The sequence below is a fragment of the Zalophus californianus genome, chromosome 8 (genome assembly GCF_009762305.2).
Source record: "Zalophus californianus isolate mZalCal1 chromosome 8, mZalCal1.pri.v2, whole genome shotgun sequence".
Taxonomy (NCBI): domain Eukaryota; kingdom Metazoa; phylum Chordata; class Mammalia; order Carnivora; family Otariidae; genus Zalophus; species Zalophus californianus.
Window position 1 is genome coordinate 40,320,319 of NC_045602.1, and position 70,994 is coordinate 40,391,312.

The window sequence follows — 70,994 nt, forward strand, 5'->3', positions numbered from 1 at the left end:
GCTTCATAGCGAGACTGGTCTGGCGGCTGAAAACAAGCTCGTCTGGAGGTGTCCTCGCTCCTCCTCCGTCACCGGGTAAGGTGGGACCAACCCGAGCTCCCGCTCCCCCCAACTCCAAAGCTCCTAGTTCCGCCCTTTGCCGCTAAGCACGGAGCAGGCGCCGCCGGCGAGAGCCCTTCACGACAGTCCTAGCGCTTTCCGGCCGGCCGCGCGCGTGCTGATGTGTCGGGGAGGCGGGGCTTAGGGAAGTGATTCCTCCCGACGCTCCGTACTTGGGCGCCGCTACTTGGGCGCCACTGCTTTGGCCGTCTTACCTCCGCGCTGCCATGGCGGTGTCTGCCCGGTCCGCGCGGGTCCCGCCGGACTCACGTAGGCACAGAGTCCTCCCATGCGGCGGAGAGAGAGGGACTCTGTCTCAAAGGGGCGGGGGCGGTAGGACTGTCCTGTGGGACCCCGGGAAAGGGATCTCTGGAAGGGGCTTGTCGAGAGAGATTGCAGTCCGCGGCTTTGGGGGTGATGATGACCTTCGGGGAGCTTTGCGGTTGGGGGCTGCAGTCTGAGAGAGGTTCTGGGACATTGGGAGATCCAGAAGGATCTGGTACTGCGAGGGTGTTTCTAGTAGTCAGAAATCAGGGGGAGAACCCTGGTAGGAAGAAACCCTGGGGCTGTAGGGACTGTGATTTCTGTGGTTTGGGAAGGAGCCGATTTTAAAGCATTTCCGTCCCCACACCTGCGCATACACTTTCTGTTGTTTGCAGATAAAGTACAGAAAGACAAGGCTGGACAGTCTTCAGGGCCCAGGCAGGGCAGCGGAATGGGGACACTCTTGGGGTTTGAGTGGACAGATGTTTCCAGCTGGGGAAGGCTGGTGACCCTGCTGAATCGACCAACGGATCCTGCCAGCCTGGCTGTCTTCCGTTTTCTTTTTGGTAAATCGGGTTTCTGGAGGGGCCAGTGTGGTGGTGGGTGGGAGAATAACCATCGTCCCTTGTGCATTTCTTGGTTACTTACTTCGTGACTTGCCTCCCTTCCTTCAGAGCTGAAGATAGATATTGATTTCCTGGAAGAGAGATTTGTGGCGTTTAGGATCAAATCCACCTTTGTCTCCTCTGATTAGGGTTTGGAGGCCAGAAATGCTTTGATCTGAGGCCATAGGAAATACAGAGGCAGATGACCAGAGACCCATCTTGCTTGTGGCATGAAGCTGCCCAGTAACTATACTCAGGACCAGACCTCAGAGAAATAGCAGGCGTGACAGGGCAGACATTTTGGCTGTGGCTCCCTAATCCAGAGTTTCCTAACACATAGGCCACAGCATGTATGCTTGGAATGGGTTACAGATGTGCTAAGGTATTAATTCCCTTAACCCAGTCTCAAGGGTGACAGTTTTGCTCTCCAGGGGATATTTGGCAATGTCCGTAGACATTTTTGTCACAACTTGAGGGAAGGGAAATAGGTGGCTACTGGTATCTACTTAGGAGCCAGGGATACTGCTAAGTGACCTATGATGCACAGGATAGCCCCTCCCAGCAAATAATTAACCAGCCCAAAATGTGAGTAGTCCTGAGGTTGAGAAACCCTGCCTTAACTGGAACTGGCTTCCTGACCTGAGTAGCCCCTTCTGTTTGCTCTACTGTGGTAAGCCAAATACTATTTTCTGGGTGTGCTAAGAAGTAAAAAAAGTTGAGATGCACCACCCTAGAACACTTTTTATGGCTTCATAGGACAGACCTTAAATTATCAAAACCCGGACAGCTTTTATAGCATTTTGTACACTTCTCTCATTTAATCCTCTTTGTAACCCTATACAGTTTCTTTTTAAAGATTTTATTTATTTATTTGAGAGAGAGAGTGCGCGCGCGCACAAGCAGAGGGAGGGGCTGAGGGAGAGGAAGAAGCAGGTTCCCTGCTGAGCGGAGAGAGTGATGTGGGGCTCCATCCCAGGATCCTGGGATCATGACCTGAGCCAAAGGCAGATGCTTAACCGCCTAAGCCACCCAGGCGCCCCCTGTAACCCTGTAAATTATATATTATGAGTCCCTTTCTCAAACAGGGAATGAGGAATTGGCTCCGGGAGGTGCAGTGGTTTTCTGAGATCACACAGCTGGCATAATGCCTAGCACAGAGCAGGTCCTCAGTAATTAGAGTTGAATGAACGAATAAATGGCAGAACCAGGGTTAGGTAAGAAGTCTGACCCTGGAGCTGGGTGCATCCAACTGTATTCCAGTGTATTTCACTGCTTCCTTTGCTGAGGCCTAACAGCCCCTCCTCGACTGCCTTCCCAGGGCTGATGATGGTGTTGGACATTCCCCAAGAACGGGGGCTCAGCTCCCTGGACCGACGATACCTGGATGGGCTAGATGTGTGCCGCTTCCCTTTGCTGGATGCCCTGCAGCCGCTACCACTTGACTGGATGTATCTTGTCTATACCGTCATGTTTCTGGGTGAGGGAAAGTATGGGAGAGATGGGAATATTGACTGGCCTACCTAAACCAAGCATGCTGGTGAATGACCAAAGTCTTGGGTTCATTATTTCACTTCTGCTGTGATTCCTCATTTCATCCCGCAGACCTGTGTGTCATCTGAGCTGTGACCCCCATAAGTCTTTTTAAAATACTAAAATAACATTTGATTTTCATTTGGTTTTATGATTATAAAATGTCCGATGACTTTTCTTAATCCCACCCACAGCCTGTCCTGGGGGAGCTGGGCCTGTGGTGACCCTTTGACCTCTTAATCCTCTCCCCCACAAATCCCAGGGGCCCTGGGCATGATGCTGGGCCTGTGCTACCGGATGAGCTGTGTTTTATTCCTGCTGCCGTACTGGTATGTGTTTCTCCTGGACAAGACGTCATGGAACAACCACTCCTATCTGTATGGTTTATTGGCCTTTCAGCTAACATTCATGGATGCAAACCACTACTGGTATGATTCTAGGGGAAAGGGGAAGGGGTTGGCTGGGTCAGGATGGTTACCAGTGGTAGGGGCCCAGTGAGGTTCTAGAATTTGCCCCAGCAAGCATATTTACTTTTTTTTTTAAGATTTTTTTTTTTTAAGATTTTATTTATTTATTTGACAGAGACAGAGACAGCGAGAGCAGGAACACAAGCAGGGGGAGTGGGAGAGGGAGAAGCAGGCTTCCCACGGAGCAGGGAACCTGATGCGGGGCTCGATCCCAGGACCCTGGGATCATGACCTGAGCCAAAGGCAGCCGCTTAACGACTGAGCCACCCAGGCGCCCCCCAGCAAGCATATTTCCAACTGCACTTTGCAAAGTGTGGTTACAGGGTCACACTTTGGTCTGGATGAATTTGGGAGGGGGAAGGGTCAGTGAGGTTGGGGCACTTGGGATGACAAAAAGCAGAATGGCTCCATCCCCACTCCTTCACTCTTTCCATATCTTCCCAGGTGCCTTGATCTATCCACTTCCTGTAATCCACTTAGAAGAAGAGAAGACTAAAGCCAGACATAGATGTTTTCAGATACTTCAAGGGTGGTCATGTGGAAGAGGGAGCAGACTTTCTCTGTGTGAGCCCAGAGGGGCAGAGTTAGAGCCAAGAGTAGAAGTTGCTGTGAGGCAGAGTCATGTCAGAAGGAGAGGGCCCACCAGGGCTGCTCAGCAGTGCTGTCCTGGGAGGAAGTAACCCTCCCCCACCTCTGGCTTAGGTGACCATCTCTCAGGGGAGGTGGTGAAGGGATTTGGAGACAGGGTGGCAGGGCAGATAAACTCTAGGGATTCTTCCCATTAAGTGAAAAGGAAATAGGAGATGTCAGTAAGATGGGTATAGGGGAAAAAAATCTCAAACATTGAATTTGTTAGTGATTTATCAGTCATTAAATATACCTACAGATACCCTTTGTAAACCTTTAAACTCATTCAGATGCCCAGCTCTGATCATACAAAATCAAGAGACAGTTTTGATAGAATACTCCTGAAAAGTTTCATTTTTATAATTTTTACACAGTTTGAAAAAATACTTAGCCCTCAGGATTTTCCACATGGCCAGGCACTAAACACTTAAAATTTTTCCTCATTACAATGCCATGAGGCTCTTAACCACAAGGGTAAGCTGCCCCCTTCCCAACCTCTCAGCTCATTCATTGTCTTTTTGAAACCTGCTTTGCTTCCACCTCCCCAGAATATATTTAGTCTTAGTATCTTGGGTTTATAGGTTCTCTCCCAAGGTAAGCTCCAGCACTAGGTCCTGGCATCTAGGTCTCTGCGATGTCAGTTTGTTTTGGATATTGAATTTTTTTTTTTCTTAAAAGTACTATATAGTTACATACACCTACACCTTGAGCTTTTCAAACATTCCCTCAAATGCATTCTTTTTTCAAATTCAGTCATATTCTGAAGCATTGTAATCCTTTTCCTGATTTGTTCCATTAAGACCGACTAATTTACTAACTAATGGTAAACACTGAACTGTGTGTTGTTCTAACCCACTAGTAACATTTCTGTTATGACTGAAAATAAGCACTGTTAAATTTGCTCATATAATTCTGAAGAGCCTCAGAAGATCCCAGAGGACCAGAGAGCATATGGGGATGTCCTGGGATAGATAGATTATTACACTGAGAAAGGTGGAAATGTGCTGGACTGAGCAGCTCCCCTTAATCCTCATTTCCTCGGTGTAGGTCTGCTGACGGCCTGCTCAATGCCTGTAAGCGGAATGCCCACGTGCCCCTCTGGAACTATGCTGTGCTGCGTGGCCAGGTACAGGATTTTTGGAAAGAGGAGGGTGTTCTTCTACAGCCATTGTCAGCACGACCATCCTGCTGCCAGGTGGCTCTGTACTCTGCCTCCCTGGATCTTCCCTTTCTTCCCTTTTGCTGGAAAGCGAGGCTGATTCCTTCGTTGCCAATCCCCTAGTCTCTGGGTTCTCTCACCTCGTCATGGAAAGGATAGAGCTTTGGCCCTGCTAGATGAGCATCCTTTTTTTTTTTTTTAAAGATTTTATTTATTGGGCACCTGGGTGGCTCAGTCGTTAAGCGTCTGCCTTCAGCTCAGGTCATGATCCCAGGGTCCTGGGATCGAGTCCCACATCGGGCTCCCTGCTCCGCGGGAAGCCTGCTTCTCCCTCTCCCACTCCCCCTGCTTGTGTTCGTGCTCTCGCTGTGTCTCTCTGTCAAATAAATAAAAATCTTTAAAAAAAATAAATAAATAAAGATTTTATTTATTTACTTGACAGAGAGATAGCAAGAGCAGGAGCACAAGCAGGGGGAGTGGGAGAGGGAGAAGCAGGCTCTCCGCTGAGCAGGGAGCCTGATGCGGGGCTGGATCCCAGGACCCTGGGACCATGAACTGAGCGGAAGGTAGACGCTTAACGACCAAGCCACCCAGGCGCCCCTAGAAGAGCATCCTTACAAGAGAGCTGTGCTTCATGACTTCCCTTGGGACCGAATACTATGCCTGGCATCGTATTGGCAGGCCATTGTATGGCCATTGGCAGAATGGCCATAAATACTTGTTGGACGAGTGGAGATCTCAGATGAGTGAATTGAATGTATCAAAATCTTTAGGCCCTGAACTCAGGTCAGGACTTAGGTCATTTGTGACAGTCCGTAGCAAACCAGGTTCTTTCGTGTTTGAACACTGCGTTCTGCGCTTGCAGATCTTCATCGTGTACTTCATTGCGGGCGTGAAGAAGCTGGACGCGGACTGGGTTGAGGGCTATTCCATGGAATATCTGTCCCGGCACTGGCTCTTCGCTCCCTTCAAGTGAGTGGCAGGCAGGGCAGAGTTCTCTTGCCACGGCACCGGTACACAGTGGGGAACTCGCCTCCCTCAGGTCTGCGGGGACGGCTGCCGGTCCTGCTTTGCCTCAGTTTGCCACATGCTTTCCTCTGTCCGCTCATCTTTCTCTTTAGCCGACGGCGGAGTCAGTCTTACCAGAATATCTAGGAGACGTATGGTAGGGGCAAGAATGAAGGGAAAAAACTAAAGAACAAAGGGGAAGAATCAGAATAAGGTGACTTGGTGAATGAGTCTGAGCTCCCAGCCACCGCTGTGGGTGGGCCCTGTGTCATTGGGTGGCCACCCCAGCCTCTCGCCAGGACTTCTGGGCCAGCAGACTTAGAAGATGGACAGTTGGCGTCCCTGCCCTGCCAAAGCTTTGTTGCCACCTCTTTAGAAAATCTTGATTTCTCCCTTCCTCCCGTGTGTTTTTTCCTCGCGTTTTACTTTGTTCTTTATTTCCCAGTTCCAAACGTTTGATTTTATTATGTTAGGCATTCACCTTTTAAAGTTTCTTATTTATAATCTCTGTGAAGAATCTACCACTCCCGCCCCTCCCCACCACCACCAAGTACACTCACTTCTCCATCAGATTTGCCCTGGGAAATCTGCCCTTGGTTAGCACATAGGATATATTGAAAAGAAATTGAACACCTGAATTGTGTGGAAAGGAAGGTGGGTTGGAAACTCTACCATAGGGTGTCTTCATGTAGAGTTCTATGCACCCGCTAGGGTACTTCCTTTGGCAAGGATAGGGTGAGCAGCGGCAGGTTGGCCGCGGAAGTGCTGTAAATGCTGGGCTCTGCAGTGGGCCGCTGCCTGACCTTTGTCTCTGGTGTCTGCAGACTGGTACTGTCTGAGGAGATGACCAGTCTGCTGGTGGTGCACTGGTGCGGACTGCTGCTCGACCTCTCAGCGGGTTTCCTGCTCTTTTTTGATGCCTCGAGGTCCATCGGCCTCCTCTTCGTGTCCTACTTCCACTGCATGAATTCCCAGCTCTTCAGCATTGGTCAGTACCCGTGGTTTGGTAGGAGGTGGGAAGCCGCAGGGGTGCGGGGAGTGGGAGATGGCGATGGCACCTGGAGCTGCATTGAGCCAGGTGCAGTCACTGAAATGGCAGTAAACGGGAGGAGAGGGCCGGGGCGTCTGGGCTCAGCTAGTGTGTTGCGGAGTAAGGAGTGTTGGGGAAGTAAGACACCTCTAGTTACGAGCTGCTTTCGTCACAAGTGGAGTACCTGGGAGAGGTTCCGAAAGGAGAGGGCTTGAGGGATTACCCAGGTGCCCCCCCAACCAAACTCCTGAAATGCTTATTTCCTCCCTCCTTTTCTAGGAATGTTCCCCTACGTCATGCTGGCCAGCAGCCCTCTCTTCTGCTCCCCTGAGTGGCCCCGGAAGCTAATATCTCGCTTCCCCGAAAAGCTGCAGGAACTACTGCCCCTCAAGGCTGCCCCTCAACCCAGTGAGTCCTGCATGTACAAGAGGAGCCGGGCCAAAGGTGGCCAAAAGCCAGGGCTGCGCCATCAGCTGGGTGCTGCCTTCACCCTGCTCTACCTCCTGGAGCAGCTGTTCCTGCCCTATTCCCATTTCCTCACCCAGGTATGTGTGGCCTGGGGGTTAGCTTGGGAGGTGGCAGAGGGCACAGCATTAGGGAAAGTGTGGGGCTGGTTTTGCAGCCCTGTGTTGGTGGGGCATGGGGATAATATGAGAACAGTTGGGCTGATTGCCTCTGCCCTGCCTTCTCAGGGCTATAACAACTGGACAAATGGGCTGTATGGCTATTCCTGGGACATGATGGTGCACTCACGCTCCCACCAGCACGTGAAGATCACCTACCGGGACGGCCGCACTGGCGAGCTGGGCTACCTTAACCCTGGGGTGAGATACCTGATGTTGATAACTTACACTTCTTCAGAGCTTCCTGGAGTATTGGGGTCTGGTTTGATCTTAAACATAGTTATAAAACACATTTGGGTCCACTCTGCCCTTTCTCAGGAGCCAGGTTGACCCTTCTTGTGTTGAAGTTGAAATAGGACAGTGCCATTCACTTCCTTTGAATTGAAATTAGGTTTAGGAAATAAGTATTAAAAAGCCCAGCAATGAAATATTCTTCCCCAAAGACAAGTTCAGGTTTTTTCTTTTCCTGGTCAAAACAGGCACCAGGCAGGGATCTCGTAGTGCCATTGGCGGTGCATGATCTTTCTGGGAGGTTGATAACGATGAGGTGGGACTAACATGGGGGGGTTTGGGGCAGGTATTCACACAGAGCCGGCGATGGAAGGATCACGCAGACATGCTGAAGCAATATGCCACTTGCCTGAGCCACCTGCTTCCCAAGTACAATGTCACTGAGCCCCAGATCTACTTTGATATTTGGGTCTCCATCAATGACCGCTTCCAGCAGAGGTGGGCAAGGGGAACAGAGAAGGGGAAAAATGAAGTCCCACTCCTTTTGCCAAGATGAGTAGCCCATGCTCCCCAGTGTTGTCTTGCTTGAAAGGCTGTCCTCTGGTGCATGTCCCTGTTCACCTGGTTGTGGGCATAGCTGATTGCTTCCAGCAGGGGGCACCATCAACTAGAAGAAAAGGTAACTTTTTTTCCTTTAAGAAGCTGTTAACGCAATTCTCAGGTGGCCGCTAACCCCCATTCTTCCCCTGTGCTCCAGAATCTCTTTCCTCTTCTCTCTCTGCCCTAGAATGGCAATAACATGCTGACATAAGCCTTTTCTTCTATCTGGAAACCCTGTTCCCTCTATCTAGGAACAGTGATGAAAGAAACAGAACCAGAAATTCCAATGGGTAGGTGGCTGTGGTCTCCTTAGAACATGGTTTTCTTTCCTAAGGATTTTTGACCCTCGTGTGGACATCGTGCAAGCCACCTGGTCCCCCTTCCAGCGTACACCTTGGCTGCAGCCACTGTTGATGGACCTGTCTCCCTGGAGGACCAAGTTACAGGAAATCAAGAGCAGCCTGGACAACCACACTGAGGTGGTCTTCATTGCAGATTTCCCTGGTATGGAGGAAAGCAAAGAAAGCTTTGCTGTCTTTCCTTGTGGCTTCCTTGGCCAGGGACACTGCATGTGATAGAGGGGGGAGGGGCATTCCTGGTGGGAGGAATGTTCTTGAAACCTGAGGGGTGGTAGTGGTAAAGGTGTGATGTCTCTGTTCTGGCTGGGAGTGATTTCATCTTCCATAGGATGGGATGGGGAACTCTGTTGCCCCTGGCAGGGCTGCACCTGGAGAATTTTGTGAGTGAAGACCTGGGCAATACTAGCATTCAGCTGCTACAGGGGGAGGTGATTGTCGAGCTGATGGCAGAACAGAAGAATCAGACTCTTCAGGAAGGAGAAAAAATGCAGGTATTTTGCTGGAATTAACAATGGCAGAGAAGTTTAGATGAGTGGAGTTAAGTTATTACAGACTTAAAAAGTGGCAGCTCAAAAAGCAAGCCCGCCCCGCCCCCCCGGGGCTGTGAATAGCCTCATCCAGGATTCTAGAAGTCAGTTCCTTTGGACTCCAAAACACAATGAGAAGAAAGTGCCTCGGGGAGGTGGGGGAGGGTGGATTGGGGTACAGTAGGTAGTGTAGGAGGCGCACAGGCTGCCTAGGGAAAGGTTAGGGAGTGAAATACATCCATTTCCTCCCCCTTGTCAGTTGCCTGCTGGTGAGTACCATAAGGTGTATACGATATCATCCAGTCCTTCCTGCTACATGTACATCTACGTCAATACTACAGAGCTTGCATTGGAGCAAGACCTGGCATATCTACAAGAATTAAAGGAGAAGGTCGAGAATGGAACTGGTGAGTATATGAAGAGTTGGGCTGAGAAGGCACCTGGTTATGAGAAATCAGGGCTGTGAATGAGGATCTAGCCATTAAAAGAATGAACTGGAAGGTTCTGGCTGGTGAGAGTTCTAAAAGAATAATCTCAGTGATTCCTCTTTTTGCCATCTTCTGGGCAGAAACGGGGCCTCTACCTCCAGAGCTGCAACCTCTGCTGGAAGGAGAAGTACAAGGGGGCCCTGAGCCAACACCGCTGGTTCAGACCTTTCTTAGACGCCAGCGAAGGCTCCAAGAGCTTGAACGCCGGAGAAATACCCCTTTCCACGAGCGGCTCTTCCGCTTCTTGCTGCGGAAGCTCTATATTTTTCGCCGCAGGTAAGTTTTCCACAACAGTACTAGTCATTTGCCATCAGATGCTTGTGAGTTGGGTAACTTTTCTCTGGTGAAGTAATGATGGGGGGGGGGGGGATGGTATTCTCCCAGGAAAGGACAGTCTAGTGCTACGTATCTTTTTCCCTCTCCATTCTCCTTTCCCTGACTTAATGGAAGAGTAAATGACCTGTGTCTGATGGCCTGCTGTCTTATTCCACCTCAGCTTATCACCAGCCTCTTGTGGGTTATTCCTACCCCACTCTGGAATCCTCTACCGGACCATATAAAGAGTGGGGTGCCCTTCCAGCTGGGATGGGTGGGTCACTAGGGGGATATTTTCACTTAGGCCTGAATGAGAGAAGGTAGGACCAGGTAGCCCTTAGGGCTTTGGCAGGAATTCCTATGTAGAAACAGGAGTTTAGACTGGGTGACCTTTTCCCTCTTTTTCAGTTTCCTGATGACTTGTATCTCACTTCGAAATCTGGTATTAGGCCGCCCTTCCCTGGAGCAGCTGGCCCAAGAGGTGACTTACGCAAACTTGCGACCCTTTGAGCCAGCTGGAGAGTCGAGTCATTCAAACACAGATTCTTCAAATTCTAATACTCCTGAACCAAATTCTGACCCTGTCCACTCAGAGTTCTGATGGGGGCAGATGTTGGGTATAGATGTGGGAGCAACCAGTCATAGGACCATTAACCTATGCAGTGGAGATGTGAAGAAATTGATATTTTATACATTTTTTTTCTGTGTCTATAGTTCTTTTAAGTTCAGAGAGGATACTTTAGAGAAGCCAAGCAAGGATAAGCTTTATCAAATCAAGGTTGAGGAGCTAGGAGGGGTTTAAAAGCAATATGAAAATGCCCTTCTAGGATAAAGGCGTAAGAGGTTTACAGTGACTGGCTCCTTGGGGAAAGAGGTTTAATGTACCATGATGACAGTAACACCTCACTGTTCTCGAGTACTTGCCATATGCTAGGTACTGTGAGAACCATTGTGCCCGTGTTACTGCATTTAGTCCTTACTGACCATCAGCCCAATCTTACAGTTGGAGACAGTGAGGCTGAGACAACATAATTTGCTCAAAGGCAATACCTAGTAAGAGATGTATTGATGGTTTGAATCTCGTCTGTTTGACTTAAGGTCCCGTACCCTGCCTTTTGTCATTTGCAGAATCACTGACATTAATTATGAAATAATGTAGCTTCAAATTTTTCTTCTTAGTTAAGGTAAGATTGGGATGGTGATCAAGTTCTAAATTCGCAGAGTAATTTTCTCTTCCCTACAGTTGTAGTTTCTTCATGGTTCCTATTATGTATACAGCCAGTAAGGTTTTCACTAGCAGCTCTTGAGAATAGTTACAATAGGACAAGGTTAAACTAATAAGGAGATTTAGATGATTGGTAGTAGTTCTCTCAAGTGCAGTGTATTTAGCATTACTCTAGCCTTTGATGAGCAGAAAGTGATGTAAAGTAGGGATTAACCAAACTTCGTGATGGATTAGGGTATGTTTGCAGTTATTTTGTAGGTTTGGATATACAGGGTGATTGAGGAAGCACCTCAATTCCTTGAAAACTCAAAAGCCTAGCATTGGGCTAGGAAGTAAGAATGCATAGAGAAAAAAGAAAAAAAAAAGGCTCCTGCTCTGGGTGCTTGTTCATCGTCTCACAGCAAAGACTAGCAGTAAATTGGCAGTCCCAGTAACTTTTGATGAAGGATGGCATCTCTGTTTTCAGGCTTCGCTTCCCATGCCCCCCCCACCCCCAGTCAATGGTTCTTTCCTAGGCAGCTGCCTTTTCACTGTACACACTTGGTATGATTATGTCCACCTCGTGGTTTCCAGTGTCGCTGCTGCTTAGCTTTCTTTCCTGTGCCCTGGACCTATAGATCTAACTAGCTCCACCTGGACATCCCGCAAAGCTTTCAAACTCTGTCCTAAGCAGAACTTAATTCATCCCCAACTCAGACCTGCTTCTCTATTAGTGAGTGGCAACTGCATTTTTTCTGGCCAAGCCATTAAGAGCATCTTGAGTCTTCCTTTTTTTCCCTCACATTTCCCGAATTCCAAGTTGTATCAATTCTACCTCTTCAATTTATTCATCTCTACTACCTCTGTTCTTTCACCCTTTATCTTGGAATCTAGGCATAGACAGACCAGAGCAGGTGCAGTTGGGCCTGAATCAGGGCATCCCCCTGAAGCCTGATTCCTGTAAGGCATTGTGTGAGCTAGCTGTAGGTGCCCCGGGGTATCTTGATCACTTGTCAAGACCAGTGTGGGGAAACATGGTTCTCAATAGTTTTGCACATCTCAATGACACAATATACCTTGGCACAATGTCCTTTGCTAGGAAGTTCAGCTATCTTCTGCTCCCCTGCACTACCCCTGCACCCCCCGACCCAGCTCATTACTTGACTGGTAAGAAAACTAGTTCTTCATTTGGGGAAGGGACTCTTACAATAGTTTTAACATAGGCAAGGATGTGGGACGCCTGGGTGGCTCAGTCGTTAAGCATCTGCCTTCGGCTCAGGTCATGGTCCCAGGGTCCTGGGATCGAGCCCCACATCAGGCTCACTGCTCAGTGGGAGGCCTGCTGCTTCTCCCACTCCCCCTGCTTGTGTTCCCTCTTTTGCTGTGTCTCTGTCAAATAAATCTTTAAAGTATATATATATAGGCAAGGATGCTATCCCAAAACTGTTAGCATACCACCTCTTTTTCCCAGTGAAAATGTTGGGGTGTGATGGAGTGGAAAGGTGGTTGTCTTAATACTGTTTATGAAGAATGCTGTTCAGTGGAATAAATGAGTTCAGATTTCAGGAGGAATCAGGCCCTGCGTAGCTGTTAGAGGAATGGGCTATCAACATCCTTTTAGCCAGGCTTTAGTATTCCAATTCATTCTACTCCCAGCATTTGGATCTTTAGTCGCTGGCCAGGTCATCCCTTCAAAACTTTTCTGTAACATGGCATGCTTTGATATTCAACCATTTGCAGTCACCATCACCCCATTTGACACCTTTGCTTCTCTTCTCGCTGGGCTGGTTACGATTTCTTCACCTTATTTTTAGAATCTTTTCTCCCCCATGTTAGGCAGAAGACAGGGCCTTTTTACAAAAGATCCTTCTCCAAGCTCCTTGAGGTCCAGTTATCTTCCTAGTAAATACTGAAACCCAACAATTTCTCTGGTGCTGTCCCACCAGCCTACAGGCACCCAACTCTTCCCCATTCCCCTTATTTGACCAGCATGGTGGTTTTTACAGCAATGCACTATTCTCTAGATAATGTTTTGAAACTTTTAAAGACCTTCAGATTTAACTTTGCCTCCCCTCCCAAGTTACAAATTTTTAAGCCTCCAAATAGGTGTAATTAAGCATTCCTTGGGTCTCACACCACTTGATTTTCATACATGCTTGTGTAAACATGTGCCAAATGGCTATCTGTACTTTAGCTCCTAGGCTTTAAAAAGGGATGGTTCTTGAGTTCTTGTCTAGACCTCTACAAACTCAAAGGTTTTAGAAAGTTACAGCATCTTCACTGTAATTTTGTGAGCTATCTTATAAAATGGATTAGAACCTGGCCCCCTCACCCCTGTTGAAAAATTTTGCCAATTCTATCATGTACTGAACATGTATGTAATTTGCAGCCTTAACACCTGTTTATAATAAAGGTATTAATACTTAAGACATATCTAAGTAAAAACTTTTTCACACTGGAAAGCTAGATAATGGGTTTACGTTTCAAGACTGAACATTACCATTCCATGTTTTGTTCTTAATCTTGGACAATTCTGTAAAACATTCACTGGGGGCACCTGCGTGGCTCAGTAGTTAAGCGTCTGCCTTCGGCTCAGGTCATGGTCCCAGGGTCCTGGGGTCGAGTCCCCCATCAGGCTCCCTGCTCCGCAGAGAGCCTGCTTCTCCCTCTCCTGCTCCCCCTGCTTGTGTTCCCTCTCTCACCGTATCTGTCAAAATCTTAAAAAAATTAAAAATAAAACATTAACTGGCAGTTGAGTGGCTGCTGCAGTAAGGACACATGGATCTTGGCCATTGCATCAGCCAAAAAGGCAGTGCTGGACAAACGTCAAATCTTGGGATATTTTTCTTAGTGCTAGGGATAGGATTTACAAACCTATTAAAATGCTTGCAGGGCGCCTGGGTGGCTCAGATGGTTTAAGCGTCTGCCTTCAGCTCAGGTCATGATCCCAGGGTCCTGGGATGGAGTCCCCCGTATCGGGCTCCCTGCTCCTGGGGAGTCTGCTTCTCTCTCTCTCTCCCTCTCTCTCCCTCCTCCTCTGCCTCTCATGAAGAAATAAAATAGTTTAAAAAAATAAATGTTTGCAGTCATGGTTTGAAGGGGTTTGAGGTGATTCCCCTGAACCATGGGAAGGATTACCTCAAATTATTAAGGGATAAAGAGTATGTTCTCAGATCATATTCATACCAAAACACTTTTAAAGAATAATGGAGACAGTTAAGGTAGAACCTAGCATTTTATTTAGATCTTCATTAAACTGTTGGAATTGAGAACCAGACATACGTAATAAACCTCCAAAAATAGATCCTGAAAGGCACTTTCTGCTTAGGGCAAGCAGTCATGGAATAAGCATGTAAACAAGCTGGCTTCTCTGTACCACACCAGCCAAGTCAGCTTTCTCCATGGCCAGCCGCACCAGCTCTGCCCTCCCTTCTGTTAACACCAGCCAGACCCCCTGTAGGTCTAACCCAAGGTTTTTCTGTAGGACACCTTGGCCTACCTGGGAATGCTGGAAACATGTTGTTAAAGGAATCATGGTGTTGAGGAAAAAAAAAAAAAAAAAAAAAAAAAACTTTTAAAAGCTGCCATCTGAGGTGATGGCTTCTCTGTACTTACGCCATACCCCAGAATACAATAAATAAGCAATTAGAAAATGTTCAAGTATGAAGGGATTTCCTCCTCCCCGCCAAAAGCACTGCTCTCTGAAGGAAGCTGGTTTCTCTGTAGCTACACCAGCTGTTCAGAAAGCTCATTGGACCTGGTTTTGAAAATAAAACAAAGTTAAAACCCTGGGAGGAATTATTGTGCAGTGTGGAGTACTCAGTCTTTCTTATAAAGAAAAAAAAAGTTATCTGGTACCAAAGTGTGCAACCTACAGACCCTCAGGTACTGCCCTGTGACTTCTCTGTATGACATCACAAGGGTGCCAAGTGCCTGTTTTTCTAGAGCTAGGAGTTGGTGGTTTGGCTAGTGCTGAAACCATGCATAGGATTGGTTTACTAAATAAAAACCTTATTACGTACGTCCTCCAAAAGACAGCTGAAAAGTGGAGAGATTTTGATTGGTGCTATTTAAGAGATGGCAATTAAGAGCATAAGCACCAGGGAGATGGTTTAATGGTAACTGCCTTTTTTTTTTTTTTTTTTTGTCAGGCTAGAGCTCCAACTGGAACTTGCGTTACATGCAAGAATGATTGGATAGGGAACACTCCCTGACAAAGAGCTACATAATTAGAAATGGATTAAGTTATAGGGAAGATAAGGGGAGGCTTCACATTCATAATAGAGCTCAAGACATTACAAATTCATGCTGACAGGGCTATGGCATTGCCAGACAGAGGCTATAATGGAACTACAAGTACTTTACGTGCACATTACAGGACATTTTCAGCATTTGGTGGGAAAGTCAATGCAATTAGGATTTTAGAAGGTTGGGTGATAGGGCACAAAGGTTCAATTTCAAAAAGCATTATTTACTACAGTGTTGTTGGTTTGTTTCTAGGCAGTTACATGGATCACCTATGCTCACTAAATTCATTATAATGGTGAACAAAACACCTAGGGACAGAATAGCAAGCCCAACTTACAGTCCCCCACACAAGCTAAAATTCATGTCATTGAACTAGGAGTGACTGCAACTGATCAGGAGCTGAAAGAGGACAGGAAAATTTAGGAAGAAGGGCCCTTTCCCTCAGAGCTTGAAGGCTTCTCTGTAGCCTACGCCAACAAGTCTGGGGAAAAAAGGCTAACACTTTCAATATTTAAGCTTTTTGGGCACTTCCCATGGGAAGCTGTCCCTACCAAAGTGGCCATAGGCTGCAGTCCTCTGATAAATTGGCTTCTTCAGATCCAGATCCCTGGAATATACAAGTCCGTAACTTAATATGTAGCATTCAATTAAAATAAAGCAAAACAATCAGCAAGACTCATTTTCAAGAGTTCTGGCAAATGAGTTCAGTTCTCTGGGGTTTGCTAGGAAAAAAGTTTGTGGCAGAAGTGTTTGTTACTTCCCTGGTGTCCAAACTCCTCGCACAGTCCTTATTAGTAACTACAGTTCTTGTTTTTCCATCCTTGGCTCAACAAATATGAAAACTTGTCATTATTCTGAGAAATTCCAAGTGTCAAAAGCTCATCTGAGATCATGGCATACTTACCAAGGTCCCATGCCCACACCCTGTTTATTTTCTTTATAGCAGCCTTGAATATCCCACTTATCTGTACTAATTTCTTTTAAGTAAAATAAACATCCTTAGGTAACATGAGCACAAATCCCCGTATCAAATGTGGAAGACTTTCTAGGGTGGTTAGTCTAAGCCATGGAGCACTGTAATTTTAGATTGTTCTTAACATAAGCCTTTACTAAAGGCAATTTAAAGATAACATCAACAGTTATAGGAACTAAAACATTTCCCCACTTAAGGAGTCTTCAAGACCTTCATGTTCTCGGATTTGAATATATCTCAAATATATGTATATACACGCAACACCCACACCCTCATTTTTGACTAGCAATAGGCTTTACCATCTTTACCTGACAATGACCCCAGGGCGGAGGTCAAAATTCTTCTTCACAATCTCTAATAGCTCTCTCTCACTCTTCTGAGAGGTGCCATAATGGAAAATGGAGATAGACAATGGATGAGAAACTCCAATAGCATAAGAGACCTAAAAGGATTCAAATGTCACATAAGAGTCAGTGACTAGAAGACCCACACACTTATGTAACACACCGGTATTTAAAAAAGACAAATACTACGCTAAATGCCCTCCCACTTGCATGCCTTCTAATCACTCCAGTTACACAAAAGAGTATATACCTGAACAAGAACCCTTCTGCACAGACCTCCTTTAACAAGGGATTTTGCCACCCAACGAGCAGCATAAGCAGCTGAACGGTCCACCTTGGTATAATCTTTTCCTGAAAAGGCACCTCCTCCATGAGCTCCCCAACCGCCATAGGTGTCCACAATGATTTTCCGGCCAGTCAAACCAGCATCACCCTGAAATTACAGGATTTTAGTCACTTTATGCCTAGTGCTTTCCAATAAATGGTTCTAGGTCAGGTTTGTTAAAATGCCTATTCTGCACCACTCAGCAGATATCCGCAGAAGATTCACATGCAGACTTACAAAAGTGGGGCGGGGGGAGTTATAGTAGCCAAATTTGCAAGTAACCATTACAGAAAATTAAAAAAAGTCAAATTGTATCATAAGGCCTTACCTGAGGCCCACCAATAACAAATCTGCCACTTGGCTGTAGATGATAGATTGTATCCTCATCAAGATATTTTGCAGGTACAACTGCTTTGATGACTTTCTCCTTTAAGGCATCCCTCATCTCATCAAGACAAACCTCTTCATCATGCTGAACAGATATAACAATTGTGTGGACTCTGATGGGAAGCACAGCACCTCGATCCTGCATGTACTGCACAGTCACCTTGAAGGCAAAGCAGATGATCAGAACATCAGTTTACTAGACGGATTAGAGCCAAGACAAAACTAAATTACCATACGGAAGGATAGTCTTTTTTTCAGTTGGCTTTAAACAACTTTACTGATGTTCTGTGCAGTATGTGTGATCTAGCTTTATAATCACTTACTTGAGTTTTAGAATCTGGGCGTAACCAAGGCAAAGTGCCATTGCGGCGTAGTTCAGCCAGTTTTGCATTGAGCTTGTGTGCTAAGACAATAGTTAAAGGCATACATTCCTCAGTTTCATCAGTGGCATAACCAAACATCAAACCCTAAGAAAGGAAAAAGTCAATGCGATCAATCCAAGCTTTGGAATTTAATGTTAGAAGAGATGCAGGTAAGAGTCTACACCAAGGTACCTGGTCCCCTGCACCAATGTCTTCCTCGTTCCGGTCAAGATGAACACCTTGAGCAATATCTGGTGACTGTTGCTCCAAGGCTACCAGCACATTACAAGTCTTGTAGTCAAACCCTACAAACGAAACAATGCCTTAAGAAAAAAAAGGGCCAAAGCAATACCAGTGCCTTCTATTTACAGTAAGTACCTGGGATTTTAAATACTGCTAAAGAAACCAAATACAGGTATCCCCGCCACCCCCCTTTTCAAAAGTTAGTGTTTCACCACTTCACTTTTAGGAAAGACCTATACCAGTACTTTTCACTAACTGAAAAAAATCTGCAGAGGACTTATGCTTTTACAAAAAAAGCCGTGTACTAATGTAGGTCTGCTGTAAAAATGAAGCCATGCTTTGCGTCATTTTGGCTTACAAGTTTCATGGGAACGTCCCATTTTTGGATAGCGGGGGAAACTTGTACACCTAAAACCTAGAACTTTTAGAGAATTAAATAGGGCTAGAACAAAACAGATAGTAAATGTACAACTGGAATTAATGGTTTAAGTAAGAACACTCTGAAGACAGAGCTAGAGAGAGTTGAAAATGTGGAAAAATGAGCTTAGAAAAGCCAACTCATTAAAACACACCTTTGGAAGAATCATCATATCCAATGTGTTTAATGGTTTCACGAACCACTTTCTGGTAGTCAACAGCAGCTCTGGACGTAATTTCCCCAGCAAGAAGGATCATTCCAGTTTTAGCAACAGTTTCTAATAAAAGATAAATTCACACTCAAATGTCACTCTTTTACAAAGTAATTTTTGCGATGTTAGCTTTTCTTCAGTTGATAAGCAAGCAGGGTTTAGAACCTACCACAAGCCACTTTGGCATCAGGGTCCTGCTGAAGGTGGGCATCAAGCACAGCATCGCTGATCTGGTCACAAATCTTATCTGTAGAAAAAAAGATTCCCGGCTCAATCTCTTTATCTTACTGTCAATGGATGTATGTCATTCCTCCTTGTAAGTACTGCTGTACAGATCTTTGGGAGAGCTTTCTTTTAAAAACTGTGGTAAAACCTACAGAACATAAAATTTACCAATTTAACCACTTTCAAGCATAGAATTCAGTGGCATTTCAACTATGGAGACCTTAACTACTGTCTAATTAAAGTACTGCTTTACCAGAAACCATTTGCCTGAAAAATAAATGCTGGATATAATGCTGCATATTACTTGAAAACTTGACACCAGTCTTAATATAGCTGCACCACAAGCTCACCAATTCAGATTAGCCAGCAGAACACCCAGCACTTTTAATACATTTAAATTCATTGTGATTCATGCAAGTTACACCTTAGAAGGATTTCATCCCATCTCTAAAGTATTTCAGACATTTTGAAAAATTAAGTTCCCAGGCAATACAATTTCCACTGTTAAACAACAGCCACATAATTGGAATTAAGTTAAAGCAGAAAGTTTATCTTCAAACCCAAAAGCAAAGCTGGGAAACATTTTGCTATACAATACTATTTTTCAAGGACAATTATACTTACGTTTTATCCCCCAAATTTAAAATCTTCATTATAAATCTAACCAACCCCCAGAAAGGTGAACTGTCCCCCCGCCATCAATTTCTCCCTGATCCTAAGGAACACTAATCAGAGCAACAAAAAATGTCACAGTTAAACAATAAAAGGACACTTTACGAACAGAAGGAATAAAGTATTTGATTTTGTCAGGTGTATTCCAGGAACATGAGCTGAACAGACTGGAAAATGTCCAAATGAATTCTGAATCCTTGTTACTTCCCCACTGTCTTGCGATCTGTTAAAGAGTGGGAGAACAGGAATACCACTTTCCTGAATTTTCTACAATCATCCGGAACAATTAAAGCAAGACGTCTATAGCAATCAAGTCAGAGGCTCAAGATTTAATTTACAAACTGCTATAAGCGCCTGTGACTTACGTGATTAAATAAATAAAACGTGGATCAAATACATGTTAAGTTCTCAACACTTGAGGGAAGGTGGGTAACCCCCACCACAACACATGACCTTCCCTCATCAGGATCTTGGCGTCTGTCCTCTCCTACACCACTAGGTTGCTTGTGGGATTTCAGAGGCACAGTAGACTAGAGAGAAACGGATCCTTAAAACCATTAGACTAGATAACTATGTCACCGTGGTCATCCCAAGAAAAGGCAGAATCCGTACAGCAAAACAGTGATCTCCACTAGGCGAGGTTTTCTGGCTGAGATTGAAAAGTTCCTTGAAACAGCTTCACTCGTTCACGTGTAAATTGATCTCCATAATGGCGGACTAGTGGACAAAGCCCAGAGAAGGAAATGTTCGGTAAAACCTTTCCTAACGGCAAAGCACCAAAGACTTAAAGGGAAATCCAACGCAACAGCAGCTTACACTTAATTCATGTTTCCTATCCTTTTCAAACGTGGTCCAAATAAGGAAGGCCTCCCACAACCTGCGCTATATTTAGTTGGAGGCTGTCACCTTGACGGCAAGGCCATATATTGCCGAAAGACACGTCCGTCTTCTTCTGGGGGCCGTAATGGCCCAAGGCAAGGAATTAACGGAAACGGCAGACGTCCCGAGGCCCGGGCCCCCGACTCCGCACACCCGAGCGCGCCGGGAGCCCGACGGCTCCCCCTCGCCCAGATGCCACATGCGGCAAACACGTGGTTGCGGCTGCAATGCGGGGCGCGCGCTCCCGAGGACCGGCCGCGAGCACTGAGGGCCGGTCGCCCACTCGAGGGCTTTCAGACGGCGGGGCGGAGATGAGGAAATACTGCCCTCCCCGAGTGGAGCACAGCTGCCCCGGCCCCCGCCCTTCTCGTTTTCTGGAATCTTCCGCATGCCGAGGCGCGCGGCCGGATGGGAGTAGAGGAGAGGAAGGGGGAGGGGAACGGCGGCCACGCGCTCGGGACCGGCGGCGCCACGAGGAAGGCGCGCGGCCGCCGCTCTTCCCACCGCCCGCCGGGCGAGGGCAACCAGCGTGGGCACCGCGGCCGGCGACTCGCGGCCGGCGACTCCCGGCCGGCCCTGCCCATGCCCCGCCCCTCACTTCGCTCCAGGGCCCGTCACCTCACCTGGGTGGCCTTCCCCCACAGACTCTGAGGTGAAGAGGAACGTGCCCTCCTCGATGAACGCCTCGTGAAAGCCGTTGAGTTGCCCGTTCATGTTGGTGTTCGTAGCGGTGAGTGTAAGTGGCGTTGAAGAAAAAGGGAGCGGCGAGGCGACAACTGCGAAATGCACAGGCAGAAGACGGCGTCCTACTCAGCTCGGGCGGGCGGCGCAGAGCGAACGAGGCGGCGGGCGATGCGGCCCAGTATTTATACACAGCGCCAGCGCGCGCCCGGCCCAGGCCCCGCCCCTCAGCGCCGCGCGCCAATGCGCCACTAGCGCGGGGGTAGGCCGAAGGGGCGGTGCGCGGAAGGGGAGCCCGGGCTGAACCACTCCGCGGGGCAGGGGGAGCGAGCGGAGGTAACGCGCCCCTCCTGCGAATATTTAGTTATCTTAAGCACTTCTAACAAGGGCTAAGTGGAAATGCGAGTGCTTGGGGCCCGTGTACCCTTCCGTATTCGAAGTGGATGGAAAAGCGACGAGGACTTCGTGGGCCTGTTCCCCTTGCTGTGACATGGCACTTCCCTCCCGACCGTTGACCGAGCTGTCTGTGCGCGAGGTCGCGTCCCCCAGCGGCGACGGCGAGAATAGGCAGAGGTTTTGTCCTCAGGCTCTGCCCGAGGGTCTTTCCGGCCGGCCCCGCCTTTAGATGCCCTGGGGACAGGGAGCCAGTGGCCCTCAGCCATGTGAAAGTGGCCATCTTGGCTGGTCAGCGAACGATTCTTTGCACGGCCTATTCATCCCCACCCCGCGCGGTGCTAGCGGCTGGAAATCCTGAGGGTTGCTAATAATTTCTTGGTTGATGCCTCGGTGGTGAAAATGGCCAAAAAGCAGAATAACGAGAGTTCTGTCATCGATTGCTGTCTTACTTCCACCCCAGCGCTAAAGTTTCTGAGAGAGGCCCTTTCCCTTTGTTGCTCCTGCAGTGAGGGCCGCACTCCAGCCCCTTCGGCTCCGGCCTTTTCTCCGTCCAAGAAAGGAGGCTCCTCACAAGGCTGACCTGGCACTTGCTGACTTTCAAATGTCTTGGAGGGGAAAATAATCACAGTCTAGAGTATCCTTTCAATCCTCTGTTCAGGAGACTGTTGAATATTTTTTTGGGGGGGAAAGGCCTATTTTAGCCTTTGTATGTGATTAAGCAGATCTCTTGGTAAGATGAAATGGTCCATTTCATGAAGCTTTCACTTTAAAGATCCACCTGCGTTTGTCCCAGTTTTGCCCATGAAGGGAGAGAAGGAAAAAGAACAAAACAAAACGAGCCAACAAGGAGTAGGGAGACGGGAACGGATTTCATGGAGTCCGCGTTTGGAAGGAGCCCACAAGTGGGAAGGAGGGCAGGTGTCACTTACTCTTCTCCGGGGGCTGAGGGGGCTGACTCGGTGCAGGTCCGACAGGGGCTGCGGTCCTGGTGGTCCCGAGTGCATTAACATAGGGTTTAACGATGTTATTAGAGAATGGCCTGCTCCTAGGATAGGATGCATGTTACCCTGGGGAGATGAATGAGACCCCTTGGAGCAGCCTCCAGCTGCTTTAACGCTCAGAGAATTAGCTAAATTCTGAAGAACAAGCCTGTCAGCGCGGGAGGAAAGGTGGGAGTTTGCCATTGGCAAACAATGGAAGCCCTTGGGCTGTGCTAGGGGCTTTGACAAAGACGGTTAAGAAAGGGCTCATGATCTCTTAGACTTTCTGACCACATCCATGGTGGCTCAAAGTAGGCAGCAAAGTTAAATCACAGAAGAGACAATATGTATGTTTTTATTTTTAAAACTAACCACAGAAAAACAACTGTATAAGACTATTCCATAATTTTTCTTGTTTTAGTGTATTTCATCTTTTTTTTTTAAAGCACAATGCCAATTTATTAACTCACAATGAGTAATAAAATTGCCAACTGGAACAAATTGCATGTGTAGGCTGGTCAGTGCATTATCTCCCAGCAGAAAAATCTATATGGGGAGCCAGAATATAATTAGAAGGTTATTTGGTTAATATGGAGTCAGAACAAGGGGATTAGTTAAATTTAATGATTAGCTCATTAAACCCTGATACCCTTATGCTACCAGCTCCACAGTAGGGCTGTTCCTGCCAAGGAGATTAGAATCAGCTGTTCATACTTGCTTACCTACTTCTCTTTCCTGCTCATAGCATGTGTAATATAGTGGTTAAGAATAAGGGGTTTTGGAGCCAAGCCTCTGCCACTTATTAACAGTGTTGAGCAAACAACCTCTACATTTCAGTGTCCTCAGTCTGTAAAACTGGCATACTAATAGTACTATCATAAGATTGCTTCAAGGATTAAATGAAATCATGCAAGTAGTTTTTAGCTTTAGAACATAATAGGTATTTTTTTAAAACATTAGCTGTAAAAAATAACCCTTCCATGGCTTCTAATGGCTGTGAGGATAGAGACTAAAATCCCTCCATATCCTGAGTATGATTTGGCTGCTCATCTTGTGCCACTTTCTCCTTCTGTTTTTTACTTTTATCTTTTAATTAGTAACAGTTACATTATTAATTGGTTAGTTTCAAAACAACGCAGACACATTTTCATTGATTTTATATTTTTCCCATTGTTCCTTACTCCCACAAATATTTATGAGCACTTCTGGCACGCAGCCCCGGGGACTGGTGCTATGACAGTCCTGGTCTCTGCCCACCCCCTCTCCCCGCCAGCTCTAAATGGGAGGAGATGCCTAGCTAAGTCCTCCTCATGCTTCCACCCCAGCTCAGCTGCCACTTCCTGGATGAAGCCTTCATCTACACTGATTTCTCACAGGGTCCTGTGTTTCCTACTAGGTGCTATTTGAAATTATAGCACTTATCGCTGTAATCTGTAAGTTCCATGACAATGAGAAGGTGGTCTGTTTTGCTCAAGCTTTGTTACTGAGTGTCTGACACACAGAAGCTGATTAGGAATATTTGAGGAGAGAGAGAAGAGCGGGAGAAAAGGAAGGAAACAAAGAAGGAATAAATATAAGGATGGCAGAAGGAAATAGGGAAATGAGAAATCCTGGGATCAATGGAAAAGAGCTACAGTTTGGTTTTAGTTGCAAGCATCATAATAAAATTGAAGGCCCTTTACTATCAGGGAACTTCATTGCCATCCTGGTCTGAGAAGAGATTTTTGAATCCATACATTAGTGCCTTTAAGGGTAAAATAAACCTGGAGAAGTTATTGATATACTTCACATATAATATTAATGAGATTTATGGAATGTGAAATGTTGTAAAGCACAAGAAAAAAATCTAATCACTGCCTAAAGGCTCCAGATTTCTCAACACAAAGAATATTAATGTGTTAGTAGTCTATGAAAGTGGCAAGGTTGGGACTGGATAAACTAGTGTTTGTGACTCACATAGCAAATATAACAACTCCAGGTCTTATCAGTTTGCCAGTGAAGAAGAGAGTTCCAGTAACTAAGAGAAAACATTTACCATGCAAGAAGTTGTTGATTGGGCAGGAGAAAAGAGGAAGATGACAGTAGGTATATCAAAGAGCAACAGAGAAGGTGTGGAGATGTTGAGAAGAAAGCTGCTAGGCTGTGAATCTTAAGAGTACCTTAAATGTGATGTGATGTGATAACAGGCCAAAAAGAAAGAAATCTAGACCAGATGTCTCCAAAATTGTTCCAGTCCTTTAGGGCCAAAGTTCAGACATCTCAGATGGCCTCAGACACAAGCTAGCTCTAGTGGGATCTGAAACTAATACGATGTGAATCCCCTCATTTTTAGGCTTCTTGAAATTTGCTTTTGTTTCTCTTTTTCTCTCCTGATTCTTATTCAAATCTTTTGACAATTCCAGTAAAAGTCGTGATGGATGGAAGAATGGATAGGGTATCATGAAGACACTAAAAGAGACAATAATGATGGCAATATCATTTATTGTGGCAATCACTGTTCTCATATCTAGGCCTCCCAACAGTTCTAACAGGGCAGTTACTAGCTCTCTCCCTGTTTTACAAATGAAGACGCTATCACGTAAGTCATCCAGCTCATACATCAATTTAGTAGTGGAGCTGGGACTTGAGCCTAGGTCTGAGCTCTAAATTCATGCTCCTTGTTACAAGTCAAGTAATAAATCCTTCATACTCCCTGAGATCACTGATATTTAGTTTGTATCCAGGGCACTTGGCTGCCTCTCTCGGTGGAGAATATGACTCTTGATCTCAGGGTTGTGAATTTGAGCCCCATGTTGGGTATAGAGATTACTTTAAACTAATAAAATTTTTTACCAAAAAAATTTAGTTTATATCCTTTCATACCTTTTCCTATTAACATGCAAACACATACACACACTTTACATGAAACATGGATTTTTTTCTTAAAAATTTTCATGGCCATTTCTCCAGGACACTGGGGGTAAATCATTCTATTTTTTTCTTTTTCTTAGTGTAGTAAAATAAACATAATATTTATAATTTTAACCATTTTTAAATGTACAGTCTGTGACATTAAGTTCTGCAAAATCATTCTCTTAATAGTAAAATATACTATAGTTTGACTCTGCCATCCAATTCATTCAGCTGTTGCCTTACTGGTTGACATTCAAGTTGTTTCTCATTTTTGCCCCATACACAATGCTGATGAACCGAACATATTTGTACATACACTTTTGTGAACCAATGTTTTTATTTTTGTGGAAAAGATGTCCCAAAATGGGGTTGCTGAAACAAAGGAAATGTACACTTTTACACGTTACTAGTTACAGCCAATTACTTTCCAAATGGCTGTCAAAACTCACATTTCTACCAGTAGGGTATGACAAGATCATTTCCCAGCTCTCCCGCCAATGCTGCGTGTTATCACTCTTTTTAATTTTTGTCAGTATGACAAATGAAAAATGTGGAGAATATTTTTATACCCTTGGGAGACTTTTTTTTTCAAAGATTTATTTATTTATTTGAGAGAGAGAATGAAAAATAGAGAGCACGAGAGGGAAGAGGGTCAGAGGGAGAAGCAGACTCCCCGCTGAGCAGGGAGCCCGATGCGGGACACGGGACTCGATCCCGGGACTCCAGGATCATGACCTGAGCCAAAGGCAGTCGCTCAACCAACTGAGCCACCCAGGCGCCCCTACCCTTGGGAGACTTCTGCAAGAAAGTTAGACTATCCAAAAGCCACAAAGGAAAAGGTTGAAAGACTTAACTACATTAAAAATGAAAAATTACTGTATCAGTAAAATCAAAGACAATAGGAGAAAACATTTGCAATACATGTGACAAAGGGTTAGTACCAATTGATAAGAAAATGACAACAGCCCAGTGAAACCTAGGAAAAAGAATGTAATTCATCAAGGAGGAAATGCAAATTGTCAATAAATGTGAAAAGATGCTCAACCTCACTGATAGGTAAATGAATTAATTGATTTGTATGGTGAGTTTGGGAAAAACAAGGCACATGGAGGAGGGAAGGGCAGAAGGAGGAATCTAAATAATAGGATGCTCAGTCTTCAGCTGCCCTATTAGTTTGGCCTCTGGTGAAGATTTCATGATTCTGATGATGCTTTACAGAATTTCTAATGGTGCCATTCATGGGAGTGTATAGGGTCCAAGCACTAGGATTCAAATCTCTCTCCCACCCAAATATGGATGGGGTTCTCAGGATTGAGCCAAGTCTACCTGCCACCAAAGGCTACAGCTCATCAATCAGGGACTCCTGTAAGGATCTAGTCTCACCATTTCTGTTGCTGTTTAGCCCAGCCACTTGGCTATTGTCTACAGTGATGTCCACTTGACTCATCAGTATCTTTATTTGGTCAGATTGAGATTGTTTTCACTATTGTGTAGATGTACCTCTGGCCATCCTCAGCTTTTCTCTGAAAGCCAGTGTCATTTCCCACAGACAAAGTATCACTTGGGGACTTACCTCTTTAGACCCTACCCCAACACTTCAGGAAAGCGCATACCCATCTGTTGAGACTGGTTCTAGTTTAGACTTGCCCTGAATTCAGGGCCAGATCTGACCCTTGGATGAATGCCAGCTTTGTCCTATTTGTAACCTACTTGCTTTTGCTTCCAGCTTTGTTTGCTTGGTGCCTGGGCATCCTTGACCTGCCTTTTCATCTCTTTTTCCCCCACTTTTTTTTTTTTTTTGGCATAGTATTTTTGGTTTGATCTCCCACTAACTGATGGCCTCAGGGTCCTTCCATTGTAAACTGCCTCCACAGACAGCCAAAGGAAGAACCTGCCCCATACCCCTGGATAACTAAGAATGTTGGGGTAGAAGTAGGAAGGAACTTCTGTATCCTTTGTCACCCACCTCTGCTCTGTAGGAGGACACAGCTGCCCCCAGGACAGAGAATGCTGGTGTGGTGGGTAACTGGGAGCACTTGGCCCTGTCCTCAGTGGTGTTGCCTTCACAATTTACAGAGACCTTACACACTTGCTGAGGTTTTTGCCATACTTTGATAACTTTTCAGTCCTCTAGGCTACCCAGTTCTCTAGGAAGCCTGAATAGTTGATGTTTCTTACAATCCCATTTAACTGAAAAAGGCAATCCACAAAGAAGAAATGTAAAGAGACTTGAGTTAAACTGTATTCTGTGATGAAAGACCTGGCAGAGGAAGAGAGTGCAAACCAGGCCATGGTCGGGATCTACAAGGTTGAGATCTTCTCAGATGCTGGGGAACAGAGTTCTGGTCTTGGCCCCCAAATGTGGTCTGGAGTGATGTTACCTTTACCTACACTCTCAGAGGGTTTGTGGCACCGATCACAAGGAAGAGGGTCCGGCAGAGTGATCATCCAGTGTGTTCTTCTGGAATGATGCTTTCCTCTGTAAAGGTTCTCAGTACCTTCCTTCCAGGGTTCCATCTGGAAGACATCAACCCAACTGTCATGGATTAGGTTATATGCAGATTAGAACTAGCAGAATCTGTTTCTGGAGTCCTTCGGCAACTGCAACAGCTGGGATTCAGTCTTGGGCAACCTTTCTCAAATAGATAATTCAAAGGAACAGCATTATGGTTTCAGCCCCGGCTATACATTAGGATCAACTGGAGCACTTTAAATCAAGGGATGACTAGACTTGTAGATTACTAAATCAGAATCTCTGGGCTTGGGACAGGGCACAGGTAGGTTTTTAAAGCAAAAGGTGATTCTAATGAATAACCAGGGTTGAAAATTATTGGGCTAGCCAATTGTTGGTTGAATCAATGGTAATAACCTTACATCTTCCAGAGGCCTGCAAGATCCATATTATATATACGATGAAAGTGTTATTCTTCAGGACCACGGACACCTTTGTGGGAAGCAGTGCGTTCTCAAACTTTAATGTGCATACATATCACCTGTTAAAATACACATTTTAGCAAGATTCTGCATTTCTAACAGGCTCCCAGGTGGTGCTGATCCTGCTGGACTATGAAGCTCAATGAGTAGCAAGAATCTAGACTGGCAATCTGCAAACTGGGATAGGGTACCCCTGGGATTACATGAAACTTTCCAAGGTCTATCTAGACACTGATAGTTTTAATTGATCAATTTCCAGATCCCCAACTTCCATATCAACTATTTTCTAAAACTGATCTGCCAGAGAATAAAGGTTTTTATTTTTTATTTTTTTTATTCTAGAGAGAGAGTGAGCAGGGAGTGGTAGAGGGGAAGAAAGAGAGAGAAAGAATCTGAGGCAGACTCTGAGCTGAGCTCGGAACCCAAACTCACGACTGAGAGGTCATGACTAAGAGATCATGACTGGAGTGGAAACCAAGAGTCTGATGTTTAACCAATTGAGCCACCCAGGCACCCCGATCTGCCAGAGAATAGGCCCGAAATGAAAGATTGGGTTCCCATCTCCCATGTCCCCTTTCACAATGGCCCTTCTCTGAAGTGCATTAAGGAAAGGAAGACCTCTCCCAGCCAAGTCCCACGCTGGGGTACTAAACAAGGAAACGCACTGAAATATTGGTGGAGGTATTGAGAAAATTAATGATTCTGATAACTAACATATCTTTTTGCAAATTAAATCTTATTTAACCTTTTGTTTTCTACACAACTGGATGACTTAATGACATTGTTAGCTAATAGGACATTATGCATAATTTTGGATGATAGACCATTATATGGTTTTGTTTGGGGTTTTTTTGGCATTTAGAAGAATTAAAAACATTTAGTAAAATTGCTCTAACAAAACTATTTATATGAACAAGTTTCCTTAGTGTTTATATCTGTAAAAATGAAAAATAGGATTAAAATCAATAATGAACCCTCTCTCTCTCTTTCTAGCAATATGTAATATTCTCCCATGGACTTTAAACTAATTGAGGGAGAAAAAACCCATCCACTTCATCACACACACACACCCCCACACACACACGCACACACACACATGCATACGCACATGCTTCCATATTTTTCCTTTTTTGATTGATAATTATAAAAGATTATAATACATGTATGATTTTGATAAATTGTATACTTATTATTATATTGATAAGTCAAGCCACAGGAAATTTGGCTAATTCTCAGAGACTTATAATAAACATTTTCTAATATATTTCAATTTACATGTGTATTTTGGAACAGAATAGGTGATAGGATGATCAATAAAAGACTTTCAAGATAAAATATAAAATATATTACATAGGTAAAAAATTCTGTTGGGGAAATAGATTGGAGTTCACAGAGAAAAAGAAACAATACAAATTTTTCCCCTATTAAAGAGGAATTTGTTCATGTATTTTAATTTTTTTTTACGATTACCTTTTCTTCATGTATTTTTTTAAATGAATGTTGGTGGGTATTAACTCTATGGTATTTAGATTCCATTGGACATATTTAAGAGTAATGGTTTATTATGTTTTAAATGCCAATATTTACAATGTGCTGAAAGTTACAACTCTTCAAATGTACTTATGATGAAAAACTTTAGATATCTACTTAAAAATATGCTGGTAGTAGGGACGCCTGGGCGGCTCAGTCAATTGAGCATCTGACTCTTGGTTTTGGCTTAGGTCATGATCTCAGGCTCCTGGGATCAAGCCAAGCCCAGCATTGGGCTCCACACTCAGCAGAGTCTGTTTGTCCTCTCTCCCCCTCACCCCCTCGCCCCCTTAAATGAACAAACAAACAAACAAATAAATAAGTCTTGTAAAAAATACGCTGGTAGCATATACTTTTAAAATATTATTTTGGAGTTAAAAAGCCACAAAAATTGGAAGAATATCTACCCAGACCCATTTGAGAGAATACTCCAAGAATTGAACCTCGAATTGTTTAGAGCTTATGTAGAAGAGATTATAAAAGAAACAACTCAGGATGGTCCAGGCAGAAACTTTTTGTGAGCCAGATCCCAGTAGCATGCAGAAATATTAGTAAAAGTGTGGTCAGTTTCTGGTCGAAAATAGTACACAGATGCTATTAATCAGATATTTTACAGGTTTTCTCCAACCTTTGCAGTATTGACATTTTGTGCTGGATAAATCTTTGCTATGGAGAGCTATTCCGTGCATTATAGGATATGTAGCAGTATCCCTGGCCTCTACCCATTAGATGCCAATAGCACCTACGCCCCCCCAAGTTGTGACAACTGAAAATGTGCCCCCCAGTTAAGAACCACTGAGCTATTGGAAACATTAAAGGATTATTGTTAATGCTGGAGTTCATAAATCAGGGTCCAACTTATTTGTACCCTATCTGGAAGTCTGCCTTGCCTTCTTTCCCTTTGGGGATTGGAATGAAACTGTAAGTCCCTAAAAGTCATACTTGATGAAGCCCATAGCCCCACTGATGATAAAGCCCTGTCTGTGGACTACTGCAGAGTTGAGTCTCTGGCTCTGACAGGGAATAGTCTCATTTGGCAGGGCTTCTGGACACTGGATATGGGAGCGACGTGGGCAAAGAGGGGTGGTGAAGCAGATTGAGGCTGGTCACTGCCCTCACTGCCCAGAGGCAAACTATAGGCAGTTGGAGATGGACTCCCAACCTGGGAACAAAGAACACCAACACCACATACTGAGACCTGGAGTAGAAGTGAGGCACCACAGAGACACACACATGGTGCCTCCCTTTTACTCCTCTCAGGGCAAAACATACTAGTGAATGCCACTATCTGCTCTCCTTGCAGGTGGTCTTAGACTTGAACAATAAGTGACCTGGCCCTTGCTGGATAAGTACCTATTTGAGAAAATTGCTCAAGACCTAAAAATTCACTACTCGTGGTCCTGAGTCACAGGGAAATGCCAGCTCCCTGTGGCTCAGTGGTATCTATCTATTCCAGTGATACTGCCCTAGTCATTCCTTTGGATTGAGAATCTTGCTTGGAGATTGCACTACATTCATGAACTCTGGCTGGGCCCTGAGAACCATCTTTCACAAACTACCCTATGGATAGCCCTTAGAGGTGTGGCCTGATATATACAGAATCTGCCCTCTCCTTGGACTCTTGCCCATGCCCAGGCCCACAGCTGCCACCAGTGACACAGCCAGACTCTGACCTTCTCCCCTTGGCCTCCTGCCATGCTTCCATCCTGAAGTTCCCTCATTAAAGAAAGTTTGGAGGAATTGGATTGAGAGTCCAGAAATACACCCAAGGTGTCAAGACCATTCAATGGGGGAAAGAATAGTCTTTTCCACAAATGGTGCTGGAACAACTGGATGGCCACATGCAAAAGAATGAAACTAGGTCCTTATCTCACACCATATACAAAAATTAAAATAGATCAAAGATCTAAATGTAAGAGCTAAAACTACACAACTCCTAGAAGAAAATGTAGGAGTATCTCTTTGTGATCTTGGACCAGAAAATGGATATGACACCAAAAGTATAAGCAACCAAGGTAAAAATAAATATATTGGACTTCCTCAAAATTAAAGACTATTCTGTATTAAAGGAAACTATCAACAAAATGAAAGACGACCCACAGAATGGAGAAAATATTTACAAATCATATATCCGGTAAGGGTCTACTATCTAGAATATATAAAAAACTCATACAACTCAACAATAAGAAGACAAGAAATATAACTTTAAAATGGGCAAAGGATTTGAATAGACATTTCTCCAAAGAAGATATACAAATGTCCAATAAGCACATGAAAAGATTCTCATACCTTTAGTCATTAGAGAAATGCAAATCAAACCCACAGTGAGATACCACTTCACATCCACTAGCATGCCTATAATAAAAAAGATAAGAACAAATGTTGGCAAGGATGTGGGGAAATTAGAGCACTGATACACCGCTGGCGGAAATGGAAAATGGAAAACAGTTTAGTAGTTTCTCACAAAGTTAAACAGTTACCATATGACCCACAATTCCACTTCTAGGCATATGTCCAAGAGAGTTGAAACATATTCACACAAAAGCTTGTACACAAATTTTCATAGCAATTTTTTCATGATAGTCAAAAGGTGGAAACAAACTGAACATTCATCAACAGATGAATAGATAAACAATATGTGGCATGACCGTACGATGGAATATTATTTGGCCATTAAAAGGAATGAAGTACGGGGCACCTGAGTGGCTCAGTCATTAACCGTCTGCCCTGGGCTCAGGTCATGATCCCAGGGTCCTGGGATTGAGCCCCGCATGGGGCTCCCTGCTCAGCAGGAAGCCTGCTTCTCCCTCTCCCGCTCCCCCTGCTTGTGTTCCCTCTCTCACTGTGTTTCTCTCTGTCAAAGAAATAAATAAAAAAATCTTTAAAAAATAAAAAAAATTTTAAAAGTAGAAAAAAAAAAGGAATGAAGTGCTGATACATACTACAACATGGACGAACATTGAAAGCATTATGCTAAGTGAAAGAACCCCGTCACAAAGGGTTGTGATATCCATTTATACGTGATGTCCGGAGGAGACAAATCTACAGACAGAAATTAGATTTGTGGTGGCCAGGGACTGAGAGGAAAAGGGAATGGAGGGGGATTGCTAATGAGTATGGGGTTTCTTTTGGGGGCAATGGTTGCACAAAAAGTAGGGAGTGTTCAGCTGGTTGAGTCGAGCATCAGTGGACAGAAAGCTCCAGGAAAAGCCCTTATATGAACTTTCAGAGGCCACTCAATCCTCTCATTGCTTGAGGCTCATACAAACGTAAAATTCATGGAATTCTATCAATCTATTAACTTCCCTTGGAGACTAGACGATGGTTCATATACCCAGACTAATAAACAGGCAAAGGATATGAACAGTCTACAAGAAACACAAATAGCTAGTAGATACGTGAAAACTATTCGACCTCTCTCATAGCTTAAAAAAAAAATGCATCACAAAACAATGAAATTCCATTTGTCATCGATCAACTCAGCAAATGAATAAAAGTTTGGTAAGATCCAGTGTTCACAAGATTATGGGGCAATAGGCACCCTCATATACCATTCTTGGGAGTGTAAACAGATTCAACTCTTCTGGAGGGCAATTTAGCAATGTCTGTCAACATTTTGAATGCTCGTTCTCATTGACTCAGCAATTCTACCCCTAGGAATTTGCCCCAGGGATAGACTGGCAAAATTATGCCAAAATCATGTTCACTGCATCATTGTTTATAATAACAAAAAACTGCAGAGCACTTAGACATCCGTCAACAGGGGACCAGTTAAATACAGACATGTAATAGAAAAGTATGTAATCATTAAAACATGAGGTAGAACACGGAAAGATCTTCTAAAGGTGTTCTGTTTTTTTTTTAAACAAAACAATGTACACAGCAATATGATCTCATTTGTGTTAAGTTGTAAAATATATACAGGTAGCTGCAGACTTTTTTTCAGGAAGGATACATAAGAAGCATTGGTAACTTTTGGAGAGTGGTGCTGGGGGGTTGGAGGGAGGAAAAAATAACTTTGGCTTTTTATTTGATGCATTTCTATAATATGTGACTTGTTTATACCATGTGAATGTAAGACTTTTCTCAAAATAAGTATTTTAAAAGCAGACAAGGAAGAACATGGAGGGAAAAGGAAGAGTTAAAAAGAGGGATCTCTTAGGTGGGAGACTATGGTTTGTCCTGACACAGGACCAGCTTGTTTGAGCTGCATTAATAAAAGCATTGTGGCCAGATCACTGGGGTTTTGGGAAGACCACCAGGGCAGCAGCCTGGAGGACGGAGGACATATGTGAGACTAGTCAGGGCGACTGGTCAGAGAGCTTTGCAACAGGGCAGGGCTCAATTTAGGAGGTGATGGTGGGGGTGGAGAATGCCTCAGCTGGGAGAGTCATTAAAAAGGACAACTGACAGCCATGGCGCCTGACTGGGGGAGGGGGCCCAGCCATCTGCCTCGGGCAGCTGATTGGGGGGCGAAGGGAGGAAGGAGAGGGTTAGAGACCAGAAGACGGTGGGGAAGAAAATAATGAGCTCAATTCTGAACTCATTGAGTGGAGGAACACATTGAATCTGATTATGTTGAGTAGACATAGAAGTATGGAGCTCAGCAAATTCTGAGTTGGAGATAGAACACACCAGATCAGGTGGGAATGGAAAAGGAGTATAAGGAAGTTGTGTGACCAAAAAAAAAAAAAAAAAAAGAGGCCCGGTTCAAGGTGGTGCTCTACAGATACCCATTTTTGAGTGTTGAGTAAAGGAAGAGGACCCCCCCCCCCCACCAGGGTGAGGCTGAGGAGTGAGCGATCAGGGCTGTGAGAGGAACAGGAGGGACTGGGGTCGCAGACGACTGTTCCCTGCTCCTGGCTGGATACTGGCTGATTTTTTTTTTAAAGATTTTTTATTTATTTATTTGAGAGAGAGAATGAGAGAGAGAGAGCATGAGAGGGGAGAGGGTCAGAGGGAGAAGCAGACTCCCTGCCGAGCAGGGAGCCCGATGTGGGACTCAATCCAGGGACTCCAGGATCATGACCTAAGCCGAAGGCAGTCGCTTAACCAACTGAGCCACCCAGGCGCCTGGCTGATTTTTTTTTTAAGCTACTCCCTCACAATTGAAAATTGCCCTTCTTTTGCCACATCTACCCAGTAAAATCCCAACCCTGGATTTTCTGGCTTTGCTCCTGAAAAGGGCCACCTACCCAGTGAGAATGGCCCCACCCCAGGTTCATAGTTTATACCTCTGCTGGGCTCTCTCTTTGCCACCCATCAATTTATTTTTACTTACCCTTGGTTGGCTCTGGCCCTCATTCCCGTTATTCTAAATCAGCATCATGTTCACTTCTCACTTCTTACTTCCACTCTCATCCTTGTGAACTCTCTTGCCTTCTTACTTCAAGGACCAAGCAAGACCCTCAGGACGAGGGCCTTGAACATCTCCGCCTTCTCTGGGTAAATATATCTAAAACAACATTTACCTTCTCTCCCAAGTGTTCAGCCTCCACGGATAAGGTTCAGTTCCTGTTTAGTGCTAGGGTCCCCCTCAAGGAAGCCTCACTGACCCTCTCCCACCCCTGAGCCTTAGCTATTGCTCCGTCTTCTGTCTGCATCACCATATCACACATTATATCTTCCTCTTCAGGGCATCTCCCCCTGCTGCACTGAAGTTATCTCGCTGTCTCCTCCAATTACCTTGATCCTATGCATATTTCCCCCCTTAACTTCTTTTTTTTAAGATTTTATTTATTTATTTGAGAGAGAGAGAATGAGAGATAGAGAGCACGAGAGGGGAGAGGGTCAGAGGGAGAAGCAGACTCCCCGCTGAGCAGGGAGCCCGATGTGGGACTCGATCCCGGGACTCCAGGATCATGACCTGAGCCGACGGCAGTCGCTTAACCAACTGAGCCACCCAGGCGCCCCTCCCCGCTTAACTTCTTATTGATGATACAACATCCAAGCAGGAAAAGGTACCTGTTGTAAATGTGCTGCTCACAGAATTTTCACCAACTAAACAAAGTCATACAGTCAGCACCCAGATGAAGAAACTAAGCATTACAGCCCCCCTCCCACCCCGGCGCCCTCCTCGGGCTCCCTTATCCTATTTCCCTCCCCAAGGCAACCACTATCCAGTCTTTCAAAAGCATAGATTAGTTTTGGCTGTTTTTGTAAATTAAAAAAAATAAGGCCCCAAATAATGGGTACTCTTGTGTGTCTGGCTTTTAATCAACATCATGTTTGTGAGTCACCCACATTGTTGTGTGCAGTCGTAGTTCATTTCCATTGCCCTATAATAGTCCATGGTGTGAACGGACCACGATTCACTGGTCCATCCAGGTATGATGGATTGTAAGTAGCAGGCATTATGTTGTATTCATCTTCATATCTCCAGCCTTCCCCACCTGCCTGCATAATGGTTTGTGCATCAACAGGTGAGAGAATTCAAGGAGTACTTTCCCACTGTATTCTTGGATGATCAGATGATACCTGGAATTTTAGAGTCAATCTTGGGTACCGTGATTAAAATGTTTCGAAAGGGCCATTGATAACTTGAATTGTCTATAGAGGCAACGATGGTGCCATGTCTGGAAGCTGTACAGTACTGGAAAACACTAAAGATGTTTTTTATAGAGATGAAAACAGAGGGCCTAGAACAGATCGGCCACGTTGCTTTAGAAGAGAGCACTGGACCAATGGCTAACTATTTGGGGGAGGCAGCTTTCTGCTCGAAGATACTCATGATACTGGCTCATATTTAGAAGCACTTAACCATACACCAGACTCTGACGTGTGCTTAGGGCTTGGTGTCCATTAATTCAATACAAGAATGACTTTTTAATGATTGAGATTTGAACATGAGCTGCCTGATGAAACTGTGATCAGTCACTTCCCGGCTGCAGACACTGGTGACTACGAGCACCGGGAAGTGACATTTATAGGCTCATGGTTTGTCTGAAAAGCCTGCCTCTGACTTGGCTCCCTGTTCCGCTCCCCTCCTAATAGAACTGCCTTCCGGCCTGTGAGCAGCCTCCTGCAGCTCCTCCCTGGGTCTCATCCCAGCAAGCAAAGTATAAAGTGTTTCTCTCCGGGGCTTCCTTCTGCCCCCCGCCTATCTGTCCTGGCTGGGACCCTCTCCGCCCTACCCCAGGATGCCCGTCCAGCACCGCTCCCTCCTTCCAGTGACTGAAAAAAAAAAAAAAAAAAATTCACCTGCAAGGATGTTGGATGAGGACTCTGATTGGGTTTGTGGGCACCACAGGCTTGACTCTTCAGGGAACCAAGGGTCCTTTGGGTTATCTAGAGTTTCTTTGTTTGAGAGAAAAAGGGAAACTTAACAAGTGCCTGGAGGGGGAAAAAAGCTGGAGAAATCCTTCCCTAGATGTATCTATCCAGTGTAGGCCTCAGAAAGAAGAAGAGCCCAGACAAATAAATCTGGGTTGCTGAATGCAAAAGGCATTTGTTAGAAGCAGCAAAATGCTGTCATCCTCACAGGCTACGCTGTGCTGCTGGCCCCGGGACAAGATGTTTTATCTTGCCAGTGGCGCCTGAAGCCAAGGCCTGGCGGCTGCAGAACCACCACAAAAACAGTAGCCTGAGTTAGACAAGCAGGCGTTGTGAAGTCTTGGCGGACTGTGTCGCCGTCCCTGACCGCCCTCCCTCTCACTTTCTCTGCTCCATTCCCTGCCGCAGACCCTGCTCTCACCTCATTCTTGTTTCTTCTGAGAGCTTTAATATTTTTTTCTTCTGGAAGGGGCCAGAGGGCGTCTGAGATTTAGGAAGCTGGACAACAGATGGGCAGACCCCAGAAGCCTGGCTCTCCCCACCCTCCCACAGCCACAGTTAATGTCCTCTCTTTCTTCTCTTCTGCTGGACGAAACCCAGCACACACTAAGAGTGTTCACACGATAAATATCAGCAGTCCTGACCTTTGTCCGTGGGTCCTGGAGTCTCCCTGACTCCCAAGCTCTGACTTGCCTGTGCTTAAAGTGGATTAGCACTTACCGTAGGCTGCAGGGCCCTGCACTAGGGCTTGATGGGAATCAAAATAGAGATTACCTTATTTGACTTAAAAAATTTTTTTCCACTTGAAAGATAGAATCCCCCAGAGAAATACACTGGGGCTTACACATACACAACTTTAAATTGGATTTTTAAAAATAGTTTTCCAGCTGTTTGCTAGGTCGTGCCTTAGGTTCTTGTCCTTGATTGATGTTGGGTCCATTTGGGAAACGAGGCCAAGAGGGGACAGAGGGATTGCCAAAGCCACGGGATCCTGGATGCCTGGGGGTTTTCCCAGGAGCCCCGGCGGTTGTTGCCATGGGCCTTTAGAAACCCTCGGAGCCCTGGCACTGGGGTCTGTGTCTCGCCCACAGCTCAAACCACCTCCCCCAGACCTCACCTCATCCCTGCACTGCTTCTTCTCAGCCAAGTCTGGAAAGAGAAAGAGAGAGAGAGAGAGAGAGAGAGAGAGAGAGAGAGAGAGAAAGAAAAGAAAGAAAAGAAAAGGGAAGAAAAGAAAAGGAAAGAAAAGAAAAGAAAAGAAAGGAGGACTGGTCTCAGCTGGATGGCTCTTTCACATTTTTTGTGGTTAAATATTTATTTTAGCTCCCTGTAACACCTTCAGGTGATACATACATGGGCCCTCTGCCCAGAACCCCCATTTCCCGCCACTCAACAATGCTGTTTGTGACATTTGTCCTTGCTGTGGCATGCATCTGTACGACCTTCTACTTTATGTGACTACTCTGCCATTTTCTCCTCTATTCTCCTCTCAACAGATGTTTGGGTTGTTTGGCGTTTTTTGCTCTTGCGGGCGGTGCCACTGGGAACATTCCTGCAGGCAACCCTAGGGGCCACGGTTGAGAGTTTCTCGTTGCTCTCTTCTCTACTGGACAGACTGCTCTCCATCTCTCCAGTCTCAGCCAGAATGCCACTTTCTTAGGGAAGCATGAGGGGCAGCAGAACACGGTGCTTAAGAACACCAGTGTGCCCAGGGTTGGAATCCTGACTCAGCACTTCCTAGCTGTGTGACCTTGGGCCAGTCACTCAACCTCCCTGTGCTTCAGTTTCCTTGGCTGTAAAATGGGGATAATGGTAGCACCTACCTCATTAGGGTTGTTGTGAGGATTCAGTGAGTTACTATATGGTGTACAGAATATGTAAAGCGCTTAGAACATGGCCTCACATGCAGTAAGCATCTCTTATTACTCTCTAAAGTACATTGGTAGTCAGTGACTCGGTGGTCAGCGGCTTCCCTGTGCTTCCCGGCCACCTATACTTCTGTGCATCACCTGTCCTCATTTATCTGTAATGCTTAATTTTTTTAAAGATTTTATTTATTTATTTGAGAGAGAGAGAAAGCACGTGGAGGGGAGGGTCAGAGGGAGAAGCGGACTCCCTGCCAAGCAGGGAGCCCGAGGCGGGACTCGATCCAGGGACTCCAGGATCATGACCTGAGCCAAAGGCAGTCGCTTAACCAACTGAGCCACCCAGGCGCCCTGTAATGCTTAATTATCTGTCTTCTTCACAAGGGCAGGAACCAACGTCTGTCTTGCTTTCCACTCACCCGTCCTCACAACGTCAACCATGCCTCACTCAGGAGATACTCAAGAAATGGTTTTGAGGGTGATCATGAATGAAATATAAAAAAGAAGAAATGTCAAAGGCAAATGCGACCCAGAAAGGGAGAGAAACTCGGGGCCCCTGGGCCATCTGTGCCATCTATATTTGCTCCGTATATATATTTGGCCTTTTCGTTTTATTTGTGTGATGGTTAAACAAAGACAGAGTTGATGAGTTTCGAGTTCCAGGATTATGAGGATCAGGCTTTGTAATCACATCTTTGGCAGGAGGCTTCCGCCCCATCTAGTTTTCAAAATCTAACTAAATATTAAATGCATACAAAAGAATAAATCACATGAGCAAAATATAAAAAACAAATATCCAACTACCTATAGCCCGGCTTAGACATAGGCTACACCCAGGCCACTGAAGCCCCACTACGTACCTCTCCCCGCCCCTCCCCCTCCCAGCCCCCTCCTAAATTCATGTTGATTATTCCCATACTTTTCTTCATAATTTTACCCTAAAAATACCCTTCCCTGAACAACATGCTGGTTTTGCATGCTTTTGAACTTTATCTAAAATACAGTATGTATTCTTTGATCTGCTTTTCTCGCCACTCAGCATGCGGTTTGTGACATTTGTCCTTGCTGGGGCATGCATCTGTACGACCTTCTACTTTATGTGACTACTCTGCCATTTTCTTCTCCATTCTCCTCTCAACAGATGTTTGGGTTGTTTGGCATTTTTTGCTTTTGCGGGTGGTGCCACTGGGAACATTCCTGCAGGCAACTCTAGGGGCCACGGTTGAGAGTTTCTCTGGGGTTGTTTCTGGGTCCTAAGGTTTATACATTTTCACCTTGTCTAGGAAACACTGACTTGTTTTCCCAAGGGGTTCTCAGCTTCCCACCTGGTCCCAAGCCTCAACCCTGCAACGTTCCTCTTTGGCTTCTATCAGACCTATTGGAAAGGGGCTCTGAGGCAGAGCCAGAGAGAAACCTGTCTGTTCCACACTGCCCTGGCTCCCGCTTTGGGCACAAGAGGCGACAACGTGGCCTGGGAGATTTAGACCATCTCCCCTTGTGGCCTGAGTGCGTTCTCTCCAGCTCACACGCACCACTCGGGGCCCCAGACAGGAGAGAACTCTGTTGACCCAAAGCCAAAAGCCCGGTGAAAACCAAACAGATATCTGAAAACAGCATTCTGACCCATTTCTTTTCTTTTCAAGATAATAAAATTTTACTATTTCTTCAACTCAGTGAAAGTTATATTAAAAAACATTAATTTCCTTGTTGGAAATACCTTCCTTTGCACTCATTGTCATTGTTTTTAAATCCCAAAGAGCCTTGATTGTAGTAGGCTTTCAACAAATACTTTTATTATGGGGGCATTTAGTAGGATTAATCAGGGATCTATATGCCAAAGCCAAAAACGGAAATCCTTTTTCCTGTTTTCTCCACTCTCTTCTATGGTTTCATGTTGCCCATATAAAAATAATTTAAAAGAAAGATGGACCAGTGGAAACTGATGAATCCCTAAGGCCTATTGTGACTTTCTCCTGGAAACCCTTACATATTTGGTCACCCTCAGCTCAATAGGGTGTCCTGGCCCAGCTTCTCAGTCTATGAAGGAGCCCTAAGCTTGTTGGTCACTCATACACCCTTTTGAGAAGACCCACTGATGCTTCAAGAAAATGCTACTCTGGCAACTATAAGTGGGGCAGTCTGTAAGCAAAGTCTGTTGCTAAAAGCAGTAAGTTATAGACATAAGCCAGGGCTGTGCATAAACCTAGTTACGCTGGGCCTGGCTGAGGCCCCAGTCACTTTGACGCACGGCTACATTCTCTTCGCCCATCACGTGCAATCTCCAACGCTTGCCCAATTCATCTTTTATAATATTTCTCCTGCCCATTCCATCATCGTGTTTGGGCCTTTTTCATTTCATGACTGAGCCACAGGGACTTGAAGTCATCTCCCTGCTTGAGTTCCTCCTCATTCTAACCCATCACTGCTGGGTTAATCTTTAAGCAGTAAAAATCAAACAGCAGCAACGACAAAAACCCAGACGCAGAACTGTTTTCCCCACCACACCCCTCTTTTCGGCCCCCAAACTCAATGACTTCCACAGAATAAAATCCAGAACCAAGGCACAGCATGCTGAGCTCTCCCCTAGCTCCTCTGACTTCCATAGCCATCTCTGCAGAAACCAGCACCAAATCCCCCCCGCCGCCCCGCACCCGTCATCAGCACAGTTTCAGGGCTCAGGACCCCTGAAGCCAGCCACGGAGTGGGGGTTCCAAGCCCCTGCCCTGGGACATGGGCCTGGCTTCTCAGAGTTATCACCCCCCCACACCACAATACACACACCTCTCCTCTGGCACACTCCCAGTGACCGCTCCTTCAGACACCACCAGGCTGCATTGGCCTCCCCAGCAGTATTGCTTGGCATCCCTACCCGCCCCCCGGCCCAGATGCCCCCAGAAGAGGCCTCAGGGCCCCACCTCCTCCATACCTTCCCTGCCTCCCCTAGCCTCTGACCCTTGACCTCCTCCAGCTTGCTGTCCTGACTCAGGATATATAGCTTATTCCAGACAGACTGTCCACCTGGATTGTAGACCCCCAAAGGACAGGAATCTTGACATTCATGTAGGGCGGTGCCTCCCATACATTCTGTGCCAATATACATTGCATTTTATGACATGATGGTGATAATGATAATGCGAGGGAGAAAATTAAAACTAAAAAAAAAAATAAAAGGATAATTCCCTCTTTATTTCATAGTAGGTCCCCCCACCTCAAAATCTGCTAAAACCGCCCCCCAAAAAAATGCTAGGCCTGACTCCTTTATCCTGTCATATGTAAAATAAGGAAGTAAAATTCTAGAGAATAGCAAACTGAAAAAGCAAACTAATACGTTTCTTTTAATGACTCAAATAGCCTAGGAAAGATAAATAAACAACTTGGACCTGAGACAAAGGGTCGTTGGCCTCTGAGGGAGGCAATCCAGGTGCTTCTGAGAGCCAACCTGGCCTGACAGGAAGGCTTCAGCTGCCCTGCCAAGTCTGATAATAGAGGAAAGCCGATTACCAAAAATAAAAGGTGCTAAATTGATCCTCAGGGGTCATCTCTGAAATACCAATGGGTTAATATTGTGAAAGCCCCTATTTTTTTTTTTTAATGCACATGCACCATCACTTGAGTATGACAAGTGGGGAATTTGTGGTGGTAAGTCTGCAAAGCCGTAAGCAGAGACCCCATCTGATTTAGGACCTGCCGGGCCATGACAGTCACCTCACGGTAGGGTAAACTTCTTGTTTTGAAGGGTAAATAAACTTCCTGTAAAGGGAAAAGAGGAGCACCTGGCTGGCTTAGTCTGCAGAGCAAGTGACTCTGGCTCTCTGGGGTTTGAGCCCCCTATTGGGCCTGGACCCTACTTAGGAAAAAAATAAAAGGGGAAACAAATATTCTGGGAAGGCCTTGTCTTTGACAGGAAGCAGAACCACCTGTCCTAATTCATGGGTTATAGTGCAAATATTTAGGTTTCTTTTAAAAGAGTGAACAAAAAAATCTGTCTTTTTTCTGTGGTCTCTCCATCACTTTATCTGGCTCATCTCTAACAAAACCCTTTCTAAAAATCCACCCTCACCTCAGGACTCTGTGCAGTGGTTTTCTGTTTCCTAATGCCTAGAATATAAGTGTTATCAAGCCTGGCTCTGCCACCCTAGAAATCTGGACCCTTCTAACCTTCCTAAAGTCGCTTCCCCTCCCTATAGCCCGCTTCCTCCCTGCTGGGTGCATGGTGCCCACGCCCCACCCCTACCCCCAGGTTCCCCTGGAGGCCCGGCTCTTCCTCAAAACCTGACATAGATACTGCAGTGTACCGTGAGCTTGGAGCATCCTGTGAACCACACACTTTGGCAATTATAACCCCCTGTTAAATGATTTTTTGTGGGTTGCACTTAGCTCTCTGGCTAAAGGATAAAGTCCTTGAGGGCAAGGACTGGTCTTATTTGCTGCCAGCCTTGGGTGGCTAAAATCTCTTCACTGCTGGGCTAATCAGGACATCTGGCCCTCTTTCTCCTTTGTCCCCTGCTGTCTTCCCCAAGATCTACGCCATCCCCCTCTGAGTCTCAAATCAGAGCAGCATTCAGTTGTCCCCACTTATCTTAATCAGATGAGAATAATGGGAGGGATGACGTATTTGAAGAAGCCTGGGGGGAGCAATTGCAAACAGCCCAGTTTCATTTACGAAGGACTTTCACTGTTATCTCATTTGTAAGTAAGGGAGGCAGCTCTCACCCCCGGTTTACAGATCTGATAAAAACCTTACAGGGTTAAATGCTTTGCGTAAAGGATATGTCAGAACTGGCACTTAGGACCCATCTTTTAAGTCTGACAATATCCTTTTTCCTGCACCAGATTGCCTCACGGTAGCCAGTGGTGATAACAAAGCTAGTTTTATTTATCCAAAATGAAAAATATGTTAATATTTATGCTTAGATGGTGTTCTAAGCATAAATAATGCTAATCATTACTACCCTGATGGGTGCAAAATATTAAAAATGGCTTTGTAGTATCGGTCCTCCTGAATTTGAGATAGATTTTAGGATTAAAGTATTATTAGCCACCTAACGTGTTTGGGTGTATCACAGTGAAATCCGGTTAGCCTTTGGGTCCTCAACAAAGACCCATGCATAGGGTGCCTGGGTGGCTCAGATGGTTAAGCGTCTGCCTTCGGCTCGGGTCATGATCCCAGCGTCCTGGGATCAAGTCCTGCATCGGGCTCCTTGCTCAGCAGGGAGTCTGCTTCTCCCTCTGCTTCTCCCCCTGCTTGTTCTCTCTCTGTCTCTCTCGCAAATGAATAAATAAAATCTTTAAAAAAAAAACCCATGCATATTTTACACAAACTATTCAAAGTGTCTGCTTATTGGTAGCAGTATCATGCCATAGAAAAGAGAGCAGGTTATTTTTAGGCATTCCTGGAATTGTGAAACTCAGAAAGCGTATTTATTTTGAAGACATGTTCGTTTCACGCTTTGTATTCATTTTAAACGCTAGGAATACTCTGTGGAGCAAGTGTATAAGAACTGGCATTTTTATCTCCATTTTAAAGACGAGGAAACCGGGGCATCTGGGTGGCTCAGTCAGTTAAGCGTCTGCCTTCGGCTCAGGTCATGATCCCGGATCCTGGAATCGAGCCCCGCATGGGGTTCCTTGCTCAGCGGGGAGTCTGCTTCTCCCTCTGTCCTCCCCCTGCCTCACGCGCACGCGCATGCTCTCTCTCTCTCAAATAAATAAATAAAACCTTAAAAAAAAAAAAAAAAAGACGAGGAAACCAAGGCCGAGGTGCCTAAATGGCTGTAACCAGGGTCACCCAGCTCATTAGTGGCTGCAGCAGTCAGGGTCCTGGCAGGAAACCGAGGACACACTCTAGCTGGGTAATTTCAGCAGAATTCAGGACTCTTCACAAAAGTGGGGGCAGGGCATTGGGAAGCCACAGGGGACAGCCCAGTGTTTGGGGGAGCCACCCAGCCCTGAGAAGGAGAGAGGAGGACACTGTTCGCAGAAGCTGGAGGGAGACCTGCAGTGGGAGGAGCCGGCCGCAGCCTGCAGAGACCTTGGGAGAAGTCTGGGGGACTAACACCCAACCTGTCTCTCCTGCTGGGACACCCTCATTGGCGGCAGTAAAGCCAGAAGTCAAGGGAGCCTGTCGAAGTCTGCAGAGGCCAGCCTCCTGGGGCATAAGACAGGGCAAAGAAGAGTAGGAAGTGCCTCGGGGGTAGGTGAAGCAAACAAAAGATAACCAGTACAGAGGTGAACCGTGGCTAACCCTTAGACTTCCTGTCTCCTGTTCCTTCCTATGCACTTTCCATAACACGGTGGCTTCGACACTCTGGTCCTAGCTGAGAATTCCAGAGATCTCCCCAGAGACCACCCTTAGGCCCACAATATCCCTCAGCGTTAAACTTCAAGCTAGTTTTCTAAAACTTTATATAACATGAGTATTAGCCTCTACATGAGGACAGACTACCAATCCAATGGGAGCTGCAAATGCGACTCAGGCAGCTGGTGCGCAGACCAGGGCAAGCTGGTGGGGGCTGGCAGGTTGAGAGAGCTCACTCTGAAGTCACCACTGGTTCTTGGCCATCACCTCTTGCCAGTGATGACCCAGGGCCGGTAATGCAGCTACAGTGGGCATTAGCCACAAGGCTGGCGAAGTTTCAACCAGAAAAGATCCTACTATCTTTTGCATCTGGCAATTAAAATATATTGAAAGAAAGACTTCATTTCACAGCACTGTCTATAACAATATAAGTTGCCCTTGGCTACTGTGGCTTTATTTTTATATAATGCCCCTGGCACGAAACTTCAGGTTTTATGAAAAGGAATCATCTTGGGGGCGTTGAGAGTGTTCTACTCACTTGGGTGAGTTCTTTATTCACCTTTCTCCTTGGGTGGATGGGAGGGAAAGTCATAAAAGAGTCTGACCATGGCCTCTTCCAGTCCCAGGAGCTGTGAGAACAGTGTGATGAGAAGTGCAAACCAGTGTTCTCCTAGAACACCAAGAGGTCGTGGAGAAAGAATTTTCAGTTCCTGTCCTAGCAGAACTGTTTCCAGAGAAATGAAGTTGTGGTCACATGCAACTCTTAGGCTCTGAGTGATCATATTCCCCAGTGAAAGGTAACAGCTAGCGTCTACAGTAACTTGGCTCGGGGTGTAATACCACCAAATCACTCCCCCAACCCCTCACCAAAATAAGGCCCTATGCATTGTGCATTCCGCACCGCCCCCCCAGATGCCCACCTCCCCAGGGAAGGTTTTCCCAGCTCCGTTATTAAGCAGTTTGCCTGGTACCATTGGAATTGACCAAAGAGCCACAGACATACACAAATGGATTCTCATAGTAATGGCTCTGGAGTCTCCTTGCTGTTTCTGCCTTAAGCCTTTTGTACTTGCTAATCCCTCTGTTTGGATTACTCTTGCCCCAGATTTTGGCATAGGGTGAGTATATACCCAGAAGTGGAATTGCTGGATCAAAGGATAATGCTCTGTTTAATTTTCTGAGCAACCACCATACTGTTTTCCACAGCGGCTGCACAATGTTACATTCTCACCAGCCCACCTAACCCACTTGTACTTATATATCTTGCATAGTGTCTGTCCCCATTCTTACTTGAATGTAAGCTCCACGAGGGGAGAGATTTGCTTCCCAAGTGCCCAGAACCTTGCTTGGCATGCGGTAGCTGGCCATCAGTATTTGTTAAATGGATGTGACAGATTCAGTGCCTCTGACTTCATTTGCAAGCCCAACCTCTTCAAGCCAGCTTGATGCCCAGGGAGGCTCCCTCAGCCCACCTCATCAGAGGGCTCCTTCCTTTCAACTCTCTCTCCTTTCCACTTTGCATTCTGGTCATCTGGGAACTTGCACCATCTCTCCCGCTAAATCCGGAGTGGAGCTCCTTAAGGTTAGGGAGCATGGTTTGTTCATTGTTGGCCTTTTGCTGTCTTTCTGGTCTAGAGGATATATGCTCAACACACACTTACCAGAGGAAAGTTCTAAATACCCAAGCTGAGTAGCAACACTGCAGGAGCTGGGCTTGAGCACTCCAGAGCTCTCTAAAAAGAGCCCCCCAAGTAAACTGTTGGCTGTGTGGCCTCGGCACATGTCTAATTCTCTGAGCCTGGTAGTCCGGTGTCTGATGAGAGGGTTGGATCAATGATCTCTCAGGTTCCTCTTAGATATTTAGGTGTGCTGTAGGACCACCCCTTTGGCAGGGAGAATACAGTCTGCCTCTCTGAGAGCCCATGGTCTGAGACGGATAAAATAAACATGTAAAAAAGGTAAAAGACTCGGAGCAAGCTGGTGCCCAGAGCAGTCCTTGCCTGGATGGACAGGTGTACGGGGCCGCTCCCAGGGCCATTCCTCCACTGCTGGAGCTTTATTGCACAAAACGTCAGGAAACTCAAGAGGAATGCATGACCTTTTCATTCTTGTTGAGAGAAGAAAAAAAAAAAACCTTTACAGCTCACGTGATTTCATTTGGTTATTTTAAACTGTTTATTTTTCTGTTCCATCCCCAGGGAATGAACATTTGCAGGCAAAAATTGCACTTGCCTTTCCTCATCTATTCGTGTATAAATATGACTTGAGCAAACTCTCCAAAGGACGACCAATCCTGCCCACCCCACTCCCCTTCCCACTTATTTCCTAAGAAAGACTTAATGAGTTTGTACCCAAGAGTGAAATGTTTCAGTGACACTTAAAGCCTCGATCCATTTTTTAAATCTTTTCAAATGCATAAACAATGCGATAACAACATTCACAGACTATTTGAACAAATCACTCATGACCTAACAACCCTAACACACAATTCTTTTGTTTATTTTTACCAATAGCCTTTCGGGTTTACCCATTGGATACACAGTTTAAATTGTAGTATTTGGACCATAATACAACCTTGGATTCTACATTTTCCTCTTAATATCTGTAAACAAATACACATTTCCCCAAATGTATCCTTTTAAGATATCCGTAAATCCCTGGGTCAAATCTACCATGGATTGAGTGCCCACTGAGTGGGTGCTGGGCTGTATAGGCTACAGAAAGATAAAGTTGTCTCTGCCCTTAGGCGTCTACTTCCTCTTGGAGAGATAGTATATACACATACATCGAACACCCTCGGATAGTCAATAATTACATGGGATGATGTGTGGGGCCAATGGCGATGCATTCATGGTGAGCAGGCATGCTAGGCTGTGGAGAGTTCATCAGGGAGAAGTCGACCTCCCCTTGAAGATGAGAGAGTTGATTTATCCCATGATGAGCAGCAGAGGCAGAGGGAAGGGAGAGAAGAGACGGTTCCGACAGGGAAAACTGGATGAGGACCCGAATGTGCTGAACACGGGGCCATATGATCCGTTTGGGGGCCGCTGAGGCACTTAGCCCAACAGGTGTAGAAGGCGGCAGAACATAGGCAGGTGGTCATGAGAGAGGGATTTGGAGTTTCCCAAAAGCTGGACAGAAGTACGAAGCTGATGTGACTCGGATGAGGAGGGGACACGGTGAGGCCGGCGCAGTAGTCCCATTGGCCCAGCAGGGGCGGGGTGCAGCGTGTTGTCACCATTGTTCTGTTTTGGAGATGACGGGAATCTACCCGTCCAGATAGAGCTGGTAGGTCAGGGGAGGATTAAGATACTGGAGAGCAGGAGGTGGAAGGGAAGCAGGGCCCGGGCCTTGGGAAGGGATGGCATAGCAGAACCCATAGGTTAACACCCAGAGCAAGCCAGGGCCTTGCCCCTCTGCTTCTTTGCTCTGGTCTTGCCTAGAACAGTGCCTGGCACAGTGGGAGTCCTCGTAAGGACTGGACCAAGTCTACTTTTGCAAAATTTCTGTACAGAGTTCAGCAAGTCTCTATTCCTCTTCCAAGCCTCAGTGTCAACTCCCTCAGATAGGGTTATTTTTTCAAGTGTGCCTCCTGGTCATCTAGGGCCAGGTCAGGCCAGGATGCCATGTGAGTCTCAACAGCTAACAATCGTGAGCCGCACTGAGGCCTGGAGGGATTGCCACTTGAGATCCCAGTTAGTCAGGCTAGCAGCTGTTTCCTGCTGCCCTGCCCTGGGTGGCCTCGGTGACCTCGGTCTGGGCCTCCCTGGGGTGGTAAGAGCATGTCACCTGGACTCCTCAGTTACTACCATGGGAAGGGAAGGCAGCTTGCACAAAGAAGGGCCCCTTGCCACGTCATTAGACAGATGAGTGCAGTCGGGCCCGGGAGGGAGGGGGCCTGACCTGAACCACAGGCTGCCTGACAGTAGCCTGCAGTCTAGCCCCATTCCTGTGAAAATCAGGGTCCAGCACTGTTTCTGTGCTGGAGGTACAGACAAAACTGCTCAGGCAGGGAGACCAGTCATCGAGATAAGCAAGGTGGATGGTAAGAGGTACCAAGGAAAAAGCAGGGGGGTGGGGACTGGAGTGTGATGGGGGTTTGCAGTGGTAGAGAGGGTGGTCAAGGAAGGTCTTGGGGAGAAAGTGGCATTAGAACAATGGCCTGAACAGAAAGCAGGAGGGAGCATGGGACTATCTGGGGTGAAGAGTGGTGCAAAGGCCCCGTGGCAGGAGTGAGCCTGGCATGTTCTAGGAACAGTGAAGAATAATGTGAGAGGAGAGGAAGAGGAAGTGAGGCCTGAGAGATATGGTGGGAGGGGATGAGGGGTGGGTAGAGGCTCTGTGTGGTCTCAGAGTGCACTGTGGGGTGGGAGGCCTTTTGCTTTTATTCTTCCCACTCACCGCTCATTGTTGAATTCATGATCCTGCCTTTTCCTGTTGATTCTCAAGGGTGCTGAGACTTCTGTGGGCAGAGGAGAGAATAGGGCAGCCAACAGGATTCTTGAAAGCACATAGCAGTGGTGTGGGCAGCAGCCTGGGCCACCTGTGCCGGGCCCACCCCCATGCCCCTGCTCCAGAAGTCTTTCAGGCTGACAGGACACCATGGCCTCCCATTTCAGGATCAGGAGAGAGCACAGATGCAAAGTCAGGCCAAATTAATCAAGTACGTAGCATCTACAAAATGTCGCAGGGGAGCAAGTTCATAGCTGAAGCAAGTGCAAAGGGCTGAGTCAGAGTCCAGCAGTGCTGCGTGTGGCTGTGTGAAGAGTAGAAGCAGGTACATTTATACAGCAGTGCCTGGCAAAACAGTAATGCCCTAATAGTGACCCATTTCATTCTAATTCCTAGTGTCCTATGCTCCCTGTCCTCACTCTGTGCCCACATGAATGAGGCCTCTGCTCCAACTGGTTTCCCAGGCATCACTGTGGATGCCAGGTCCTGGGTGGGCAGCTGAAGCAGGTGGGTGTTTAGCACTGTTGTTTTATAGCAAGCTCTTGCCTGCCAGGGCTCCCACTCCCCAGAAGGAACTGTCACAAGTCCTGGGGCAGAGCCAGGTGGGCAGATCCATTTCTCCAGCCTCTCCTGGTGACCAGGCCCTTCTGCTCTGTGGGTGGCCTGAAAGGGTGTGGGCAGAGCCGGAATGGAGGGCCAGACCACTGTCAGAGTTCGGTCAAGCTGGTCTTGAACTCTGGCTCTGGCCATGATCTTCATCTGTGCGCCTTCTCTCTCTCCCCCAGGACAAGCTGGCTCCAGAGTCAAGATCAAGTCAATTTCACAATCACTATTAATTCCTAGCTTCCAGGCACTTTATCTACTGGAGGGAATACTAAGATTGACAAGGCATGAACCTTCCCTGCAGGGATATTGTATCTATTGTACGTGTGGGGTGCAGGCATGCATGTATGTGCACATTAACTCACATGTGCTCATGGGAGGCAGCCTGGGATATTAGTAGGAAGAGTCCTGAGTTAGAGTGAGATGGTTTAGTCCCAAGTCCCTATGGGCCTTTGTGTCTGCCACTTGTCTTCTTGAGGTTTTGCCTTCCATTGCTATTCAACAGGGATGAAGAAGCCGGCCCTGTCTGCATTAGAGAGCTTGTCCGGAAGGTCAGATGGGACAACATCCATAAGTGGTGACATACTTTACACACACAGGTCATACCACAGATGCAAACACAGAAATGCAGAGTTATCCGTATAAGCCAATGAGAACAGGCTAAAATCAGAAAAGGGGCACCAATGGCAGCAGGAGAAGAAACGTCTGAAAAGGATGCAGGATGTCATTCCAAATGTGTCTTCATGTATGGTTGTACCCGTTAATGTAGGCCTGTGCATAGCCCAGACCCCTAAAGCTCCAGCCCTCCAGAGTCCCCCCAGATCTCCAGCACGGCAAGAATGCCCCTCCCAACTCTCGGGAGGCTGCCTCCTCCCCAGTGGGGGGCCATCATTACCATCAGCTACAGACATTATTAAGTATGTGCTAAGGATGAGGCATTGGGGCCACAAGGGGGCTAACATTTATGAAGTACCCACGACCATTTACATGCAAACATTTTAGTCATTATCTCACTTTACTGTTGACTATAACTCTGCAAGATAAGCATTGTTATCTTCATTTTACAGAATAATAATAATAATAAATAATACTTGTTACATGCTTTAAAGGTGTTTAACCTATATTAATGCATTTAATCCTCATGATAGCCTTGTGAGGTAAATACTACTGTTACTTATCCCTACTTGTTGGAGGAGGGAACAGAGACAACCTGAGGTTAACAACTTTCCCAAGGTCACACAACTGGTATGTGGTTGTGGCCAACCGCCTGAATTTGTTCAGATTAATTCCTTGCCTTTCCTAACCTCTATGCTGTATCACAGAGGACTACATTTCCCAGGCTCCCTTGCTCTCTGGCTTCCAGGCTGATTCAGTCCAAAGGGAAGCCGCAATGGAAGCTTGGAGAGAGGGAGGAGGAGAGAAAACAGAATATTTCTCCCCATTTCTCTCTCTTTGCTTCCTGTGGTGTCTCTGGCAACAGGTATGTCTCCTACCTACATCTGCTCTACAGTCTCTCACTCCGTGGTCCCAGTTTCCATCAGGGAGTCTCCATGTCCTACATGCCACCACATGGCTCCATCTCTGGGCTCTAGCAATATTACTCCTCCTCCTGTTGTACCCCCAGTCGAGTAGATTCTTGTTCTTGCGCTAGGCTTCTTAGTCCTTCCATCTCGGGTCACCAATTCCCCGCATTAAAATCTCCTCTTCTTGAAGGACCGAGAAGACTTTCCATTTTCCTGGGTGGACCACACTGATATCTAGACAAATGATTCTAGAGCCCATAGTCTTAATGTTTTCAGATGAGAAAACAGACTCAGACTTACTCTAGGTTGTAAAACTAATGAAGTATTAAAAAAAAAAAAAAGCCAAGAGGGCGCCTGGGTGGCTCAGTTGGCTGGGCGACTGCCTTTGGCTCGGGGCATGATCCTGGAGTCCCGGGTTCGAGTCCCGCGTCGGGCTCCCTGCTCAGTGGGGAGTCTGCTTCTCCCTCTGACCCTCTTCCCTCTCGTGCTCTCTATCTCTCATTCTCTCTCTCAAATAAATAAAATCTTAAAAAAAAAAAGAGCTTTAAAAAAAAAGCCAAGAAAAAAATGGGAAAATAAAGAAAAATGGGAAGATATCTTTTTGGATATCAAAACTTACCTTGAAGCTATAATAATAAAAACAATGCAGCGCACAGAGTCATTGGAACAAATCAATAGAACAGAATATAATCCAGAAACAGCTATGAGAATAAAAGAATATTTTACATGTTAACGGGGGCATTTAAATAAATGGGGAAATGCTTGACTAGAGGGATTAATTGACGCATAAGTTTGGGGAAATACCCTAGAATAAATTCAGATAGATTGAAGAGCAAACCATATGAAAGTACTAGAAATAAACAGTGGTGAACTTTTTTTTTAAATATTGGGATTATGAAAGCTCCTTCCAAGCAAGACCAAGAAGATACAAAAACCATAAAAGGATAAAACTGATGGGTTTATAATAAATATAATAATTAAAAATTTAAGGGCGCCTGGGTGGCTCGGTCGTTAAGTGTCTGCCCTCCGCTCAGGTCATGATCCCAGGGTCCTGAGATCGAGCCCCGCATCAAGCTCCCTGCTCCACGGGGAGCCTGCTTCTCCTTCTCCCGCTCCCCCTGCTTGTGTTCCCTCTCTCGCTGTGTCTCTCTCTGTCAAATAAAAAAATAAAATCTTTAAAAAATTTTTTTAAATAATTAAAAATTTAAATTTTGGTATAGAAAGGAACTTAAAAGTTCTGAATACATTCTTGCCTAACTGGCTTTGTTTGGGATCTCCACAGTGCTCTGAAAACAGGGAGGGAGGTTGGGACTTGATTTCTTGGGTGCTCTTCTTGTTTCTTGAATGGGAGAAATTGTACATTTCTAGCCCTTCACCCAGCTCAAGGCACAAGGAACCAGCTCACAAAGTTGGGGAGATCCTGCCTGTTCCCTTATGGGTGTTTTTGTTGACTCTTTAAAGCTGCAAAAATGAGATAAGTTCAAGCAAAAGTATTTGGAAAGTGGAGATGAAGAGGGCAGGAATACTTTTTCTTTTTTAAGATTTATTTATTTATTGGAGAGAGTGCACGCACACGGGGGAGGGACAGAGGGAGAGGGAGAGAGAGTATCAAGCAGACTCCCTGCTGAGCGTGGAGTCAGCTATTGGCTCCACCTCTGGACCATGACCTGAGCCAAAAATCGACAGTCGACACTGAGCCCACTGCGCCACCCAGGGAACCCAGGCATACCCTTTTTTTTAAAATGATTTTATTTATTTGACACAGAGAGAGAGATCACAAGGGGAGTAGCAGGCAGAGGGAGAAGCAGGCTCCTCACGGAGCAGGACCCTGGGATCATGACCTGAGCTGAAGGCAGATGCTTAACTGACTGAACCACCCAGGCGCCCCCAGGCATACCCTTTTTAAAGAAAGTTATCCACTTGGCCTACGTTATTTGCTCAAAAGTCCTTGGGAGAGGGCGAGTGTGATAGAGCAGACAGGGTGGGCATCTAAAGCAATATAAGACAGAAGGAGACATTGCCCAGGGCAGGACAGCCCGACAGAGCACTTTGTTCTTCATTCATTAATGACTGAGGCTCTTTCTCTTACAGAAAACTTTAACACAAAATAGCTTTAATTATTTTCCTCCTATGGTATAAACTGGGTCTTTAAACTTTTCAGATTATTTTGTTTCTAGCATATCTTTTTCCACGTGAATTTTTTCCTGAATTAGAGTTTTTCTTTATGTTATTTAAATACATAGAGTAAAAAGTAAAATAAGTTTAAATATTAAGGGGGTTCTGGTTCAATCACTGACTGGACATTTTGCTCCAACTCAGAACACTAGACTTTTTTTTTAAGATTTCGTTTTTAAGTGATCTCTATACCGAACATGGGCCTTGAACTTACAACCCCAAGATCAAGAGTAACATGCTCTATGGATTGAGCCAGCCAGGTACCCCCCAGAACACTAGACTTTTTGTCCAAATATGCTTGGTCCTGAGGTTTGTTACCCTTGTGGACTTATTTAATGAAACTGTTCAAATAAATGAGACTTGTTTGTGTTGGGAAAAAAATTGAAAAAAGAATATGGCAGACCTATTCAAAGAGTATCTATGATATTTTATCAAAAAGAAAGAAAGAGAGGGGCGCCTGGGTGGCTCAGTTGGTTAAGCGACTGCCTTCGGCTCAGGTCATGATCCTGGAGTCCTGGGATTGAGTCCCACATCGGGTTCCCTGCTCAGCAGGGAGTCTGCTTCTCCCTCTGACCCTCCCCCCCTCTCATGTGCTCTCTCTCTCTCTCTCATTCTCTCTTTATCAAATAAATAAATAAAATCTTAAAAAAAAGAAAGAAAGAGAGAGAGAGAAAGGAAAAGGAAAAGAAGAAAGCAAGTTCTAGGACATAGGTATGATACGGTCTCTTCTTTATAACAATAGAAAAATTAGAAGAAGCTTGTACACATGCATATGTTTACGAAAAGGTCTCGAAGAACACCTGACAAGGATCCACTATGGTTACCCCCCGGGGAGTAGGAAGGAATCGAGCAAGAGGAAGAGGCTCCTTTTGCCTTATGCAAGACCCTATTCTTTTTTCTCCAAGAAGTATATGCTACTATGTAATTTTTTTATTCCAATGAAAAAATGTAAACCAAGCTAGTGAGGCAGAGTCAGGGTTTAAATCCAAGCCGTGCCCTGCCCCCCGGGGCTCATCTGGTGGAGAAGCTAGCACACACACCTGCAGAGAAGAACCACGGCCCGAGGTCGCCGGGCAGGGACAGTCCAGGAGTCTGAGGGTGGGACTGACCACTGAGCCATGGGGTGGCTGGAAAAGAACAAGGACTTCCCAGGCAAGGGGGCTTTTGAGGGGAGAGAACAAAGCCCTGAAGGGTACTAGAGACAAACCCGGGGCTGGAAGGCTCAAGCAGGAGAGTGCTAGGGGGTGAGTAGAGGAGACATGAGGAGGAAGCAGCCACAGGGGCGAGGGACTGAAACTTGATGCTGAGTAATTGGGCAGCTGGGTCTTGAGGAGAACGATCTAGTAGGCAGTTCCCAAAGTGTGGTTCCGGGACACCCATGGGTCTTCAAGACCCTTCCAGGGGATCTGTGCGTTTAAAACTATTTTCATAGCAATGCTAAGATACTATTTGCCTTCTCTACTCTCATGCTGAGTGTGCAGTGGAGTTTTCCAGAGGCTACATGATGCGTGCTGGCATCGCCACTCTGATGTTAACATGTGTTGGGTTTCATTTTATTTTTTTAAAGATTTTATTTATTTATTTGACAGCGAGAGAGGGAACACAAGCCGGGGGAGTGGCAGAGGGAGAAGCAGGCTTCCCGCGGAGCAGGGAGCCCGATGCGGGGCTCGATCCCAGGACCCTGGGGTCATGACCTGAGCTGAAGGCAGATGCTTAACCACTGAGCCACCCAGGCGCCCCTACTTTATCGTATTTTGGGGGTGTTTCTTTTTAATGAATTGATAACTATTTTTACAATTTCCCACTGTAATATTGAATCCAGTAAATATTGATAGATACAATCCATATAAACAAAACTCTTTGGGATCCTCAATAATTTTAGCTTGTGCCAATATACAACTCTGTGTGTGTGTGCATGTGCCTGTGTGTATGCCAGTGAATAAATGTGCTTTTTTTCTGGGATGGGAATCCAAAGTGCTCATTTGATTCTCTAAGTGATGATACACCAAAAGCAAAAGTGGGAAATGATTGGCTTGGGGCGCCTGGGTGGCTCAGTCTTTGAGTGTCTGCTTTCGGCTCGGGTCATGATCCCAGGGTCCTGGGATCGAGCCCCGCATCGGGCTCCCTGCTTGGCGGGAAGCCTGCTTCTCCCTCTCCCACTCCCCCCTGCTTGTGTTCCCTCTCTCGCTGTGTCTCTCTCTCTCTCTGTCAAATAAATAAATAAAATCTTTAAAAAAAAAAAAAAGGCGGGAAATGATTGGCTTGAAAGGGCAGAAAAAGCAAACAACATGACTGAGCATGAGTCCACAGGAAGCGGGTTTTGGTGGCAATGCCGTGGTTTTAGATGAGTACCATAATCCCTTTGTTTGTCTCCAATTTGGGAATAATAATATTGGTCTATCGACTTCAGCAGGAAAGTGTATGTGAAAACACTTTGCACATCAGAGATGACTCAGAGACCATCAAAATCTATGCCAATGTTAGTTTCTAAGATCCATGGAATCCAAGTTTCTGAGACCTTTGCACCCTGACCTCTACCCTTGCTGCAGCGAAGAGAGAACATGTGAAGTCTTAGGCTGTTGTTTGCGGTTTCCCTTCCAGCCACACTCTGGATGATGGAACCCAGAGAAAAGACAAGATCTGGGCCGGTCTCTCGAGCGGGGCAATACCTGCACGTTCACACATCACTTGTTCTTGCACTGTCTGGCTGAAAGCCTACTTGGCCTAGACTCCTGCCTAGAAGTGGGATGAAATGAGAATAGGCCGGGACTTGTTATTTACTCCCAATGGAGCCATTCCCAGAGACTTAACTTCCCTCTCTCGTCATAGGTAGCTTGCACAATTGCTTCAATATCCTTCCTATGGGAAATGGTAATCTTATTTTCCTATGCTTCTTTCACAGGCCTTGGAGTATTGAATATTTAACAGGCAGTGTGTGCCCAGGCCAGGCCAGGTGTGAGGCAGGGGCTGGAATCAGGACTCGGGCCTCCTTGGGCAACAATTTCAGACAAGCAAGGTAAGAATGATGAATGCCAAGTGGCCCATGACAATGGGAACCCTCCTCCAAGAAAGGTAGCAGTTAAGGATAAAGGCTATAAAATCATAATTATCTCTATTTTATTTAATTATTTTTTAAGATTTTATTTATTTTTTTGACAGAGAGAGAGACACAGTGAGAGAGGGAGCACAAGCAGGGGGAGTGGGAGAGGGAGAAGCAGGCTTCCCATTGAGCAGGGAGCCCGATGCGGGGCTTGATCCCAGGACCCTGGGATCATGACCTGAGCCGAAGGCAGACGCTTAACGACTGAGCCACCCAGGTGCCCCATGATCTCTATTTTAATAAAAACACCTTCTTTATTGATAACAAGCTTAGGAAGATTTAGCTGAGCAAATACCCAACAATACTTCCTCCAAGTTCTAAGCCAGCTTTTTATTCTCAAATGTCAGGTGTGAATTTCTCAATGTCATATCTTCATGAAACATAGCAAGTTTAAACATAACCATTCCACTGCAGCCCACCTCTGAATTCTGCTTTATGTTCTGAAAATGTCTACGACCTTTCAAAAGGTGTTAATGAATCTTTCAATAGCTTTCTATTTAATAGCTAGAAACTTGACCAAGCTATGTGATCCTTATAAAACCTTAGACTATGTGGGAGCCAGTAAGAAGATGAAATCCAACAGATGTGAGTTTGGATTAGCTGGTGACCTAATAGTTGGTAAGCTATTTAACAATTCTAAGCCTTGGTGTCCTCACTTATAAAAGAGGACTCAAAAAATACATTTTGAATGTTGGATGCATGCCAGGCACTCTTCAAGGCACCAGGCATACAAGGGCAAACGCGACAGACATGTCCCCTGCCTTCATTGAACTTTTCACAGGACCTGGATACTAAACAGAGATTACATAATTAAGTCGTTAATTCCAATTGCAACAGCGGCATCCACCTCTGCTGATGTTGTGAGGATAAAAGAGGCAAGCAAATTCGAAACTGGCGTCCTAATACTATTTATTAGTTTTGCTAACAGTCCTAATTGGTATAGATACATGTTGGGCATTCGTTCCTCCCTTATTTTTTTGCACATACTTAAGTGGTTGAAAGCAACAGCAGGGCATGCACCTTAGATGTGTGTCCTTTACCGCAGATGAGAAAGCAAGCATTCCTCCTAGGTTGGGGACGTGGGCTTAACCTAAGGAAAGAAGCTGAAATTGTTGCTAATTGCTGGCAAGAACAGTTTAGCGTTAACATTAACTGGACTGGCAGTGCTTACCCTGTGAGCCCGGAGCCTCAGGGGGGTGTAAGTTGTGGGCACAGAGTCTGGCAAAGGGTCTCTGAATCCTTTTTTTTTTTTTTTGCAAAGCAAAGTTTATTGAGAGTACGAAGCTTCTGAAGAGGGAGGGGACCCGAGAGGGCTGCCTAAAGTGTCTCTGACTCCTGATGTGCATCAGGATTTCCCTCTCTCACAGAGTGAAAGCATATTTTACCCACATATGGACATCATTATAATCGATGTAGATGCTGATGTGATTAATGCAGTTTATTCCTTTAAATAAATTGTTGAAGTCTTACCAGCATTTTTAAAATTACATGCTTTCTCAATCAAATCTTATCCTGTCTCTTCCTGGCTTAAACCCTTTTAACAGCTCTTCATTGCTCAGGATAAGGTCCAAATTCCCTCCCAGGCACTGCCTGATTCCACTGACCTCTCTTGGCATGTGCACCACCCCTACCCCTGTCTTTCCACCAAGTTCTAACATGAAGGCTCTTTCGGGCCATGGCTTTGAGCACTCACAGCTCAACTCAAGATTTGTTGTGGCATGAACAGATCTGGAGCTCCTGAGTGGGAAAAAATATCCACCCTTCCTGCAGGCATCATGCCGTGTGAGGTGGGCATAGGTCCACTGGGTATCTGCTCAAGCAGGTCTCACCTTGGGCCAGCGACTGCTCACCTAGACCACCTGTCCCCCCCTTCTCTTTCTGGGAGTCACGGAGGCCCAGGCAGAGGTGAAGTCCCCCTAGCTACTTCCTTTGTCACTGTTGCAGCAACCCTGCCTTACTGTCCCTCCAGACAAGTGCCTGAGCCATTTTCTGAAATTTTTTTTCAAGTTTAAATAGACTTTATTGTTATAAGGAGGGCCCTACCAAGTAGGGCCTTATAAACCAATATATGTGGTCCCCGGATGTCACCATGGAGAAATGGAGAGGTCATGACTGCAGAAGAGGTCATTGTAATTGAAGGACATGATCCCGGGAAGACTGGCCAGGGATGCAGCAGACATGATCAGGAGAGGCCAGGGGTGGTCAGGTCACAGAGTGAGGGACAGGACAGCCCCCTTCACTCCTGCTTCTTGTAGCTCTCCAGATGTGACAGGACCCAGCCCGATGGCAGGAGGAAACACAGGATGCAGGAGGCAAGCCCAACGGCAACATCCATGGTCCCAAGCTCCTCCCACGGAGGCTTGGAATGGATCTGGGCACACTGCACCGGGAGCCTCCAGGTGAGACCTGTCAGGTCCCTGAGCAGCTGCGCCGTCGACAAAGACATGACCTCACGGAATGACGACAGTTGCCAGCTACTGCCAAAGGTTGGGAAGTCCGAGCCATTTTCTGAATTAAAGCCATTTTCCTCTCAAGGGTTTCAGAAAGAAACAATCTTGGAAGTCACAAAACTTCTTGATGTCAGTTCTCCGGGGACTTTTTCTTCAATGTTACATGGAAACCCAAGCTCTATAATGGCCCATATCTTTACACAGCTAGGCATGAAAATTATTCAAATCCCTGGGGAAAGAGTCATTGATAAAGATGGGGAGAGGCATTTTTTACTCCTCTCCCCACCCAAAAACCCTCCAAAGAATGAAAAAGAGAAACAACTCCATCTTTTAAAAGATGAGATGAGAAAAAAGGGAACAATCACTCCATCTTTTATTATGAAAGTACATGCTAACAAAAGAATGTACTTAATGTACATGAACAATTCAACTAATCACAGTAAAATGAACACATGTACCTACCAACCTGTTTTTAAAAAACCTGATTTCAGTAGTGCTTAGAAGGTCTTGTGTGGACTCGCCCCGTCACACCCCTTCCTCTCCCTCCGAGCAGTAACTACTATCCTGAATTGTGACTTAATCATTCCCTTCTTTTTCTTCAGAGATTTGTCCCTCATGTTTATTTTCCTACACAATATATTTTAAGTTGAGGGAGTTTTTGCATTTATGGAAATCACAGCGTATATATTCTTCCGTGACTTACTTTTCTTCTCACTCAACTGTGTGTTTTTAAGACCCATCTACGGTGCTGTGTGCAGCTATATGGTTCACTCTTTTTTGTTTTTTCAGTTCATTTATTTTATTTAAGTAATCTCTACACCCAGCATGGGGCTTGAACTCATGACCCCAAGATCAAGAGTCACACGCTCTACCGACAGAACCAGCCAGGCGCCCCTCATTCACTCATTTTTATTGATGAATTGCATTCCCTTGTGTGAATATGTGACCCTGTATTTATCCACCCTCCTGGTCGCTGTCATTTGTTTACAGCTTTTTGTTATTACAGACAGTGTTGAACATTCTTGTACCTGTCTCCAACTTCAGTGACGCAAAGAAGCTGTAGACTGCCAAGTATAAAGGTAAGGGCACTGTTCTGGAAAGCCCATCTTTTTGTTGTTGTTGTTTTTAAAGATTTACTTATTGGGATGCCTGGGTGGCTCAGTCAGTTAAGCATCTGCCTTGTGCTCAGGTCGTGAATCCAGGGTCCTGGGATTGAGTACCGAGTTGGGCTCCTTGCTCAGTAGGGAGCCTGCTTCTCCCTCTCCCTATGCCACTCCCCCTGCTTGTGTGCGCACTCTCTCTCTCACACACAAATAAATAAAATCTTTAAAAAAAAAAAAACAAGGACTTATTTATTTGAGAGAGAGCATGAGCAGGAGGGGCAGAGGGAGAGAGAGAATCTCAAGCAGATGCCACACCGATTGCGGAGCCTGACTTGGGGCTCGATCTCACAACAGAGATCACGACCTGAGCTGAAACCAAGAGTCAGATGCTTAACTGATTGTGCCATCCAGGTGCCCCAGGAAAGCCCATCTTATGGTTCATTGTTTGGAACCGTAAGAAAAGCATCTGGAATGACTCCAGAAAAGTAACTCCATCAGGGTGTGGCAGGATGTAGGCAGAATGTAGGTAGGGTGTAGGCAGGCTGTAGAAAGGGTGTAGGCAGTAGGAGGGTGGAAATAATGGAGAAGCCAGGTATAAGTGCCATATTTATTATCTACGTCCCAGCCTCCTACCTGAGGGAATCTGCTGGAAGTAAGGAGAGATAGGGAGGGGGAAAGAGGAGACAGTAATTATCAGAAAGCCTGGTATACCCTGAATGTTTGTGTCCCCTCAAAATTCCTATGTTGAAACTTAATCCCCAAGTTGATGATGAGCCTTTGGGAGGTGATTAGATCATGAAGGGGAAACCGTCCTGAATGGGATTAGTGCCATTTTAAAAGAGATCCCAGGGCACCTGGGCAGCTCAGATGGTTAGGCATCTGCCTTCGGCTCAGGTCATGATCCCAGGGTCCTGGGACTGAGTCCCACATCAGGCTCTCTGCTCTGCAGGAAGCCTGCTTTTCCCTCTCCTTCTACTGCTCCCCCTGCTTGTGCTCTCTTACTCTCTCTGTCAAATAAATAAATAAAATCTTTAAAAAATTTAAAAAAAAAATAAGAGATCCCAGAGAACTCTCTCATCCTTTATACCACATATGGATACAGCACAAAGATGTCCATCTACGAACCAAGTGGGATCTTCCCAGACACCAAATCTGCCGGCACCTTGATCTTGAACTTCCCAACCTCCAGAACAGTGAGAAATCAATGTCATTGTTTAAGCACCTAGTTGGTGGTGTTTTTTTTATAGCAGCCCAAACAGACTAAGACAAAGCCTATCTTAGGGAGTGTCACCACACTGACTTCCCACATCCTGAAAACTGGGAGAATATGGCCCCAGACAAAGGCAAAACAGATTTGGTGGCAGCGTTCAAGGAACATCGACTGTCCAGATCACTGGCCTCATCTTTCTCTCAACTAATTTTTAACAAAGCCGGTCTCTTTCAAAGATGAACAATAATCAGAAAGACTTGTGCATAATTAGTACAACTTCCAGTTAAACAAGCTGGTATTTATAGCCTTTCCTCCCCAAAACCCTAATGAAATGACAATGAAGAAATATAAAAGGGGCCTAGCCCCTGAAGGAGTGAGAGGCAACTAAATTAGCAAAGTGGGGGAAGTTCTGGCTTAAAGTGTCTGCAGAGGCCGTCAAGGCACCAGATACTGTGTAAGGTGGGGGCGATGCATAGGGTGAAAACAGCTGAGTATTAGAGCTTAGGCCTTTTCTTTTTTAAAAAAGATTTTATTTTATTATTTATTTGAGAGAGAGAGAATGAGAGATAGAGAGCACGAGAGGGAAGAGGGTCAGAGGGAGAAGCAGACTCCCCGCAGAGCAGGGAGCCTGATGTGGGACTCGATCCCGGGACTCCAGGATCATGACCTGAGCTGAAGGCAGTTGCTTAACCAACTGAGCCACCCAGGCGCCCAGAGCTTAGTCCTTTTCTTCCACTCCTTAAGGCAAGGTGACCACCAACCCAAGCAGGAAACTATAGATTCAGTGTCTGTAGGAACTAAATCTGAAAGGCTCTTTACTTGGGGGCACACATTGCAAAGGGACCGGTGATGTCATGTGGAATTAGAAACACGAGGATCAAGGGTAAGTTCACCTTCTCATATGACCCCACAATTCCACTAGTGGGTACACGCCTATGAGAATTAAAAATGTAAGTCCACAAAAACTTGTACACGAATGTTCATAGCAGCTTACTCATCATAGCCAAAAGGTGTAAACAACCCACGTGTCCATCAACTGATGAATGGAGAAATAAAATGTGGTGTATTCATACAATGAAGTATTATTTGGCTATAAAAAGGAATAAAGTACTGATATATGCTACAACATGAGCCAACCTTAAAAGCATTATGCTAAGTGAAAGTAGCCAATCACAAAGGAGAACTTACTTTATAATTACATTTATATTCAATGTCCACAAGAGGCAAATGCAGAGACAGAAAGTCGATTAGAGGTTGCCAGGAGCTAGGAGAGGGGGACGGGGGTGACTGCTAATGGATACGGTGTTTCTTTGTTTGAGGTGATGAAAATGTTCTGGAAACAGATAGCAGTGATGGTTGCACAACTCTGAATGTACTGAAGACCAGTGGACTGTACATTTTAAAAGGGTAGCTTTAATGGCAGGTGAATTATATCTCAACGAAAGAAGGAAAGGAAAAAGTGAAAACCTGTGAGATCCTCCACAACTTTAGCTTTAAGTCCAGAGAGTCAAAATAAGAGATTTTAAATTATGCATCAGTTTGGTTAAAATAGTGAATTACTGGAAACAATGGAAAAGTCTGCCAAGAGATTGGGTTAAAAAAATATGCTATATCATGCCAGTGGAATGCAATGCAACTACTTAAATAATGTGGGAGAAATATATTTCATGACATAAAAACATGTATGACATGGGGGCGCCTCGGTGGCTCAGTTGTTAAGCGTCTGCCTTCGGCTCAGGTCATGATCCCAGGGTCCTGGGATCGATCCCCGCATCGGGCTCCCTGCTCGGCGGGAGGCCTGCTTCTCCCTCTCCCACTCCCCCTGCTTGCGTTCCCTCTCTCACTGTGTCTCTCTCTCTGTCAAATAGATAAAATCTTAAAAACAAAACAAAACATATATGACATGAAGAAAACAGACCGCAGAAGAGAACGTATATTGTCATCTTATCATGTACACATCTCTCTGGAAGTATATATACCAAAATGTTAACCATGGGGCAAAAGAAACAGAAGAAGAAAGAAAAGAGGAAGTCTGTCTCCTGAATGGTGGAAACTCCAACCACTTTCTGTCACTCCGCTCCTACACCATAAATGGCCTTCATCTCCTGAAAAAAAGAGGAGAGATACATAAGCAAAAAGCAGATGAAAAACATACATCAGAAGAGGGATTACTTCAGGAAACGGAGTCCAACAAATAATTCTCCATGATCTTAAAGAGTGTGGGGTGAAACAGTCTCTCTTTGACAAGAGAGCTCAGAGAAAAGATGCAAGAGTGCGAAGAGGTTCCAAGGCCACAGAAGGAGATGAAAAGTAGGCTGGCCTAGTTCAGAAAGAAAGGAAAAAAATAGTAATATCACAGAGATACATACACCCGTAGAAACAGTAAGAACCGGAATAAATATAATTGAAAAAAGTTTTCTGACTGAATACAATTGAGAACACAAATGAAAAGAAAATGAAACAGAAAGAAAGCATTGTAAAATATTTGGAGGAAGGAGGATTAGTACCAAGACATGTAGGATGGATACAAATGCAAAGTTCAAATAAGAAAGACGTACAGAGTACAAAAGCTGGGTACTTGGCGTTCCTAAAGTAGAAAATGCAATAAATGGAACAGAAAAAAATCGTCACAGATGTTCTAGAAGTTCTCCTGAAATAAAGATTTGAATCTACAGGTTGAAAAGATAGACCATACCCCAGGAAAAAACTGATACAGATTGATCATAGCCAAATTTGCTAGATTTTCTTCAGTGTTCATTCTCCCTTTTTCCATTATAGGGGAACGTTTTTAGCGGGATATTTAGTCACCAAGAATGAAGACTGTATTTCCAGTATTCCTGCGGTCAGGTAGGGTCATATGACCAAGTGCCGTCCAGTGGGATGTGAACAAAAGATTACTGTGCGCAACATCTGGGTACATCCTTAAAGGGAGGGAGTGTGATCTCTTTCTCTTTCCTCCTTCCTATTGGCTAGAGTATGCATCTTGGTCCTTGGACGAGGACAACACCCTAGGGGTGATAAAGCAACGAAATAGAAAGAGCCTGAACCCCTGACAATTTCATCAGAGAATTGCTACTATATCGGTTTACATCATTAAATGAGAAACACATTTCTCTCTTTTAAAGCCACCGTTATTTTGGGTTTGTGTCTGAATTTTCTACCCTAAACAATACACTGATTAAAGTATATATTGGTGAAATTGCTGAATTTCAGAGCGAAAGAGAGAATCTTAAATATATCCAAGGAGAAGAAGCAAGTCATGCACAAGGAATAAAAGTCAGTTAGCCTTTGGCTTCCCCCAAAGCAACACTCAATGTCAGAAGACAAAGGAGCAATGTCTGGAAAGATCTGAGGAAAAGAATAACCCAAGAATTTTTGTTCAGTGTGCCCTTTAAGTATAATGACACAGACCCTTTGAAGCATGCAAGAATCCAATGAGGTCTGTAGGAAAACAGACTACTTGATGACAAAACCCCCACCAATGAAGAGATGACTCCGAACATAGGAATGGAGAAGTCATGGAAAAAGAACAATAATGAGCACCAGTTCCATTTAGACACAGAGCCAACCAGACAACTGTGGGAATTGTGGTAAAAGAATGGAATGTAAATATTATTAACCTTTCCTAGGTGAAAATGATACAACCAACAAAATTAGGGGGAAGCAAGGTAAGAGGAAATGGGAAAAAGTAGAAGTGTGTTAATGTCCTCATGTTTGTTGGCTGGAAGTCAACTGACATTGTCTAAAGGTGAAACATGCTTTTAAAAATGACTCAAGACTCTCCAGGGGTTAGAGCACTGGTCTTGTAAAAATGACTCAGGACTCTTAATGTCGTCATTTTTCTTAATTTAAAGTGCTATTTTTAGGAACCTGTATTTCTTGGTGTCAAGAAATATTTTCTGAAGTTCATGAATTCCTTCAAGTTTTTCCCTCCTGACAAATGTCACGCTTTTTTATTGAAAAGAAAAATGTGATCCCACTTGGGGGGGGGGGTAATGCTATTGTGGGTATTTCCATTCTTTGTAAAACTATTTCTCTTTTTTTCACCTACACAGACACAAACACACACTTTCTTTTATTCTCATTCTTATCTGTGTATTTGTAGATAGAAACATCTGGAATGATGGTCCCTACATGTCAACAGTTAATTGTGTCTGAGTGGTGGAATTGGGACCAAATTTATTTTTGTTTTTTACTTTTCTTCTTGACAATTTTTGGCATACTCCAAATTTTTATAATACAGTAAAAGTTCAATAACCAAGCATAGATCTGACTTGGAACGTGCCAGATACTTAGAAATTCTGGATTGTTAGATTTCCTGGGTATTTGTCTATTGCTATTCCAAGGTATCACAATTTCACAAATGTATTTGTAATGTACTTCATTAATCTGTTTTTGACCTTAAAAGTATAATGATTTGGGGCGCCTGGGTGGCCCAGTCAGTTGAGCATCTGCCTTGGGTTCAGGTCATGATCTCAGGGTCCTGGGATCAAGCCCCATGTCGGTTTCCTTGCTCAGCAGAAGAGTTTGTTTCTCCCTTTCCCTCTCCCTCTGCCACTCCCCCTGCTTGTGCTCTCTCCCTCCTCTCAGATACATAGATAAAATCTTAAAAAAAAAAAAGTATAATGATTTAAGTATAATGATTTAACCCATATACTAAAACAATATACTCCAGTTCAGTTATATTAGAAATATAATTGGCTATCGTAAAAACACACTAATAATTCAATCCCTGAAAATACAATATACATTGCAGATTATGATTAAATATATTACAGTAGATGCATTACCTGAGTGGAGTTGATTTGAAAAGTGAAATAAGGGGCACTTGCCTGGCTCAGTCAGCAGAACATGCAACTCAACTCTTGATCTCAGGGTTGTGAGTTCGAGCCTCACGTTGGGGGTAGAGATTACTTAAAAGAAAAAAAAAATGACCACAGTGGATGTTAATGGCTAAATAGGATTCTACTTGGCAAATTCTCAATTGTTAGACAATAAGGTCATTTCCAATTTTTTGCTACTATAAACAGTTTGCTTACATCCTTAATTATTTCTCTGAGGTAGATTCCTAGAAGAGTCACTGGGTCAAGGGAATGTATATTCCCAAGGTACTTTATATTTATTGCTGGGTTGCCTTCCAGAAAGTCCTAGCTAGTTACGCATCCCCACCTGCACTTCAGGGAAGAAAGGTCAGGCCTTCCCACGGGGTATTATTCTAGGCCAGATGAACTCTGAACTTTCTTCTCGGGTGCCTGGGGAAATACTCTCACTAACTGAAGACTTAGACTCTAACGCAGGCCCCTGGAGACTGGCCGGCTAAAGCGTCCACGTGGCTCCACCCCCGTGGGCAGATCTAGCCCTAATTCCCGTGCCTTGCCTGTCCTTCACCTCCCGGTTCCCCCATACTGCTCTGCAGGAGCCAGCTCCACACAGGGCGTGCTTATACTTGACACCACATTGTGTTTAAATTGCTCAGTTAATTGGTACCCCGCCCTCCCAGACAGGAGGCCCCCCGAGGACAGGAAGGAGAGCAGCGCCAGGCACCTTGTTTAATGGGGTAGAAGAGACCGGGAATCCAATGCCACTGACGGATTAACTAGACGCTGCAGAGTCTTCTAGGGGTCTCGGCCTCTTTCTCACTCTCCTTAAAACCTGTGATAAGCCAACTTTTGTTTCTCAAAACCAACCTCTCCCCAAACCCCTGTACTACCCTGCCTCATTCAGGTCCTTAGGGCATATCACTTAAACAATTAGCTTGCGTCTTAGCTGGTCGCCTCGCTTCCCACGCTCTCCTCTTTTAGCTCATTAATTCTCACATTCCATGGTTCTCTTTTGAACATAAAGATCTGACCCCACGATATCCCTGCCTTACAAACCTTCAGGGCTTCCCAATCCCTCTAGAATCCTTTCAGTGGAGGTTTTGGCCCTTTACCACCTTATTTTGGCTTTACCTTCCACCAGGACTCTGATGACCCTATTTTAAGGAATGTAAAATGAATCAAAACCCCCTCCCCTGCCCCTGGCCAAGAACCCACCTGTTTTAATGCTTTCCTGTGTGCATGCTCTTTCCTGCACCTAGATCGCTTTCTCCTCTCTGAATTCTCTTCCCTTGAAGGCCCAGTTCTGTGGTCACCTTCTCTATGAATCTTTCCCTGGCTCTCTAGTTAACTCATCGCTACCTCATTTCTCCTCCCAGAATTCTTTATTCACATCTTTACAAAATGTGTTTTTTTTTTAATGGTAGAATATTCCGTTGATTATTAGCATTTTCCTAAAATGTGTGAATTCCTTAAGGACTGTGTTGTCTTCATGTAGTTCTTGGGCCTGGAAGCACCTGCCACAGTCAGTGTTTGTAGCCGAAACTGCTTGTCGCCTGCCTCCGCATTCATTAGTGATCCCATTCGGGGCAGCAATCCACCCAACTAAAAGATATTTTCTAGATTCCTTTGTAGCCAGGTGTGCCTATGTCATTAAGTTCAGTACATTAAAATGTTAGTGGAAGTATTATAGGGGACTTTCTGGAAGTGTCCTTCAAATAGAAGGGAAATAGGGACACCTGGGTGGCTCAGTCCGTTAAATGTCTGCCTTCGGCTCCGGTCATGGTCCCAGGGTCCTGGGATGAAGTCCGCATCGGGCTCCCTGCTCAGCGGGGAGCCTGCTTCTCCCTCTGCCGCTCCCCCTGCTTGTGCTGTCTTGCTTTCTCTCTGTCAAATAAGTAAATAAAATATTTTATTTTTTTTAAAGATTTATTTACTTATTTATTTGACAGAGAGAGAGAGAGAGAACGAGAGCAGGAACACAAGCAGCGGGAGTGGGAGAGGGAGAAGCAGGCTTCCCGCGGAGCAGGGAGCCCAATGCGGGGCTCGATCCCAGGACCCCGGGATCATGACCCGAGCCGAAGGCAGACACCTAACAACGGAGCCACCCAGACGCCCATAAATAAAATATTAAAAAAAAAAAAGTGGAGATGATCAAAGCTGAAAGTCCAGGACTGGGGAGCAGCGGAATCACACCCACATCCTGGAAAGTGGGCTCTGTTCTCCCCCAGGCCCTTCCCCCAGGGATTGCCTCAGCAGGCCGTCCTCCAGGCAGGGTTTGTCAACATCTTTGAGTGTTGACACAATGTGGGCCAGGGCGCACACCCGCAAAGGAAGTTTCCTTTTGGTGAGTGGGTGTGGCAGAGAGCTGGTGGAAAGGCTGAGTAGGAGGAGAGGAGATGAAGAGGTGGACTGCTGAAAGGTGCACAGAATCAAAGAATAGGGCCTTGCTAAATGGGCAGGGAGCCCCAGGCCTAGGGGGAAGTGACAAGCAAAGATGCTGTGACTAACGTTTTCGCTGCGATTCTTTCAGATTTAAGCAATAAAAAACAACTCTGACAAGTTTAAGCAAAAAAGGGAGAATTTATCAGAATGCCAGTCGGGTTGCCCCTGGCACCCATGGAAGAATTTCAGATGCTCGATATTGACTTCTTATGATGGACGGTGAGGACGACTTCCCACAGACCGCAGCCCGTCACCCCTTCACACGCACATCCCAAGCCTTTCATCGTCCCAGCGAATTACGTCCCCTTTCCTTCACAATTCTATCTTCCTTAGAGTAACTAATGTCTTGTTTTTTCATTTGCCTGGTTTTCTACATACTTCTTGTTAATCCAGTCTCAAACTCCTCCCTCCCCCCAGAGTGGTATAAATCTCTCATCATGTTCAAGCAATGGATGTTCCATCAGTTTCATCATCTTGAAGAAATCTCTCCAGTGCCTTTGACCTGATCCTGTCTTGTGTGGACCGCTCTTTAGGACTGCTATGTAGGGTAGTCATGGGGTCTCATTTGACCATCATCCTGGGGATGTCTTGGCTGCGCACATATTTAAGAGTGGGGCACAGGAAAGTGCATTAGAAACCCCATATACTGATGTACTGTATGGTGACTAACATAACATAATAAAATTAATTAAAAAAAGAAACCCCGTATACGTATGTGGGGCTTGCCACATTGGGACTTAAGTGCAGCGTGATCAGGCTGGGCCAGTTCATTGGGAAACCACTGATGTCCGTATCTCTAGGTTTTTTTCTTGGGCTTGGTCAGATTTTGCAGAAAAGTTTCTGCCAGTCTCATGCTCAGAGGGAATAAGTCTGTCAGTGTTCTGATTGTGGAATGGGGAAAGAGAGGTGGTGGTCTCCTCGTTCACTATGTAGGATGTTCCTGCTTAAGCCCCCTGTTTCCAGTATGCCCCCTACGCCCTCAACTGTGACTGATGTCTCCCACTCCAGAAAACCTGTTTTTATCCTTTCCTAGTGGAAGTCTCTAGTGTCTCCCGCTGGGGTAGAGGAGGGATGGCCACTCACTAAGGGCAGTGGAGGAGGGGTTGGGGGTCTAATTGCTTCTTAAATCAACATTTAATCAGTCCTCCTGTTTTTATGCTCACCTTTAACCTTACTCCAAGTGAGTGGTACCTGCTGCCTCCTATCTCAAGCTCCTGGGGGTTCTGTGGTGTAAACGGGTAGCGTCTTGTTTGTTTTTTGGTTTATGATTCAGCTTTCTCAGGTCTTCTCAGTTACCATTCAACCATCTACTTTCTAGGTTCCATTTTGTTCCTCTGTCTCCTCCCAGATTCTCTTTGTTCTTGTTCATTTATGCCTTTTCACAAATTCCTCCACTGCCGTTTTAATGGATTTCAGGAGGGAAATATTGATTTCTGCTGACTTTCGTTGTTTAAAATTTTATGCAGGGAAACACACTTGCTTCTCCCAATCCCTAGGAAGTGAGCATTAGTCCAGTTTGAGCCACGTGTCCCTCCTAAACCCATTAACTTTGGCAAGGAGCGTAGAGGCCATGGCTGGTGCGGGAGGGACCAATAGTGTGGTGGGTGTAGAGTCATATTTTACTAACATGGCGGCTCCCATGGTCACGGAGATGGGGACGGGCAGTCCCTAGGAAAGGGACTCTAGAGGAATAGTTCCTCAGGATGTACTACAGCTAGGAAATAGGAGATTGAAATCTGAGGCTCTTTTTATTCTCCCCATCTTGTTGGTCATCACAATGAGGGCAGAAACGAGAGGGAGGGGCCAGGACTAGAAAGGGGCCATCACAGCTCCTGGGGTAGGAGC

At 45.4% G+C, this 70,994-nt stretch overlaps 3 protein-coding genes across 3 annotated transcripts; 1 reads left to right on the forward strand and 2 right to left on the reverse strand.

Moving 5' to 3' along the window:
- Positions 1-240: 240 nt before the first annotated feature.
- GGCX (gamma-glutamyl carboxylase) lies at positions 241-13,563 on the forward strand. The gene is made up of 15 exons (XM_027622955.2): positions 241-369; positions 759-929; positions 2,287-2,445; positions 2,761-2,926; positions 4,640-4,718; positions 5,617-5,723; positions 6,584-6,747; positions 7,069-7,334; positions 7,482-7,613; positions 7,990-8,141; positions 8,578-8,747; positions 8,963-9,093; positions 9,389-9,536; positions 9,698-9,893; positions 10,341-13,563. The coding sequence occupies exons 1-15, from the start codon at positions 327-329 to the stop codon at positions 10,531-10,533; spliced, it is 2,277 nt and encodes a 758-aa protein (XP_027478756.1). The 5' UTR covers positions 241-326; the 3' UTR covers positions 10,534-13,563.
- Positions 13,564-14,352: 789 nt separating this feature from the next.
- MAT2A (methionine adenosyltransferase 2A) lies at positions 14,353-21,271 on the reverse strand. The gene is made up of 9 exons (XM_027622395.2): positions 21,047-21,271; positions 18,817-18,894; positions 18,591-18,713; positions 17,968-18,080; positions 17,737-17,880; positions 17,355-17,573; positions 16,952-17,134; positions 16,666-16,799; positions 14,353-15,991 (listed from the first exon to the last, which is right to left on the reverse strand). Exons 1-9 carry the CDS (start codon positions 21,135-21,137, stop codon positions 15,889-15,891), a joined length of 1,188 nt encoding a protein of 395 aa, XP_027478196.1. The 5' UTR covers positions 21,138-21,271; the 3' UTR covers positions 14,353-15,888.
- A 37,859-nt stretch (positions 21,272-59,130) lies between these two features.
- LOC113938694 (cytochrome c oxidase subunit 8A, mitochondrial-like) lies at positions 59,131-59,614 on the reverse strand. Its single transcript, XM_027624215.1, has one exon. The coding sequence runs from the start codon at positions 59,568-59,570 to the stop codon at positions 59,361-59,363; it is 210 nt and encodes a 69-aa protein (XP_027480016.1). The 5' UTR covers positions 59,571-59,614; the 3' UTR covers positions 59,131-59,360.
- Positions 59,615-70,994: the final 11,380 nt, after the last annotated feature.

Coding starts and splice junctions, on each gene's coding strand:
- GGCX (XM_027622955.2), top strand. CDS start 327: ATGGCGGTGTCTGCCCGGTCCGCGCGGGTCCCGCCGGACTCAC. Junction 370..758: donor GCGGGTCCCGCCGGACTCAC/GTAGGCACAGAG, acceptor TGTTGTTTGCAG/ATAAAGTACAGAAAGACAAG. Junction 930..2,286: donor TGTCTTCCGTTTTCTTTTTG/GTAAATCGGGTT, acceptor CTGCCTTCCCAG/GGCTGATGATGGTGTTGGAC.
- MAT2A (XM_027622395.2), bottom strand. CDS start 21,137: ATGAACGGGCAACTCAACGGCTTTCACGAGGCGTTCATCGAGGAGGGC. Junction 18,714..18,816: donor TGATGCCAAAGTGGCTTGTG/GTAGGTTCTAAA, acceptor ATCTTTTATTAG/AAACTGTTGCTAAAACTGGA. Junction 17,881..17,967: donor ACATTGGTGCAGGGGACCAG/GTACCTTGGTGT, acceptor TTCCTTTCTTAG/GGTTTGATGTTTGGTTATGC.
- LOC113938694 (XM_027624215.1), bottom strand. CDS start 59,570: ATGTCTTTGTCGACGGCGCAGCTGCTCAGGGACCTGACAGGTCTCACC.